General features: G+C 43.6%; 1 protein-coding gene and 1 pseudogene across 5 annotated transcripts; both read right to left on the bottom strand.

Annotated features, from left to right (window-relative positions):
• Positions 1-28,020: 28,020 nt before the first annotated feature.
• On the bottom strand, positions 28,021-30,569 carry LOC123189201 (fibrillin protein 5 homolog). 4 transcript variants are annotated; one of them, XM_044601561.1, is made up of 7 exons: positions 30,131-30,563; positions 29,928-30,046; positions 29,578-29,700; positions 29,098-29,196; positions 28,946-28,990; positions 28,623-28,696; positions 28,021-28,478 (listed from the first exon to the last, which is right to left on the bottom strand). In XM_044601561.1, exons 1-7 carry the CDS (start codon positions 30,372-30,374, stop codon positions 28,259-28,261), a joined length of 924 nt encoding a protein of 307 aa, XP_044457496.1. In that variant the 5' UTR covers positions 30,375-30,563; the 3' UTR covers positions 28,021-28,258. The 4 variants fall into 4 exon arrangements, 2 of the variants coding, with proteins under 2 accessions (XP_044457496.1, XP_044457497.1); XM_044601562.1 differs by having other exon boundaries at positions 28,021-28,455; positions 30,131-30,551; XR_006495632.1 differs by having other exon boundaries at positions 28,275-28,455; positions 28,946-29,010; positions 30,131-30,567.
• Positions 30,570-31,347: 778 nt separating this feature from the next.
• Positions 31,348-47,739, bottom strand: LOC123189200 (exocyst complex component SEC5B-like; annotated as a pseudogene). The gene is made up of 21 exons (XR_006495631.1): positions 47,220-47,739; positions 44,399-44,565; positions 43,085-43,182; positions 42,807-43,001; positions 42,573-42,700; positions 42,312-42,470; positions 41,194-41,298; positions 40,839-40,913; positions 40,586-40,723; positions 40,297-40,479; positions 39,762-39,917; positions 39,522-39,645; positions 39,229-39,439; positions 38,490-38,605; positions 38,163-38,388; positions 36,082-36,176; positions 35,561-35,638; positions 33,306-33,362; positions 32,462-32,611; positions 32,093-32,257; positions 31,348-31,871 (listed from the first exon to the last, which is right to left on the bottom strand). The product of XR_006495631.1 is annotated as an exocyst complex component SEC5B-like (transcript).
• Between the last annotated feature and the right edge of the window lie 24,350 nt (positions 47,740-72,089).

Below are 72,089 nucleotides of genomic sequence, written 5' to 3'. Positions count from 1 at the left end.
GGCATAGCAATGGAGCGAGCAACTAGCAAGCAAAGATAGAAGTGATTTTGAGGGTATGGTCATCTTGCCTGAGATCCCGCAAGGAAGAAGAACGAGTCCATGAAGAAGACAAATGGACGTAGTTGAACGAATCCTCACAAACACAACGTTATCGGAACTAACCTGAAGAAGCAACACCGGAAAGAAGCAAACAACATAGTAAACAACCACCACATAAACATGGCATGATGCACAACCAAGTATGATGCATGTCCGGTTTTAAAAGGCATGTGATAACCCACAAGTATAGGGGATCGCAACGGTTTTCGAGGGTAGAGTATTCAACCCAAATTTATTGATTCGACACAAGGGGAGCCAAAGAATATTCTCAAGTATTAGCAGCTGAGTTGTCAATTCAACCACACCTAGAAACTTAATATCTGCAGCAAAGTGTTTAGTAGAAAAATAATGTGATAGTAGTGGCAATGGTAACAAAAGGTAACAGTAGTAAAAGTAATGTTTTGATATTTTGTAGTGATGATAGCAATAGCAACGGGAAAGTAAATAAGCGAAGAACAATATATGGAATGCTCGTAGGCAATGGTCGGTGATGGAGAATTATGCCGGATGTGGTTCATCATGTAACAGTCATAACCTAGGGTGACACAGAACTAGCTCCAGTCCATTGATATAATGTAGGCATGTATTCCGAACATAGTCATACGTGCTTATGGAAAAGAACTTGCATGACATCTTTTGTCCTACCCTCCCGTGGCAGCGGGGTCCTTACGGAAACTAAGGGATATTAAGGCCTCCTTTTAATAGAGTACCGAAACAAAGTATTAGCACATAGTGAATACATGAACTCCTCAAACTACGGTCATCACCGGTAAGTATCCCGATTATTGTCACTTTGGGGTTAACGGATCATAACACATAATAGGTGACTATAGACTTGCAAGATAGGATCAAGAACACTCATATATTGATGAAAACATAATAGGTTCAGATCTGAAATCATGGCACTCGGGCCCTAGTGACAAGCATTAAGCATAGCAAAGTCATAGCAACATCAATCTTAGAACATAGTGGATACTAGGGATCAAACCCTAACAAAATTAACTCGATTACATGATAGATCCCATCCAACCCATCACCGTCCAGCAAGCCTACGATGGAATTACTCATGCACGGCGGTGAGCATCATGAAATTGGTGATGGAGGATGGTTGATGATAACGATGGCGACGGCGACGGATTCCCCTCTCCGGAGCCCCGAACGGACTCCAGATCTACCCTCTCGAGAGGTTTTAGGGCTTGGCGGCGGCTCTGTATCGTAAAATGTGATGAATTCTTCTCTCTGATTTTTTTCTCCCCGAAACACAATATATAGAGTTGGAGTTGGAGTCGGAGGAGCTCCAGGGGGCCCATGAGGTAGGGGGTGCGCCCTAGGGGGGCAGGCACGCCCCCACCCTCATGGACAGGTGGTGGGCCCTTGGCCTTCATCTTTTGCAGGTATTTTTTATATTTTCCAAAAAGTTGCTCCGTGAAGTTTCAGGTCATTCCGAGAACTTTTGTTTCTGCACATAAATAACACCATGGTAATTCTGCTGAAAACAGCGTCAGTCCGGGTTAGTTCCATTCAAATCATGCAAGTTAGAGTCCAAAACAAGGGCAAAAGTGTTTGGAAAAGTAGATACGACAGAGACGTATCAACTCCCCCAAGCTTAAACATTTGCTTGTCCTCAAGCAATTCAGTTGACAAACTGAAAGTGATAAAGAAAAGCTTTTACAAACTCTGTTTGCTCTTGTTGTTGTAAATATGTAAAGCCAGCATTCAAGTTTTCAGCAAAGATTATAACTTACCACATTCACAATAACGCTTAGGTCTCAAGTTTACTCATATCAATGGCATAATCAACTAGTGAGCAATAATAATAAATCTCGGATGACAACACTTTCTCAAAACAATCATAATATGATATAACAAGATGGTATCTCGCTAGCCCTTTCTGAGACCGCAAAACATAAATGCAGAGCACCTTTAAAGACCAAGGACCAACTAGACATTGTAATTCATGGTAAAAGAGATCTGGTCAAGTCATACTCAATGTAAACTAACAGTAATGGATGCAAATGACAGTGGTGCTCTCCAACTGGTGCTTTTTAATAAGAGGATGATGACTCAACATGAAACTAAATAGATAGGCCCTTCGCAGAGGGAAGCAGATATTTGTAGAGGTGCCAGAGCTCGGTTTTGAAATAGAGATGAATAATATTTTGAGCGGTATACTTTCATTATCAACATAACAACCAAGAGATGGCGATATCTTCCATGCTACACACATTATAGGCGGTTCCCAAACAGAATGGTAAAGTTTATACTCCCCCTTCCACCAACAATCATCAATCCATGGCTTACTCGAAACAACGAGTGCCTCCAACTAACAAGAGTCCCAGGGGGTGTTTTGTTTGCAATTATTTTGATTTAGTTTGCATAAAGCATGGGACTGGGCATCCCAGTGACCAGCCATTTATCTCATGAGTGAGGAGCGGAGTCCACTCCTCTTGAGAATAACCCGCCTAACATGGAAGATACGGACAGCCCTAATTGATACATGAGCTATTCGAGCATACAAAACAGGATATTTATTTGAAGGTTTAGAGTTTGGCACATACAAATTTACTTGGAACGACAGGTAGATACCGTATATAGGTAGGTATAGTGGACTCATATGGAATAACTTTGGGGTTTAAGGGATTGGATGCACAAGCAGTATTCCCGCTTAGTACAGGTGAAGGCTAGCAAAAGACTGGGAAGCGACCAGCTAGAGAGCGACAACAGTCATGAACATGCATTAAAATTAATCAACACCGAATGCAAGCATGAGTAGGATATAATCCACCATGAACATAAATATCGTGAAGGCTATGTTGATTTTGTTTCAACTACATGCGTGAACATGCGCCAAGTCAAGTCACTTAAATCATTCAGAGGAGGATACCACCCTATCATACCACATCATAACCATCTCAATAGCATGTTGGCACGCAAGGTAAACCATTATGACTCATAGCTAATCAAGCATGGCACAAGGAACTATGGTCTCTAGTTGTCATTGCAAACATGTTTACTCATAATAGGCTGAATCAAGAACGATGAACTAATCATATTTACAAAAACAAAAGAGGTCGAGTTCATACCAGCTTTTCTCATCTCAGTCAGTCCATCATATATCGTCATAATTGCCTTTCACTTGCATGACCGAACGATGTGAATAATAATAATAGTGCACGTGCATTGGACTAAGCTGGAATCTGCAAGCATTCAATAAACATGAGAAGGCAAGGCAATATGGGCTCTTCTGTCAGATCAACAAGTATGCATACAAGAGCCACTTCAACAATTTAATTATGGTCTTCTCCTATCGACCCCCAAAGAAAAGAAATAAAACTATTTACATGGGAAAGCTCCCAACAAGCAAAAGAAGAACAGGAAATCTTTTGGGGTTTTCTTTTCAATTACTACTACAGGCATGGAAAGTAAACTAATTAAAAGCTACAACTATTTTTTTGTTTTTCTTAAGATTTATTAAACACACAAGAAGAAAGCATAAAAAGGAAAATAAACTAGTATGGATGATACAAGGAAAAGTATGAGCACCGACATCTAGCAATGAGTGTGTGAACATAAATGTAATGTCGGTGAGAAATACGTACTCCCCCAAGCTTAGGCTTTTAGCCTAAGTTGGTCTATGGCCATGGCTGGCCTGGTGGATATCCATAATAGTAGTTGGGGTTGTACTAAGATGCAGCGGCTATCGCCTCCTGAGCTGCAGCGTGGTGACGAGCGGCCTCCGCTCTCCTCTCGTACTCATCTGCCTCCTCTCTGGTAATAACATATCTTCCACTAGCCTGATAATCAAAGAAGGTAGGAGCAGGGAGAGTAATATGGACAGTACGACGTGTGTCAAAGATTAAGCGATACTGGAGAGGTGATTCATTCCTCTCGACAAACTGGTGGTGAACCATAGCATTAAAGTCTAGGTAAGCAGGTGGTAATTCAATATCATCTTCGCGTATGGCTACACCAAGAAAATTAGCTATGCGGGTTGCATAAATTCCTCCAAAGAAATCTCCATTAAATCTATTAAGATGCAACCTACGTGCAACAATGGCTCCCAAATTATAAGATTTATCTCCTAACACAGCACTCCTAAGAATATTGAGGTCAGGGACACACATATGACATGCCTCATCTTTACCATTAATGCATCTACCTATGAAGAGAGAGAAATAATGTATAGCAGGAAAGTGAATGCTCCCTATGGTAGCTTGTGTAATATCTCTAGATTCTCCCACAGTTATGCTAGCAAGAAAATCTCTAAATTCAGATTTGCGAGGATCCCTTATACTACCCCATTGTGGAAGTTTGCAAGCAGTGGTAAAATCCTCTAAGTCCATAGTGTAAGAATTTTCATAAAGATCAAACAGGACAGTTGGAGAATTACGTGAAGTTGAAAATTCAAACCTCCTCACAAAGGTACTGGTGAGGTTGTGATACTGGCTGCACTTCTCTTCCTCGAAGCTCACAAGATCAGCGTTACGCAAATATGCGTTAAATTCTTCTTTAATTACCGCTCGATCCATAAAATTTTCCGAAGGCCACTCACAAGGACGCACTGGAGCGTCTCTAGGTGGCTCATCATCAGCATCACGCATTGCAAGCCTGGGTCCTTGCTTCCTTGAAGAACCACCTTGGAACATTTTCCTAAGCATATTTCTTCCTCTGAAAAATTCTGAAATTTTTTAGTAACTTCAAAATAAAAGTGAACCAAACTCAATAATATTGATAGCAACTACTCCTACAAGTGCCTAGGGCCTATATCATGCATCAAAACTACTTTTGACCATATAAATTTGGCATGCAAGCTCAAGAATAGGGTCACCTAAGCAGCAAAATTTTGCAATGAATAAAGCACTAGAATAAAAACTAATTGGACCAATGGAGGAGTCACATACCAAGGAACAATCTCCCAAGCAGTTTTGTGAGAGGTGCTTTGAGCAAGGAGATCGAAAATGGCAGCAAAACGAGCTTGGATTCGGGTTTGAGCTGGTTATTCGTGTTTGGGGGAGGAAGAAGGAGTGTGTGGGTGAAATGATAAGTGGAGGAGGGCCATCATGGGCCCACAAGACAGGGGGGCACGCCCTCCACCCTCGTGGGCAGGTGGTTGACCCTCCTGTTGTGCTCTCAGTGCTAAATATTCTCAAATATTCTGGAAAAAATCATATTTAAATTTCAGGGCATTTGGAGAACTTTTATTTTCGGGGTATTTTTATATTGCACGGATAATCAGATAACAGACATAAAACTATTTGTTTTTATTTTATTTAATGTAAATATCAGAAAGTAAAAGGAGGGTATAGAAGGTTGTGCCTTCTAGTTTCATCCATCTCATGGTCATCAAAAGGAACCCACTAACAAGGTTGATCAAGTCTTATTAACGAACTCATTCCGAATAACATGGAACCGGAGAAATTTCGAATAACACTATGTTACCTCAACGGGGATATGCACATCCCCAATAATAAGAATATCATATTTCTTCTTCACAGTAGGAAGAGGAAATTCAAAACCTCCAAATATAATCGATGGAATTTTTCCAATAGAGTTGATACTATGAACTTGAGGTTGTTTCCTCGGAAAGTGTACCGTGTGCTCATTACCATTAACATGAAAAGTGACATTGTCTTTAGTGCAATCAATAACAGCCCTTGCAGTATTCAAAAAGGGTTTTCCAAGAATAATAGACATACTATCGTCCTCGGGAATATCAAGAATAACAAAGTCCGTTAAAATAGTAACGTTTGCAACTATAACAGGCACATCCTCACAAATACCGAAAGGTATAGCAGTTGATTTATCAGCCATTTGCAAAGATATTTCAGTAGGTGTCAACTTATTCAAATCAAGTCTATGATCTAAAGAGAGAGGCATAACACTAACACCGGCTCCAAGATCACATAAAGCAGTTTTAACATAGTTTCTTTTAATAGAACATGGTATAGTGGGTACTCCTGGATCTCCAAGTTTCTTTGGTATTCCACCCTTAAAAGTATAATTAGCAAGCATGGTGGAAATTTCAGCTTCCGGTATCTTTCTTTTATTTGTAATTATATCTTTCATGTACTTAGCATAAGGATTAGTTTTGAGCATATCAGTTAATCGCATATGCAAAAAGATAGGTCTAATCATTTCAGCAAAGCGCTCAAAATCTCATCATCCTTTTTCTTGGATGGTTTGGGAGGAAAAGGCATGGGTTTCTGAACCCATGGTTCTCTTTCTTTACCATGTTTCCTAGCAACAAAGTCTTTCTTATCATAACATTGATTCTTTGATTGTGGGTTATCAAGATCAACAGCAAGTTCAATTTCTATATCATTATCATTACTAATTTGAGCATCATCATGAACATTATCATTAGTTTCAGGTTCATTACCAGATTGTGTTTCAGCATCAAAAATAGAAATATCATTTGGATTCTCGGGTGGTTCAGTAACAGGTTCACTAGAAGCATGCAAAGTCCTATCATTTTTATTTTTCTTCCTTTTTTTGAGAATCTTGCTCAATTCTCTTAGGGTGGCCTTCAGGATACAAAGGTTCCTGAGTCATTTTACCACCTCTAGTCATAACTCTAACAATGTTATCATTATCTTTACTATTCAATTCATTGAGCAAATCATTTTGAGCTTTAAGTACTTGTTCTACTTGAGTGGTAACCATAGAAGCATATTTACTAATAAGTTTAAGTTCACATTTGATATTAGCCATATAATCACCCAAGTGTTCAAGCATATTTGAATTGTATTCCAATTGTCTACCAAAATAAGCATTAAAATCTTCTTGCTTAGCCATAAATTTATCGAACTCATATAAGCATGGGCTAGCAAACTTAGTAAATGGGATTACAGCTTTATCATATCTATAGAGAGATTTTACCTTTACTACCTGTGTCAGGTTATCAAGACCATGAGTTTCTTCAATAGGTAAAGGATTAAGATCATATGTTTCTTCAACAGACGGTAAATTAAGACCGTGTACTTCTTCAATAGGAGGTAAATTCTTAACATCTTCAGCTTTAATACCTTTTTCTTTCATGGATTTCTTTGCCTCTTGCATATCTTCAGGACTGAGAAATAGAATACCCCTCTTATTTAGAGTTGGTTTAGGAATAGGCTCAGGAATTGGCTCCGAAGGTGTCCAATTGTTTTCATTTGTCAACATATTATTCAATAGAATTTCAGCTTCATCCGGTGTTCTTTCCCTGAAAACAGAACTAGCACAACTATCCAGGTAATCTCTGGAGGCATCGGTTAGTCCATTATAAAAGATATCAAGTATTTCATTTTTCTTAAGAGGATGATCAGGCAAAGCATTAAGTAATTGGAGAAGCCTCCCCCAAGCTTGTGGGAGACTCTCTTCTTCAATTTGCACAAAATTATATATATATATATCCCTTAAAGCAGCTTGTTTCTTATGAGTAGGGAAATATTTAGCAGAGAAGTAATAAATCATATCCTGGGGACTACGCACACAACCAGGATCAAGAGAATTAAACTATGTCTTAGCATCACCCTTTAATGAGAATGGAAATATTTTAAGGATATAAAAGTAGCGAGTTCTCTCATCTTTAGTGAACAGGGTGGCTATATCATTAAGTTTAGTAAGATGTGCTACAACAGTTTCAGATTCATAACCATGAAAAGGATCAGATTCAACCAAAGTAATTATCTCAGGATCAACAAGGAATTCATAATCCTTATCAGTAACACAGATAGGTGAAGTAGCAAAAGCAGGGTCAGGTTTCATTCTAGCATTTAGAGATTGCTTATTCCATTTAGCTAATAACCTCTTTAGTTCGTTTCTATCTTTGCAAGCTAAAATATCTAAAGAAGCTTCTTGATCAAAAACATAACCCTCGGGAATAACAAGTGAGTTCTTCATCATCACTTTCATCAGTATTATCAGATTCAATATTTTCAATTTCTCTAGCCCTAACAAGTTGTTCATCAAGAAATTTACCAAGTGGCACAGTAGTATCAAGCATAGAAGTAGTTTCATCACAAGTATCATGCATAGCAGAAGTGGTATCATCAATAACATGTGACATATCAGAACGAATAGCAGAAGCAGGTATAGGTGTCGCAAGCTTACTCAAAACAGAAGGTGAATCAAGTGCAGAGCTAGATGGCAGTTCCTTACCTCCCCTCGTAGTTGAGGGATAAATCTTGGTTCATGGATATTTCAAGTTCTTCATAATGATAAGCAGATATAAATCCCAAGTGACTCAAAGAATAGATCTATGCTCCCTGGCAACGACGCCAGAAAATGGTCTTGATAACCCACAATTATAGGGGATCGCAACAGTTTTCGAGGGTAGAGTATTCAACCCAAATTTATAGATTCAACACAAGGGGAGCCAAAGAATATTTGAAGGTATTAGCAGCTGAGTTGTCAATTCAACCACACCTGGAGATTAATTATCTACAGCAACGTGATCAGTAGCAAAGTAATATGATAGTTTTGATAATGCAAAGTAATATTGTTGGGCACAACCAGGTATGATGCATGTCCGGTTTTAAAAGGCTTGGCATGGAAAAGTGCACAAGCAATCCTACAAATTAAGTGGAGCTCAATATGCAACGAGTTGCATATTGACGAAACACCACAACAAGTTATTTAGTTCGATCTCGTTTATGTACCCAACAATATTAAATGTTGATTAACATGGCAGGAGGTGAAGCATATGAAAACTACCTATCTAGGCAAGTTTAAATGAGGCCAAAAATAACAAACAACAAGTCCGAAAAAATCCTCATGTGCATATATTAGATTTGGTATTGTTCTGCCCTAAACCATATTTCAGAGTTAGTAAACATGCAAAGTGATGCCACCATGTTAAACTAGGCATTTTTCTACCCCATTTAAATATAAAGATTATTTAAAACCGAGCTATGGTTATTTAGTTATGAATTAAATCATTTTAACATGGCATTTGAACGAATTAATGCAAACAACAGTTTAAACATTTTAAACATAGATGAAAGTTGGATATTAATAAACTAGACAAAATTCTAGACATTTTACATATAAAGTTTGTTTTAATCCGATGCACGGTTAATTAGTTAGGATATGCATGAAGTGCAAGGGTGTTTCTGTAAAATGGGCGGTCTCTGGATAAAGCAAAAAAATGCAACGGGAAAAAAAACACGCATGGGCCGAATCTGGAGGACCTGGGGAAGGTCACCCATGGGCTCGGCCCAGTAGATTTAGCGGCTGGATGGGCTGGCTGCGGCTTGGTGCCCTGGGCCGCAGCGTTCACGTGCTGGCTCGGATCGGGGTCAACGCGACCGATGCAGGGGAAGCAGGGCGTGCGGCTTGGGTCGCTCTCCTTGCGGAGCAGAAGCAAGGGATGTGGGGGAACGGGAGGATCCAGGATATGTGTGGAAGGCCGGATCCAGCGGCGAGGACTGCGACGGCGTCAAGACGTCCGGCGGCGGCGGTCGCAGCTCCATGGGGATGGCGCCATGGGTTCTTGCAGGGGGAAGAGATGGGGAGGTGAGGGGCATCCACAGGAAGCAAAGAAAAGAGAAAGGATGGGCATGGCAGGGAGCGGGACGACCTGACAGGAGGCTATTCTGGCGAGCTCCAGCGGCAGCGCGGTCGACAGCCGGAGGGAGGCGGGGACGCGGGGCTACGGTCAGGCGAAGCCCTCCCGCTCGAGGGCTACGGTGGCTGTTGTAGGTCGAGGAGGGCCAAGGGGAGCTCGTTGCTCAGGCATCGGGGGAGCACGGGGATGGAGGTGACCGTCTCCAACGTCGGCTATGACGAGGCGGTCGGGAACGTCGGGGTGAGGTGCGAGGCGGCGAGGAGGAGGCAGGGCCTCAGGTGCTCGCGGACGAGGGGCGTGTGGAGGTGGCTATGGAGCTCAGGGATCGAAGTAGAGGAAGTCGAAGGGATTTGGATCAGGGACGCATGCGCTGATTGCATGGGGATGGATCCCGAAGTGGGAGATGAGTGCGGCGGCGGCGGCGGGGACAAATGTCCTAGATTTTAGGGTTTGTCTAGAGATGGACAAAGGGGAACTATATATAGCAAATGGATTTTTGGGTTAGGGGCTAATCATACCCTCCGATTGCAATCGGACGATCGCGAAAAAAATATCTAGGGAGTCCAAATAAGAAAACGGTGATGTTTTGTAGATGTTTGGGGATGGTTCGGACACAACGGTGACGACTTCCTGGGTCGGGTCCGGGGAAGTTTCGGGCGTGCACGTGAGGGGTCGGTGCACTGTGCAAAGAGGGGTTTTCGGACCGTGCGATCGCATCGGACGGCTCCGGACGCGAAGAGGGGTAGGTGGATGGACTAGGTGGGCTATGGCGAGGCTGAGAGGAGAGAAGAGAGAGAGAGGGCCCGACAGCAGTTTTCGGAGACCGAAAACATCCGACGTTAGACCGGCAGCAGTGCCGCTATAGTTATACGTTGGGGCATCAAACGGACTCCGAACGCGATGAAATTTGACAGGCGGTCTACCTACACTAAAATAAGACCGCACGCCAACTTTCAACCCATTCCGAGAAAATTTTCTGGCCACTTATAAAATAACATTTCGGACATGCCGCGGGCGCGTGCGAGTGTGGTTGGGCTCAGAACGGACAACGGACGAAACTGGGGAACCCGGACGGATGCAAGTTTTGAAAACATGATGATGCAATGCGGATGATGACATGACAAGATGCAACACGCAAACGAAAGACAAGGAAACAACAGCGAATAGCCGAAAGACACCTGGCGCATCGGTCTCGGGGCATCACACTTGGCTCCAGGAATTCTCTTTATTTATATAAAAATTCCTTGCAAAGTTCCGTTCCATTCGGAGAACTTTTATTTCTGCACAAAAAACAACACCATGGTAGTTCTGCTAAAAACAATGTCAGTCCGGGGTTAGTTTTATTCAAATCATGCAAATTAGAGTCGAAACCAGGAGGAAAAGCGTTAGGAAAAGTAGATACGTTGGAGACGTATCAACTCCCCCAAGTTTAAACCTTTGCTTGTCCTCAAGCAATTCAGTTGATAAACTGAAAGTGAAAAAGAACAACTTTTACAAACTCTTTCGCTCTTGTTTGCATAAATAAGCTTAAACAGCACACAGGTTTTCAGCCAACATTATAACTAAACATGCCGACAATAACTCTTAAAAATTATATTAACTCATATCAATGACATAATCAGCTAGCGAGCAATAATAAGATATCTCAAATGGCAACACGTTGTCAAAACAACCATGATATAATATGACAACAGTCGTATCTCGCTAGCCCTTTCTGAGATCGCAAAATATAAATGCAGGGCACCTCCAAAGTTCAAGCAGCGACTAAACATTTTAATTCATGGTAGAAAAGATCAAGTCATGATGCACCCAACATTAGCTACACACAATGCATAAGCATGACAACGGTGCTCTCAGGTTCTGGCGCTTATTTTAGAAGGGGATGACACAACATAAAAGTAAACAGATAGTCCCATCGCAGAGGGAAGAAGTGATTCGCAGAGGTGCCAGAGCTCAAGTTTTAAAACAGAAGTAAATGATATTTTGAGACATGCACCCTTCTCATTTAATTCACGACCATCAGTTATCAATATCTTCCATGCTAAGCACGCTAGTGGCGGTTCCTAAGCGATAAAAGTAAATGTTTTGACTCCATTGGGAGTTTTTGTTTGATTATTTGTAAGTTTTTTCTATTTGTAGTTTGGGAATGGGCATCCCTATTACCGCCCTTTTCTCGTGCGATGGCGAATGAATAAACACTCGACCAGAGAATGACCCTCTTAGCATGGAAGATACCGACCACCTCCTGTCGTTTCATGAATGATCCAGACACACAAAAAGGATATTTATTAGAAGTTTTTAGAGGTGGCACATGCAAATTTACTTAGGACGGTAGGGTAATACCGCGTATAGGTAATGTAACACCCCAAGAATCATGCTACAATAATCTCATGCCTAATCATGCCAAGTCATCGCATTTTTTTTGTTAATCACTTTGTTTCAATCCGACCTCAAATTCAAATTTTTAAAAGACGAGTTAAATTATTATTCCTTCGAATAGTAAACAAAAATGTTTGATGAGTTGCAAAAATTCACTAAATAATTTTCATGAATAGACCAACATTATCTGAAGTAATTAAATGCCCTTAACCTAATTAAAACAGTGCTAAAATAACATTTAATAGTTTTCCAGTTATGAAAAATTCAACTAACCCCAAACTTTTGTGCAGCCCAGGAATAGTACCTAGTATTATTGGGCATAGCTTCATAATTAACAAAATTCATTTGATCACTAAACTATTTAGAAACAGTAGCTACTTATTATTTTAGCAATCGAATAGAAGAAAGACTCCTATGGCCTTTGGCCCATCTAACAACACTGCATAGAGGCCCAACCCACACCGGTTGCCTTCAACCTGTAGTAGGGAAGCATCGTGGAGCACATCCACGGACGCCATGGCGCCGTGGCACGCATCCATGCCCCCCTCATCCTACTTAGCATCGGCACCCCTCCCCTGCGAACCCTAGCACATTGGTTCCCCTCTCCCGTCTCACTTCCTCCCAATTTGCTCACACCCGAGATCGGTTGCCACCTCATTGCCGTCGTGTTCGCGTACTGGAGATCTCGCCGAGCTACACAAGCATGTTCGGGAGCACCGCAGCCTCGTACTCGTCACCTACACGCGGTGGATCGGAGCCATAGAGCTGCAACGCCGATGCCCGCTTCGATCTTCTCCAACGGTGTTCGCCACTGCCCGCCGTTGATCTGCATCACCACACCGCCCCCGGCCTCCTCGACCGTGCCCCCGAGCTCGCTGTGAGCTGCTCTCCCGGATCCCCTCTCTTCCTGCTTTGATTTGTCGCCGTTGAGGCCGTCCCCGCGCTGCGCCGCCATGGCCGAAGCTCGCTCCGCGCATGCTCGCCCGCGTCCCTGACCACGCCCGTTTCCATGCTCACCCCAGCGCACTCCCACTAGCTCCTGGGCGCCCCCGTGCGCACGACCCACGCCATCCTGCCGCGCTGTGCAACTGCCCAGATGCAGCCGCCGCGCGCCCGCCTCCCCTCCTGCTGCTCGTTGTTGTTGGCCGCCCCTGCCCGAGACCGTGCCGCCCTCCCCTCCTGATCACCGCTGGCCGCTTCACCGCGCCGGCGCTGCCCGCGCCAGCTTTCGTCGACGCAACACGCTGCCCACACCCCTCACCTCTGTCTCCCTCCCCCCACTGGCCTCCTGATGCTTCTGCTCCTCCTCCCGCCGCCGCACTCGCCTCCACCGGACCGCGCCGGCTCCGCCCGGCTGCGCCCGTGCTCCACCGGAGCGTGCTGGCACCCGCCCCTGCCAGCCACCCTGCGCGCGCTCGCTCCCCTCGCCCTGCCCCGCCGTCCCGCTGCGCACGTCACCGCCTGTGCGTGTGGCCGTGCGCCGTCGCCGCGCCCTTGCCCGCGTCCGCACCCGTGATGGCCGGCGCCCCTCGCGCGTCGCCCGGGCCGCGTCCGCCGCCGCTCGGACCCGCTTCCCCTAGCCCGACCTTGCCGGTGCCGGGCGCAGCTCCGGCCGGCCAGCGAGCCCCGCCGTGGCCACGGCCTTCCCCAGCCCCCGCACCCGGGCGGGTTTGGCCACACTGGGCGCCCACGCCACTGCCCGATAGCCCAGTGCTCACTGTGGCCTACGGGCCATTGACAGATGGGGCCCGCCCCCTTTAAAAATGTGTTTAAAAAAATATGTAAAAACAATAGTTATTCTAATTAATTAAGTAATTGATTGATTAACTTAATTAAAATTTGTTTTATTAACTTAAAGTAGTTAACCTTCTAATTAGCTACTTAATATGTAATTAGTTAAAACAGTCAATGACAGGGGGCCCACCCCTGTTGACCAGTCAAATGTTGACTGGTCAACTAGGACCCCCTGGCCCACTTGTCAGCCACTGGGTGCATTTTGTGTACCCTGTGCTGGGTGCGTCTAGCATTTAATCCTTATTTCCAAATTATAAATAAATCCAAAAATTGTACTAAAACTTTAGAAATCCGTAGAAATTAATTCGTAACTCGGATGAAAAAGTTTTCTACATGAAAGTTGCTCAGAACGACGAGACGAATCCGAATACGCAGCACGTTTGTCCACCACACATCCCTAGCATAATGAACACGTAACTTTTCCCCTCCGGTCTATCTGTCCGAAAACGTGAAACACTGGGAATACTTTCCCGGATGTTTCCCTCCTTCGCCGGTATCACCTAATACCGCGTTAGGGCATACCTGGCACCGGTATTGCCTTGTTATGCTTTGTGATACTTTGATTGCTCTATTATTTATTGTGTTCCCCCTCGGTTACTTCTTTCCGTTAGACCCCGAGATCACTGACGATACCCCTGTGATCGACTACATCGAGGATGACCCCTCCTTGCCAGAGCAACCAGGCAAGCCCCCGCCCCTTTGATCACCAGATATCGCCTACTCTCCTCTATATTGCTTGCATTAGAGTAGTGTAGCATGTTACTGCTTTCCGTTAATCCTATTCTGATGCATAGCCTATCATTGTTGCTACAACTGTTGATACCTTACCTGCAATCCTAAATGCTTAGTATAGGATGCTAGATTATCATCAGTGGCCCTACATTCTTGTCAGTCTGCCATGCTATACTATCGGGCCGTGATCACTCGGGTGTTGATCACGGGTTTATACTATATATACATACTATACATGTTGTGACTAAAGTCGGGTTGGCTCGTTGAGTACCCGCAAGTGATTCCGATGTTGGGGGTTGAAAGGGCAGGTGGTTCCACCCAGGTAGTGATGGGCCTAGGTTCCCGATGGCCCCTGACTGTTATTTTGTGGCGAAGCGACAGGGCAGGTTGAGACCACCCAGGAGAGAGGTGGGCCTGGCCCTGGTCGGCATTCGCTGTTACTTCAAAATAACACGCTTAACGAGATCTCGGTATTTGATCTGAGTCTGGCTATTGGCCTATATGCACTAACCAACCACGCAGGAACAGTTATGGGCACTCAATGTCGTGGTATCAGCGGAAGCCTTCGTGACGTCAGCGACTGAGCGGCGCGCGCCGGGTTGGACTAGAACGCCTGCTCTTGTATAAGGGAGGCTAGGTCTGCTCGCTGGCCGCGTTCGCAACATGCAGGTGTGCAATGGGCGATGGGCCCAGACCCCTGCGCCATAGGATTTAGACCGGCGTGTTGACCCCTCTGTTGTGTCTAGGTAGGGCTGCGACGTGTTGATCTTCCGAGGCCGGGCATGACCCAGGAAAGTCTGTCCGGACAAAGGGGATCGAGCGTGTTGGGAAATGTGGTGCACCCCTATATGGAAGTTAATCTATTCGAATAGTCGTGATCTTCGGTAACAGGACGACTTGGAGTTATACCTTGACCTTATGACAACTAGAACCGGATACTTAATAAAACACACTCTTCCAAGTGCTAGATACAACCGGTGATCGGTCTCTCACAGGGCGACGAGGGGAGGATCATCGGTTAGGATTATGCTATGCGATGTTACTTGGTGAACTTACCATCTACTCTCTTCTTCTGCTGCAAGATGGAGGTTACCAGAAGCGTAGTCTTCAAAAAAACTAGCTATCCCCCTCTTATTCCGGCATTCTGCAGTTCAGTCCACATATGATACCCCCTTTTTCCATTTGATACCAATGCATACATATGTAGTGTAGCTCCTTGCTTGCGAGTACTTTGGATGAGTACTCATGGTTGCCTTGCTCCCCCTTTTCCCCTTTTCTATACTCGATTGCTGCGACCAGATGATGGAGCCCAGGAGCCAGACGCCACTGTCGATGACGACTACTACTACTCAGGAGGTGCCTACTACTATGTGCAGCCCGCTAACGACGACCAGGAGTAGTTTAGGAGGATCTCGGGCAGGAGGCCTGCACCTCTTTCGATTTGTATCCCAGTTTATGCTAGCCTTCTTAAGGCAAACTTGTTTAACTTATGTCTGTACTCAGATATTGTTGCTTCCGCTGACTCGTCTATGATCGAGCTCTTGTATTCGAGCCCTCGAGGCCCCTGGCTTGTAATATGATGCTTGTATGACTTATTTTATTTGTAGAGTTGTGTTGTGATATCTTCCCGTGAGTCCCTGATCTTGCTCATACACGTTTGCGTGTATGATTAGTGTACGGTCAAATCGGGGGCGTCACAGGTAAGTATGGTGCACTCATCTGAAATAACTTTGGGTTCAAGGTTTTTGATGCACAAGCAGAATTCCCACTTAGTACAGGCAAAGGGTAGCAATTAGATTGAGAAGCGGCCAGCTAGAGAGCAACAACGGTCATGAACATGCATTATGCATAAGTAACATTGGACACTAGCATGAGTAGGATATGAACACCATGAACATAAATATCATAGATGCTATGTTGGTTTTGATTCAACTACATGCATGAACATGTGCCAAGTCAAGCCACTCGAACATTCAGAGGCGGATACCATACCATCATACTACATCACAATCATTTTAACACAATGTTGATATCCAAGATAAATCATTATCCACTCCGAGCTACTTATGCATAGCATGATAAACTATAATCTCTAATTGTCATTGCGAACATGTTTAATCATAATGGGCTGAATCATGGATACTAAGTTAAACATATTTACACAAACAGAACAAGTCGAGTTCATACCCGTTTCTCTCTGCCACAGCCAGTTCATCAAATATCGTCATTATTGCCATTCACTTGCAGGACCGAATGATGTGAACATAATAATAGTGCAAGAGTGGCATGGCCTAAGCTAGAATCTACAAACATTTTATTCAACAGGAGAAGACAAGGTAAAATGGGCTCTTTATTAGATTAACAATTATTCAAATGAGAGTCACTCCACATTTTCATCGTGGTCTTCTCCTTGGTAAGGTTTGAAATAAAATAAAAGAAATTCAGAGAAACACACTGAAATATTTTTGGAATTTTTGATTTTCTTTAACAAGAAAATAAAAGGGAAAGCGAAAACGAGAAAACTAGTTACACGGGAAATCTCCCAACAAGCAAAAGAAGAACAAGGAAATCTTTTGGGGTTTTCTTTTTAGTGCCACAGCTAAGCATGCATAGAAAGTAAATTAACTACAACTATATTTTTTGGTTTTTCTAAAAAGATTCAAACACACAAGAAGAAAGCAAGAAAATAAAATTAAGCATGAATAATACAATGAAAAAGTGTGAACACCGACAATTGGAATGAAATGTGTGAACATGAATGTAATGTTGGTGGAAAACACGTACTCCCCCAAGCTTAGGCTTTTGGCCTAACTTGGTAATCAATCAGTAGCCTGGATAATAGTTGGACTAGTAGCTCACGGAGGCTCTCGGTGCGGATGCCTCGGCCTGCCGTGCTGCCTCGACCGCAACGTTGTGGGCTTGGGCCTCGCTCTCAAGAACGAAATATCTTCCCTTGTTGTGATAATCAAAAAGAGCAGGCGCAGGCAAATATGTGTGCACAACAGACGCTTGGTTAAACAACAAGTTATAGGTGAAATTATGAATATTTCCTTTAAGGATCTTATGATTTTTCATAAAATCAATGTCCAAATACTGTGCGGGTAGGTAGGGTCAAAGGGCAAAGGTGAAACACCCAACCCTCATGCTAAAGGCGTGGCATAAATTCCACCATAGAAATAGCCACTATTAGCGTTATGCTGCAATCTGCGTGCAACAATCGCTGCAAGATTATAACTCCTATCACCAGTGAGAGCGATGCGTATGAGGCTTAAGTCTGGAGCACAAAGTGTAATACAATCTTGCTTTCCTACGATACATTTCCCGTTAAATAATGCAAAGTATTGAATTGCGGGAAAATGGATGCTCTTTATTCTACCTTGCGTCACTCCCCTCGTCTCAGCATAGCAAAGACTAGTCAAGAATGATTGGTCCTCAGCCCTTGGCGGTTCTTCAAGTGAACCCCATAATGGGAGTTTGCAGTGGTGAGCAAAACTCTCTAGTGATATGGTAAATGGATTTTCATAAAGCTTAAATGACACCCTAAACTCACGGGGATGGAATTTAAATTCTTTGACAAATGATTCAGTGATAGTGTGGTGTTGATCGCACTTATCTGAAATGTAGGGACCGAGACCGGCATTGTGAACATATTGCTCAAATTCCTCCTTAATGCCCACACACACCATATAATCAACGCATGGCCATAGGCATGTTTTGGTGGCGGCATCTCGAATGGAACTTTCACTTGGTTCAACATAAGACCGATGAGCGGAGCTGTCACTAGAAGATGCCCCCGAGGATCTCCTCCTCTAAGAACTCCCTCCAAATAGGTACATCATGATCGCGTACAATTTTCTGAAGAAAAAAATTAGGTGGCAAAAATTTATCAACAAAACTTTATAAAATTGATACCAACTACTCATAGGGATACATAGAGGCCATAGGAAGCATTCAAACTACTTAGAACTCTAAGAATTCAACATGCAAGCTCATCTACAGCAGCACCAAGAGTAGCTAATTATTCAAAATATAATAAACCAAAGCAAAAAACTAATTGGACAAACGGTGGAGTCACATATCAAGCAACAATCCCAAGAAACAGTTTCAAAAACAGAGCTTCCAGAAAAGAGATCGAAATCTGCGGGTTTGAGAGCAAGAACATGGGAGAGAGAGCAATGGAGAATTTTTTTTTGGAGGTTGGTGATGATGTGGTGTAAAGAGATAAGTGAGGGGGTCCATGTGGGGACCACAACCCACCAGGGCGCGCCTGGGGGTCTTGGCGCGCCCAGGTGGGTTGTGCCCACCTGGTGCACCTCCCTCTGATGTTATTTGCACCAGAAATTCTTAAATATTCAGAAAAAATCATATTAAATTTTCAGGGCATTCTGAGAACTTCTATTTTTTGGTCATTTTTTATTGCACGGAAAATTTAGAAAACAGAAAAAACATGACATTTTATTTTATCTAACTAATAAAAACATAGAAACAAAAAGGTAGGGACAGAAGGTAGTGCTTACTAAATTCATCAACTTCATACCTCTCAAAAATGATCCCTTAATAAGGTTGATCATGTCTTATTAATAACCACTTTCGATTAACATGAAACCGAAGAACTTTCGTAAATCACTAAGTTATCTCAACGGGGATATGAATGTCCCCAACAGTAAGCATTTCATATTTCTTTTTGGCAGTAGGTAGAGGTATTTTAAAACTTCCAATAGTGATTGTTAGAGATTTTTCAATAACATTAATACCATTCACTTGGAATTGTTTCTTCGGAAAGTGCACCGTATGCTCATTACCATTGATATGAAATGTGATCTTGCTTTTATTGCAATCAATAACAGCCCCTACAGTATTCAAGAAGGGTCTACCAAGGATAATCGGCATGTTGTCATCCTCGGGCATCTCAAGTATAACAAAGTCAGTCAAAATAATAACATTAGCAACAACAACGGGCACATCCTCACAGATAGCGATAGGTATGGCAGTAGATTTGTTAGCCATTTGCAAATATATTTCAGTAGGGGTGAGTTTATTTACTCTTTTATATAAAGAGAAAGGCATAACACTAACACCAGCTCCTAAATCACATAAAGCAATTTTCACATAATTCTTTTTGATAGAGCAAGGTATAGTTGGTATTTCCGGATCTCCAAGGTTTTTAGGTACTCCATCCTTAAAAGTATAATTAGCAAGCATGATGGAGATTTCAGCTTCCGGTATTTTTCTCTTATTAGTGATGATGTCTTTCATATACTTTGCATAAGGAGGCATTTTAAGGATATCATTCAAGCGAGTACGCAAAAAAACTGGCCTCGGCATTTCAGCAACGTGTTCAAATTCTTAATCATCTTTCTTTTTAGTTGACTTAGGTGGAAAGGACATAGGTTTTTGAACCCACGGTTCTCTTTCTTTACCATGTTTTCTAGCAATGAAGTCTCTTTTATCATATCTTGTATTCTTAGGTTGTGGGTTATCAAGATCAACTGGTGGTTCTATCTCAACATCATTATCTGGTTCATTACTGTTCATTTGAGTATTTGCATGAACATCATCATTATCTTTTTCATTATCAGAAGGTGAGTGTTCATTACCAGACTGAGTTTCAACATCAGAAATAGAAATTTCATTATCATTATCAGGAGGTTTTTCTACTTCAGGTTCACTAGAGGCATGCAAAGTCCTATCATTTTTCTTCTTCCTTTTCTTTTTAGAAGGACTACGTGTAGTGGTGTTGTTCCTTTGTGAATCATGTTCAATTCTTTTTGGATGTCCCTCAGGATAAAGTGGTTCCTGAGCCATTTTACCTCCTCTAGTTGCTACTCTAACAGCAAAGTCATGTATATTATTATTCATTTCATCTAGCAACTCTCTTTGAGATTTAGCAACATGTTCTAACTGGGTTTGTACCATAGAAGCATGCTTTCCAACACCTCTAACATCATTTGAGATTCTAAATAACAAGTCACTCAAGCGAGCAATCATATCGGAATTATATTTCAATTGTTTCATAACATTTGCATTGAAGTGATCTTGTTTTCTAATATAGTTTTCAAACTCATAAAGGCATTGGCTAGGGTGCATATTGTGAGGATTGTCATTATCACTGAACTTCATTAGAGAATTTACCTCTACCACCTTGGGTGGTGGTGGTGTATTAAGCCCATGTATTTCTTCGATAGGAGGTAAATTTTTAACATCCTCGGCTTTAATACCTTTTTCCTTCATGGATTTCTTTGCCTCTTGCATATCTTCAGGACTGAGATATAATATACCCCTCTTCTTCGGAGTGGGTTTAAGCGGTGGTTCAGGAAGAGTCCAATCATCATAATTTTTCAATATGTTATTCAATAATTCTTCAGCTTTCCCAATAGTTCGTTCCCTGAAAACACAACCAGCACAATTATCCAGGAAATCCCTAGAAGCATCGGTTAGTCCATTATAGAAGATATCAAGTATTTCATTTTTCTTAAGAGGGTGACCAAGCAAAGCATTAAGTAACTGGAAAAGCCTCCCCCAAGCTTGTGGAAGACTCTCTTCTTTAATTTGCACGAAGTTAAATATTTCCTGTAAAGCAGCTTGTTTCTTATGAGCAGGGGAATATTTTTCAGAGAAGTAATAAATCGTATCATGGGGACTACGCACACAACCAAGAGCAAGAGTATTGTACCAAGTTTTAACATCACCCTTTAATGAGAACGGAAACAATTTAAGAATCAAGTAATAATGAGTCTTCTCATCATGAGTAAAAAGGGTGGCTATGTCATTCATAGTAAGATGTGCCACAACAGTTTCAGTTTCATAACCATGGAAAGGATCAGATTCAACCAAAGTAATTAACTCTGGGTCGACAGAGAATTCATAATCCTTATCATCAATAAATATTGGTGAAGTAGCAAACTTAGGATCATATTGAAGGAAATATGCCCTAGAGGCAATAATAAAGTTATTATTTATTTCCTCATATCATGATAAATGTTTATTATTCATGCTAGAATTGTATCAACCGGAAACATGATACATGTGTGAATACATAGACAAACAGATTGTCACTAGTATGCCTCTACTTGACTAGCTCGTTGATCAAAGATGGTTATGTTTCCTAACCATAGACATGAGTTGTCATTTGATAAACGTGATCACATCATTAGGAGAATGATGTGATTGACTTGACCCATTCCGTTAGCTTAGCACCTGATCGTTTTAGTTTACTGCTATTGCTTTCTTCATAACCTATACATGTTCCTATGACTATGAGATTATGTAACTCCCGATTACCGGAGGAACACTTTGTGTGCTACCAAACATCACAACATAATTGGGTGATTATAAAGGTGCTCTACAGGTGTCTCCGATGGTACTTGTTGAGTTGACATAGATCAAGATTAGGATTTGTCACTCTGATTGTCAGAGGGGTATCTCTGGGCCCACTCGATAATGCACATCACTATAAGCCTCGCAAGCATTGTAACTAATGAGTTAGTTGCGGTATGATGCATTACAGAACAAGTACAGAGACTTGTCGGTAACGAGATTGAATTAGGTATTGAGATACCGACGATCGAATCTCGGGCAAGTAACATACCGATGACAAAGGGAACAACGTATGTTGTTATGCGGTTTGACCGATAAAGATCTTCGTAGAATATGTGGGAGCCAATATGAACATCCAGGTTCTGCTATTGGTTATTGACCGGAGACGTGTCTCGGTCATGTCTACATAGTTCTCGAACCCGTAGGGTCCGCACGCTTAAAGTTCGGTGACGATCGGTATTATGAGTTTTTGTGGTTTGATGTACCGAAGGTAGTTCGGAGTCCCGGATATGATCACGGACATGACGAGGAGTCTCGAAATGGTCGAGACGTAAAGATCGATATGTTGGACGACTATATTCGGACACCGGAAGTGTTCCGGATGATTTCAGAGAAAACCGGAGTGCCGGAGGGTTACCGGAACCCCTCGGGAGAAATAATGGGTCTTATGGGCCTTAGTGGAGAGAGAGAGGGCTGGCCTAGGGCAGGCCGCGCGCCCCTCCCCCTCTGGTCCGAATTGGACTAGGAGAGGGGGGGCGGCGCCCCCCTTTCCTTCTCCCTCCCCCCTTCCTTTCCCCCTCCTAGTAGGAGTAGGAAAGAGGGGAAAGAGGGGAGTCCTACTCCTACTAGGAGGAGGACTCCTCCTGGCGCGCCATAGAGGGTCGGCCAGCCTCCCCCCTTGCTCCTTTATATACGAGGGCAGGGGCACCTCTAGACACAAGTTGATCATTGATCCCTTAGCCGTGTGCGGTGCCCCCCTCCACCATAATCCACCTCGATCATATCGTAGCGGTGCTTAGGCGAAGCCCTGCGTCGGTAGCAACATCATCACCTTCAACACGCCGTCGTGCTGACGGAACTCTCCCGTGAAGCTCTGCTGGATCGGAGTTCGTGGGACTTCATCGAGCTGAACGTGTGCTGAACTCGGAGGTGCCGTGCGTTCGGTACTTGGATCGGTCAGATCATGAAGACGTTCGACTACATCAACCACATTCTCATAACGCTTCCGCTTACGGTCTACGAGGGTACATGGACGATACTCTTCCCTCTCATTGCTATGCATCACCATGATCTTGCGCGTGCGTAGGAATTTTTTTGAAATTACTACGTTTCCCAACACATATTTCATTCTAGCATTCAGAGATTTTTCCTTATACTTGCATAGTAATTTCTCTAGATCATCTCTATCCTTATAAGCAAGAATATCTCTAGTTGTCTCCTCATTCATAACATAACCTTCCGGTACCTTAGGCAATTCATATCTAGGAGGGCTAGTTCTAGCAGGTGTTTTAGGAGTTTCAGTTTCAAGCTCATCATCAGATTCAACAACATCATGTTGTATTACTCTAGCAATTTGTTCATCAAGAAAATCACCAAGTGACACATCATTATCATTAAGCAAGGTACTAGCATCATCATAAGTATCATTCATAGCAGAAGTAGCATCATCAATAACTTGCGACATATCAAGATTAATAGCATGTGTTGGTGTTGCAAGTTTACTTATAACAGAAGGTGAATCTAAAGCAGAACTGGATGATAGTTCCTTACCTCCCCTCGTCTTAGAGGGATAAATCTTAGTCTTAGCATCCTTCATAGTCTTCATAGTGATAAATTGGTAATAATCCCAAGTGACTCAACAAATATAGCTATGCTCCCCGGTAACGGCGCTAGAATAAGGTCTTGATAACCCACAAGTATAGGGGATCACAACAGTTTTCGAGGGTAGAGTATTCAACCCAAATTTATAGATTCAACACAAGGGGAGCCAAAGAATATTTGAAGGTATTAGAAGCTGAGTTGTCAATTCAACCACACCTGAAGATTAATTATCTACAGCAACGTCATCAGTAGCAAAGTAATATGATAGTTTTGATAATAGTAACAGCAACAATTGTAATGGTAACACTGATAGCAATAATTTTGTAGCAAGTGTAATAGTAACGATAGAAGTAGTAACTTAGCAAGAACAATATAAGATAAATTCGTAGGCACTGGATCAGTGACTTGTTGGATGATATTCATCATGAGACAGTTATAACCTAGGACGATGCGGCACTAGCTCCAATTCATCAATATAATGTAGGCATGTATTCCGTAAATAGTCATGCGTGCTTATGGAAAGAACTTGCATGACATCTTTTGTCCTACCCTCCCGTGGCAGTGGGGTCCAATTGGAAACTAAGGGATATTAAGGCCTCCTTTCAATAGAGAACCGAAACAAAGCATTAACACATGGTGAATACATGAACTCCTCAAACTACAGTCATCGCCGGGAGTGGTCTTGGCTATTGTCACTCCGGGGTTGCCGGATCATAACACGTAGTAGGTGACTATAACTTGCAAGATCGCATCTAGAACATGGATATAATGTTGATAACATAAACGGTTCAGATCTGAAATCATGGCACCCGGGGCCAAAGTGACAAGCATTAAGCATAGTAAAGTCATAGCAACATCAATCTTACAACATAGTGGATACTAGGGATCAAGCCCTAACAAAACTAACTCGATTACATGATGAATCTCATCTAACTCCTCACCGACTAGCGAGCCTACGAAGGAATTACTCACTCCCGGTGGGGAGCATCATGGAATTGGTGATAGAGAAGGGTTGATGATGACAAAGAACGAAGATCCCCCTCTCCGGAGCCCCAAACGGACTCCAGATCTGGCCTCCCGATGAAGAACAGGAGGTGACGGCGGCTCCGTCTCGTGGATCGCGATAATTCTTTCTCCCTGATTTTTTTCTCCAAATATGTGATTTTATAGTATCAGGGTTGAGGTCTACGGGGCCACCAGGTGGGGACGACCCACCTGGGCGCGCCAGGAGGGGGCGCGCCCTGGTGGGTTGTGCCCACCCAGGTGCCCCCTTCTGGTGGATCTTGGCTCCGGAAATTCACTTTATTTATATAAAAAATCCTTGCAAAGTTTCGTTTCATTCCGAGAACTTTTATTTCTGCACAAAAACAACACCATGGTAGTTCTGCTGAAAATAGCATCAGTCCGGGGTTAGTTTCATTCAAATCATGCAAATTAGAGTCCAAAACAAGAGGAAAAGCGTTAGGAAAAGTAGATACGTTGGAGATGTATCAGACCAAACGGCGGGAAGCAGGCGCAGGGCTGCGACGAAGCATGGGAGGTGCGGGAACGACTTAGTGGAGGCAAACGGGGCCAAAAATCACGGTGGCCCGGCGACGGATGTGGCACCTAATGGTGGCGGCACGAGAATCTTGGCGGCTCATGAGTGGTTTTTACACTAATTTCTATCCTTGTTAAACCGGATATTCTCAGATATATTATGTGTTTTATCCAGATAACTTGCACCCTGATCACTAATAAATGCAAAGATGTGTAAATCTCCTTGTTTATTGTATTCCTTACATACATGGACATTTTTTTGTGGAAATCAAGTCATATATGGGATGTACTGTACGAGAGGATCATTTTCATATAATTTGGCACACACCAGAGGCGGCAGAAGAGAGGGAGACACTTGGTAGCCTCTGTGACGGCATCCTGAGAAAACTTTACCAAAGGGCCTGAACCTAATTCGCAACAGACGGGCCCCAAAAACTTATTGTGTTATCTTCACTATATAAAGGAGGAGGAAGAACCCCATGAGGATAGATGGTCAATTCACCTTGCCAACCGCCATGCAACTGTCATCAACCTGGCTTCACATCTTCATCTCCATAGCCATAGCCACCATCTCCATTGTTCAATTACTTTAATCAAGACTGCATTGCGATCAGCAACATTGTAAGGCTTTGTATCATTCATCTTCATGTTTGGGGTACCTGATCATTATCCTTACTTCATTGATGTTTATTCACTACTTTATGTTTGTAATATACTCTTGTAAGATTTGCGAGATACTTCGTTATCACTTGATGTTATGTTGAACTTGATACAATAATGCTTCTTGTTATTAGAACTATCATTCTCTATGTGCTCAAAGTTGTGCTCTATTATAGCATTCCCAAACTTTTAAAAATATTCTTTTATCATCTACATGCTCGAGGACGAGCATAGATTGAGCTTGGGGATGTTAATATGTCCCAAAGATATCTATAATTTTTGAAGTATTCATGCTTTATTCACATCATTTATATAGGGTTTTGGAAAAATTATATTATTTTGATTGGAATAACATATTAATCTAGTGTAAAGGCCAATTCATTTTTCAATTTTTTTTCTCGATTGCAGAAAAAAAATCAAGGACGGAAAATTACAAAAAAAATAGTTCTGTTACTCGGATTGAGGCGTCCTTTGGAAACTAATTTGGTCTAGAAGTTTTTGAACCGACCTGAATTGTTTGTGATCTTACCGCTTATGGATCTCTTGTGGAAAGTAAAAAGGGTGACGAGACTTAGATTTCAGCATCTAGAAATAGCTCCCCCGAAAGTTAGATCCAACCTCAGGGAAGACTCTCATCTCGAAACCACCATAGCCATGAAAACCAGAGGGGGGAAATCCCTCTAACTGGGGGAGAAGGCCAAGGAAGAAGAAGGAGGGGAGGTTCCTCCTCTCCTCTGGTGGCGTCGAAATGCTATCGGGGACGTCTCCGCCATCTCCGTCAACATCACCAACAACTCTCTCTTCCTTCTAATGGTGATGTGTGAACATTCCTCCCTTAGGTCCGAGGGTATGTGGTAGTGGCTATGTGTTCTATATATCTCTCCCTTGATCATGTAGGTTTCCAATCTTGATTGTGATCATGGGTTTTGTTAATAAAGTTGAACAATGTGATGTATCCATCATATTATTTTTGTGCTAAATGAATCATGCGCATGCTATGAGTTTCTTTATATTGGATTGAATCTTTTGGGAATCAATGAGATTATGTCATGCATATCTAGTATATCTTTCAGAGATACCCATAGTGACATTGGGATGACTATGGGTCATGGTTAGAACGATAAAGATCATAAGGTGATTGTTTAGCATAATTTTTGGAGTTGTCTGAGGTTACATTGGGGTGTGCCTTATGGATTAGAAAGATAATCGGTATGCTCGGCCATACCTACACTCATCCCACTTTGGTCTAATTAAAAGAGAAACTTTGGAGTGATTCTTTACCACATATTTTGAGGATATATCATGTGTTTAAACTATGTTAATGATGTTGAGAGTTCGCACTAGTGGAATTATGAACCCTAGGCCTTATTTCCTAGCATTGAGATACTATTTTACTCCATATTTATTCCGAAAGTACAAAAATATTATTACCATCCAAACTATCAATCCATCACCCAAATTATCAATTTCTTCGCCAAAATAGTGCACATATATAATTAACATTGTATTGTGTGCCTTTCAAAAAAAATGGATGTGGTGAGGACAGAAGAGACTACTTGTATTTGGTTGCAAGGTTGTTTAAGACAGAACACTTTCGACATATGCCTCCCGTTGATTGATAAACCTTAGGTCACTCACTTAAGAAAATGTTGTTGTCCTACAGTCCTCTGCGCTTGGAGGATCAAAAGACTCTAAAAGAATAGAAGTGTGTAGTAGACACGTCCTGAAATGTTTGTGGTGCCAAGATTTGAGTGGATGAAGAGCATGCTGTAACTCCTCGCCCAGCCGCCAAATACTGAGGCTCGTGGTCTTGATTTGGAGTAGACTCCAAAATTTAAGGATGCCCACATTGCAGGGTACCCGTTCTAAGAAAATATGGCAGGGTACCTTAGATGAGAAGGCAAAGAGAAAATATGCTACATGTACACATTTATTCAGGTTTAATTACATGATGCTATATGCCAAGCTCATCCCATGTTGCATGACTCTTAAAACAAAATTGTGCATATGTAGGTCGTTTTACAATCTTTGTGAGGCTGCAAAATTTCGTCAAACATTTAAAGAAATCCCGGTACAAATAAGACGAGCGATAAGCGAATAGTACTCGTAGTATTTGAAACTTTGACAGGTATTTGAAAAAAAAATTGTATTTCAAAATTGGATATTTGTTTAATTGCTCCCTATGATGGGGCAGTTTGATTCTCTATGTAACTGAACTTTCATAGTTACATACTTACATTGATACATTGACAGTGCACAGCTAAAAAATCCAAAAAACAAATGTTTCTACGGTCGTAAAAAAGAATGCTGCTTATGCTTTTCAGGAGAAATTGATGAGTGGTTGAATCGATGATCTGCACTGAGCTGTTAACAATCATTTGTGCCGCGGAATACGTTAATGTGGCCTCTTCTCTGAGTGTCGATGCACTCATTGTCAGAAATTACGAATATTTGCACACATTTTGCTTCGTAGATCTTCTTACACTTGAGATGGGTCTGTTTTCTCCAGAACAAAGATGTTTGCCTTGTCATCTCTGCCGATCCGTAGAGATTCGTCAACATATCTAGTAAAATTTGATGAGGAAGACTATATACATGAAGTAGGTTTGCTATATGTATAAATAGAAGAGTGGCAAAAACACCAATTTGGGAGGAAAAAAAAACAGGCAGAAACACCAATTCGAAAAATCAATCAAGTGTAGAGTAGCACTCAGCAACACCAAAAGGATACGTTATCTCAAGCCAACCTTCTGGGTTGAATATGGCAAGGAGCATGTCGTAGTTCTTCTGGAAGATATTCATCAACTGCATAGCCCAATGTGACAAACGGTCAAAATAAACATTAGGTAAGTGAAAGACCATGGTATCATTCTTGTTCCACAAATAAACATAGTCCAAGGTGTCGTTCTTGTCACCAAACAAAAGATACGAGTGATTGGCCCTGAATTTAGTTTTGTTCATTTTGGTAGCGACATTAACATTTAAAACTTTTTCCCATTTCGCAGGGGATAACTATGTATTGGGTGTTGATACAATAAAGATCACAACTTGTACCTGATCTGGGGTGATTGTTGAACTCTCAAGCTTGATACCCACTCTCTGAAACAAGACACCACAAGCTGTGAGGAAATTACAGGCTTACGTCAATTAGCAGTCAGACACATGAAATTTTTAGACATGAGAGATGCCAGCATAGAATTTCTTACTGTTTTTGTCGTGATAGTGTAGGATGCTTCAATAGCAAGTTGGCCTGAGAATATCTTCAATGCTCTTGCGCTGAACTTTATGACACTCACCGCCTTTTCCTTTGGGTGTACAGAAGTGACGCTAAATCTCCATTTATTTCAAGATATACCAACAATCAAAACTTACTTGGTTGGGAAGTACTAGAATCTTTACAATAGCACTCAGTTTCATGAACTACTTGTACAGTTAAAACACAAATCCTATGTTTCTGGCATTGTGTATGAATCCTAATTTCGTTGCATTTCAATGCTAAGTTCAGGGCACAAGATTATCATTTAACATTACACTATTCAAAATCTACGCTACACAGCTGTAAAAGCATAAATTGTACAGTTGGGGCTACAGAGTACATACATACAAGAATTATAGAACAAATTAAAAAGGAAAAGGAAAAATGTAGCATTGGTTTGCTGAAATTTGATGGGCAACGTTTGACTAACCTCCTTGACATCGATTATCTGGAAGAAATCCCCCAGGCTGATGAAATCTCGCAGGCCTAACTTGGTTCTCCTTTTCCCCAGAATCGAGATGGTGCTATAGATGAGCCTCCAGCAGCCGTCCACCTTGCATCGTCTCAAGTTTCCCAGAGTCAGTAATTGCAGGTGTTCCTCTGGTTTTTAAAAAATTTGGCATCTACTATTAACTGCCCAAGCCAGCGTAACTCTTTCTAGCAGTCACACTTAAGCTTAAAAGCATGGAAGGACGACGAGTCAACACTTCAATTTACCGCGACCCATAGCTGAATTATACTACAAAAACTGATTGGAAGAAGAATATTCAGATTGTGTACCTTGTCGTGCAATTTGTCGGTGGGATTCGGTGTAGGATTCCGGGACTCCAAGAGCTCCACCAGAGCATGAATCTCGGACCTTTTCGCGGAGGTTATGCCAAATATTCCTCTGTCGATACCTTTTGCCAGAACAGTAGAGACGGGAATCAAGAGTCCAGTTCAGAAGCACCAACGAAACCAAGCACCAAATAGCAGCAGCAAACCTTCCAGAGCTTGGTACAGCGCAGACTTGGCGTCGCCCAGAGTCTCGTAGTGAGGCGCTAAGCTTTGCTCGGGAGGCACCGCGGCGCCTCTCGCCACCAGCCCCGCGCCCCGCGGCCGCGGCCGGCGCCGCGGAGCTGGTGGGTGGCACCGCGGGGAAGGCAGCGGCGTTCCGGTTCCCCTGGTGGGCGTGGTAATGCAGTGGCAGTGAGGCGAGGGGGAGAGGAGGAGGAGGGAGGCTGCCATGGCAGGCAGGGCGGAGGGCGGGCGGGCTCACTCGCGGGGCCTACTCTTGGGCTGCACCATGCTCCCTCTCCTCCATGCGTGAGGTTGCTACTGGGAGACGTTGATTGGCGGGGCGGAGATATGCAGCTCTGGCCTCTGGGTGGGTCTGGGAGAGTGCAAACACGTGGAGTCGTGGACACGGGGGTCTGGGAGGATAACGTTCTTGTGTTGTGGTGCCTTGTTCGTTCCCGAGGAGTCGACCACGGCATGTTGCGTAGCAGTGCAAGTGGGTGCAGATGCAACTGTCCTGCGCATAGCCGTGTAGTGTAGGTCCCGTTTCAAGGAAAATATATAAACCGTTGCTGCTGCGCTGTGCTGACTACTGGAGGCAGAAGCCGGATCTCGAGCCTGCAACACGTGCTTGCTGACAACAATGCGAGACAAATCAAAGTGCTGATCTTATCTTCCATTCAATTACAATCAGAAGATCCCCTCAATCCTAGCAAATTCTTGAGGAAGCCGGAGGTGTATGCTGTAGACAAGTACTCCCTCCATAAACTAATATAAGTAGTGATCTAAACGCTCTTATATTAGTTTATAAAATGAGTACCAAATAATACAATTACTACAACCCAGGTTCAACTGTACAATGTATATACTAGTGCACAAACTAATATACGCAACACCTTGTCTGCTCGAGTATGCAACAACTCGTCAACTCAGCCTAGAATATACACGCTCAGCTGAAACAGTGTGAGGTTCAAACGTAGGCTCAGACAACAGGAGTCATCATTACATTTAACGGGAGACGACCCAAGATAAGATCTACTCCATTTCTAAATACAAGACGTTTTAGAGATTTCAATACAGACTACATACAGATGTATATATAGTATATATACGCATTCTAAAGTGTAGATTTACTCATTTTGCTCCATATGTAATATTGGAATGTCTAAAAAAGGCTTATATTAAGGAATGGAGGGAGTATCACTTGGTTCAAAACAAGTATAATTTGCAGTGGTATCTTCTGAAAACATGGAAATAACAATTCCAGTTCCTGGAGATTATACAAGTACAAAGTCCCGTACAGCAGCACCTGTACCCTGCCCTTTTATCATACAACACCAAAAGAATGGATCAAAATTCATAATACACAACATGATGCTAATTACAATGAATGGAAAAAAAATACAAGCAACCCAAGAAAAGAGGGACTTCCTTTTAAAAAAAGGGAGTTTAAGGAAGAGGTCGATAAAGAAAATGTTGCTCTCAGCATTTAGTTCATCGGCGTCTTCTAGAGACTATGGGAGAATTTGAACTTGTCTGCTGCTGCCTTCTAAAACTAGGGGAGGAGACTTGAGCCTGGGGATGATGTGGTGCTGGTGCCTGGTAAGACGAATAAGCTGAAGTTTTCGAGCCTGATTGAAGAGTTGGCTCCATAAAACATGCTATATTTAATCGGGTTCTCTCCAGCTCCCCTTGCAGCAGATCACTGCCGTGTTGCTGAGCAAGAGCCTGGGGAAAACACAGACTTCCGATTATACAATGTCCGTTGCAAAAGTAAACTTACCCTAAAGAACACTTTTCAATGTAATCGAGCTTAGTCCAAAGGATCATAAATATCAAGGCTTACACAGCACGCCTATATTTCAATAGATTACTGTGATGGTACTCTACTAGATGAATTTTTCATGTATCACAATTCGTGGACAGGCATGAATGTTTGGAGTACTTACAAGCAAATCATCGGGTGATACTGATGGCACTTGTTTATCATCTGATGCAGCATCTTCACTGCCACTTTCACAGGCCTTCTCCAACAAACTCTCTTGCAAAGATTTCAGAGCTTGTTGTGCCTCAGTAGAGAAGTATGTGTTTAACACGGTTTCAAAATACTCAAGCTGCAAGCATATAACAAAAAGGAGAGTGCTTAACTTCACTAGTTGAACAACTGCATAGTAAAGGCTCATTAATAATCCTACGGTAAACAAAAGTAACTACTCCCTCTGGCCCAAATTAATTGACACAGATTTAGCACAAAGTTCTACTAACTTTGTACTAAGTCTGCGACAATTAATATGGATCGGAGGGAGTACATAACTTACCTCAAGCATGAGCTGACAAAAACCATTTGCATCCAACATTCTGAGATCCTTGGCCTTGTTCTCATAAAAAAGACTAAGAAAGATGTCGACCAAACCCTCGACCAAAATTTTCAGCGTTTTCTCCAACAAAGGCCTAGCACCTGAGTATACCTGAAACAAGACAAAGGTAGAGCATAAAAGAATTTTGATGGAATTAAAGCAGATTTATCCATGTACCTTACTTTACTGTATAGATTATAACTGCCAACAGCAACCTGTCATGCGGTTTCTGAAAACAAGCGGCCCTAGAGTTTTAAATTAGTGTTTATTTAGTGTATAAGTAGGAAACAGGATCCAGACAAAAGTTATCCAGAATGAAATACAATGGTTTTAATTTGGGTTATAGAACAAATACATCATAGCATCACTGGAAACAGAATTAAAATACATAATGCAGTGTTACCAAGTTCTTCAAAAATTGTCAAATTCCAGGACAGAGACCAGGTCCAGCTACCACTGAAAATGCCCTGTCTAGTACTTAATACCAGCCACCTTACAGACTAACTTTTTTACGGAAACATCAGGATCTCTGAGTATTCATTAAGCAGAAAAATATTGATCCAGTTTATAATATAAAGGTATTTTTCCTATATTTATCAGATAAACAGAAATAAAATAAAGTTTGAAATCTGTCCATTTTACTTGCACAATAGAAAGCTTAGCAGAACTGCAGAAGTGGACATAACGAACCCATCGGACTAAAAAAAAGTTTGAAATCTGCCCATTTTTACGCATGTTATTCCTGGAAAGATAGTTGTGTCACATGCTAAAATAATGAAAGGAAGAAAAGGAAAATGATAAAAACCTCGGCATGTACAGCTACAAGGATGTGCAGTAAATCAAGAGTTGCATCCCGTATGCCCTGCGAGGACAATAAATTGAATTAGAGTGCAACAAGACTACACTCGCATTGACAAAATGCTAAATTCATAAGACAGCAAAAACATTTGCAACTCAATAAATGCATGCCACTACGCAAACACCAGTTAGGTCAGCAAAAAAAAGTGGAGCCACAAGATACTATTAGTGTAAGTTGTAACTGTCCTTGCAGTAAATGGGGAAGATGCTACATGTTCTGAATAAGCCCTGTTCATAGACAGTTCCTTGGCATGAAATCCCAACCCAGCCCATCCCAAGCCATTCCAAAGTAACACACTGGTGATGAAGAAGATGATTAAGCTGAGAATGCAGAAAGAAACAACAGGGGAGGATATATTTGAAAGAAGTTTGTGGCAACAATAAATTGAGAGAAGCAAATGGCAAGCATAAGATTCCAAAGATGTGATTGGCAACTCGAAAGAACTGAAAGAGGAGAGGTGATGCTGACGCTGGAGTTGAACTAGCCTCACTGAAGTTAGTGAATGTCATCTCAGCAACGTGAGGCAAGAAACAATAATGTTCATCTGGTAGTGATGGGTGCTCTGCATGAAGGCCACCGGCAAGAAGCAGCCCAGCGCCTCATCTGGCAATGGTGCGAGGCAACCAGCAGCGCTTTCGCTCAGACGCACACGGAGGTGACTGCTGTTAAGCTTCATGCACTAGCCAACGCAACCAAAAGTCCGAACTGATGGAAAGGGCTAGGCAATCCACATATACACTTCAACACCCCCTCTCACATGTGACGCGGGAAGTCAACACATGGATAGACTGTAACGCCCCGGACACACCCGCCGGTGGTCGGGCTAGGCAATCCACATATACACTTCAACCCCCCCTCTCACGTGTGACGCGGGAAGTCAACACATGGATAGACTGTAACGCCCCGGACACACCCGCCGGTGGTCGTTACTCCTGGCGGGATCTAGACTGGCCCCACAGATCAATACTACTCTTTTCTGCGCACTTTGGGGCTGTTTGGTTTGAGACTAAATTTGCCTAAGGTTGCCACATCTAAGGTTAGGCAAGTTTGACCAACTTGGGTGGGTGTTTGGTTCAAGCCACACCTTAGGCAAGCCACACTAGGGTCCCACATCACATACACTCAAAAAGTGTGGCAAGATTCCCTTAGGCTTGCCAACTTGTGGCTCTCATTTTGAAGAACTAACCTTAGGCAAGTGTGGCAATATTATATGGCAAAATGTGGCATGGTTAGGCCTAGAACCAAACAGCCCCTTTGTCCTCACTCGTGCGCACCCGAGAGCAACTTCCCGGTCGGTCACCCATCCTGAAATTACTCCAAGCTGAGCACGCTTAACTTTGGAGTTCTATCCGAATGGGCTTCCAAAAAAGAAGGAATTCCTTATTGATATGAGTAGTCTATCATCCCTAATAAGCCAGGCTATCACATAGACTCAGAGGTATGGCTCAAGAGGCCTAGACATGGACACAAAGGGGGGTGCAACAATTTTTAGATAAATTGCGAGAGTCGGGACTTGAACTCAAGACCTTAGGCCCTGATACCATGTTAAGCTTCATGAACTAGCCCCAAAAGTCCGAACTGATGGAAAGGGCTAGGCAATCCACATATACACTTCAACAACTGCCAGCAGAAAACACCCCACCACCTCATCAGGCGATGCTGTTGCTTGATGCATCTGCCCTTCACTAGCAAACTGCTGGGCACCTACGCTCTCATCACAATTAGATCATAGCACTAGCCCGACTGCACAGCAACAATCACAGGAGTACAGGACACAATGTCACCACCAAGGAGCAGGAGAACATCCTTCTGGACAGAGTGCAATACCGGGCACCTCAGTGCTGAGAGGTCGGATGCGCAGAAGAGGTCGCCATCCTGCTGAGCAAGAGGTCGTGCTCAGTGCCACCACTGCCAACGATTAGGAGCAGGGCATTGGCAGAGAGCTGGAAATAAAACAGGAGTGCGAACGGAAGCTATTGTTTAGTGGCAAATTGGTAATGTAGCCCACGAACTGTGCAAAACCTGCCAAGAAGGGTTGTGCAGCAGTTTGAGTGGGTTGGATCCAGCCATGATTTTGAACTGCATCAGGACGGAAACTCTAGCGGTAGAATGCAATTGGCTGTTTCATCAATAAATAAAGAACTACTAATAGATAATTGAGATAGCATCAATAGGGGCTTGTCATCCTTTGTATTGCATACCTTCACTACAGGTGCTGCCCCCCAATGAATCCCAGAATCCAACAGATAGTTCTGTGCAGCATTTCTGATCACGTTTGACTAATCAAAAGAAAACAAAAAATCATGATGAGTAAAAGCGAAAGCAGACTATAAAATGCGAACATACCCAAAAACTGATAATCCGGAAAACATGTTTATGGCGTCAAGTATGATCTACTTGTTTACAAGCATATGGCTTATTCCAGAGTAATAGAAAGCCAGTACAATAACAACGGCTTTTAATCAAATTACTGCTACTTCATACCAAAATGAAATATTATAGTTGGCATCATTTAAGCGATTCTTTCAAAGATTATACTACTGTTGACGGATGACAATATATCTGGTGTTTGCGTAACAAATCTTCAGCAAGTAAAATATCCCAGATTAACGTTCGCACAACAAGATAGGAATAAAGCGACAAGGCGCCCTGGCAGCGGGATGTTCAACAGACCATACATATACTGGTTGATCAACAGAAAGTCCTCCATTACCAACCATACCTTTGCAAAAGTATATTGGTCGAGGACTTTATCCTCAAGTCCAGAGAAGGATGTCACCAAGATCTCGCATATCAGCACTACGTTCATCATTATCCCTGTGATAGTGAAACTGTCATTGGTGAAGTAGATGTATCTTGAGAAATGTTTCTAAAATGAGTAAATAATATTTTCATGCTTACAAGAAATATATATGGATAAAGAATGAGACATACAAGGTTTTCTTCTAATGACTGATATCCTACAAAAAGGAGAGGCTCAAAACTGGATGCAACAAGGTACAAAATGTAGCATATTCATAGGATATCACACTAATGGAAATGATTTCAGAGTTAGGCTCATCTGAAGATAAATTTGTACTTAACCCTAGAAATCTTTTTGCATCTTCCTTCCCAGACACTAGTGCCATTCATAGCGACATCCCTAACTGGTGGGTGGAACCTTCGGCCAAGCAAACTACACCTTAAGTCAAGAATCAACCCAGGATGGCCACTTAAGCATGCTGTTACTATGGCACTGCTCTCTTCTAGCCCAAATGTATCTTAAAGTCAAAAGGCGCATTTTTCTCTCTTTCAGTTCAAAATGCTGAAATATGAGTAGTTCTAATTGAGATGTACTCCCTCCGTCCCATAATATAAGATGCTATTACAACTGATAATGCGGTGGGCCATGGAGAAACACAAAGTCCCAACAAAGTACATTACCCTCATCAAGAACATGTACGATAATGTTGTGACAAGTGTTCGAACAAGTGATGGCAACACTGATGACTTCCCGATTAAGACTAAAATAGGACTGCACCAAGGGTCGGCTCTGAGCCCTTATCTTTTTGTTTTGGTTATGGATGAGGTCACAAGGGATATACAAGGAGATAACCCATGGTGTATGCTCTTTGCGGATGATGTGGTGCTAGTCGATGATCATCGGACGGGGGTTAATAGAAAGTTAGAGCTATGGAGACAAACCTTGGAATCACAAGGTTTTAGGCTTAGTAGAACTAAAACTGAGTACATGAGGTGCGGTTTCAGTACTACTAGGCACGAGGAGGAGGAGGTTAGCCTTGATGGGCAGGTGATACCTCAGAAGGACACCTTTCGATATTTGGGGTCAATGCTGCAGAAGGATGGTGATATCGATGAAGATGTGAGTCATCGAATCAAAGCCAGATGGATGAAGTGGTTCCAAGCTTCTGGTGTTCTCTGTGACAAGAGAGTGCCACAAAAGCTAAAAGGCAGGTTCTATAGGACGGCAACTCGACCTGCAATGTTGTATGGCGCTGAGTGTTGGCCGACTAAAAGGCGATATGTTCAACAGTTAGGTGTAGCGGAGATGCACATTTTGAGATGGATGTGTGGCCACACAAGGAAGGATCAGGTCCGGAATGATGATATACGGGATAGAGTTGGGGTAGCACCGATTGAAGAGAAGCTTGTCCAACATCGTCTAAGATGGTTTGGGCATATTCAGCGCAGGCCACCAGAAGCTCCAGTGCACAGCGGATGGCTAAAGCGTGCTGATAATGTCAAGAGAGGTCGGGTAGACCAAACTTGACATGGGAGGAGTCCGTAAAGAGAGATCTGAAGGACTGGAATATCACCAAAGAACTAGCCATGGACAGGGGTGCGTGGAAGCTAGCTATCCATGTGCCAGAACCATGAGTTGGTTGCGAGATCTTATGGGTTTCAGCTCTAGCCTACCCAACCTGTTTGGGACTGAAGGCTTTGTTGTTGTTGTTGGAAGTAATATTTAAATATCAACTGGATAAAAATCAGTGGCTCTAATTGAATAGTATGTAAACATTCAGTTAGATAGGAATCCTTCCACAATATTTCTGGTACGAAAATTCAATTAAAGAGTGATCAGTTAGTAAATTACATTCTAATGACTAAGATGCATCTGAATTAGCTTCAAAGGAAGATAATGACATGAAAATAGTAAAGAACTAACAACAGATGACCTCAAGAAAATTATTATTATTTGAGGGTGGAATGTTAGGGAATTTGAACCATAATAGGTTTTAGAGCATTATGCAATGCAGCAATACTTGAAGAATGCTACCAGAAAAATAAGAGTAGGCCATGTACCTGATCGGAGACCAAATGTGCCTATATTTGTTATACAGTTGATCTGAAAGTTCTGCTTTACAATATCCAATGTTACTCAAAACAACCAATAGCTTCTTGTGCAAGTCTCCATCCATGCTAGCAGATGATTCTCTATCAGTACCATTCATATACCCATTTTGCACATGATTGTTTTCTTTATTTGATCTACTCTGAGCTAGTTCCGCTCCAAATGTCCCCAGATAACCTGATAAGTTTACACAGGTTGTGAAGAATAAACAATGATGCCATAATTAAATACAACAATTCAGAATTTCGGAATAACTATAACATAAATCAACTCCATACCTGCAAAATCCCGAAAAGAATTTAGAAATGCAAGTCTAACAGACTCATGGATTTCCTGAAGCTGTCGAGTAATGTCGTAAGACTTGGCAGTCTCATTCCTGAGATTAAAGATCATTCTGAAATAGACAACGTCGATCAGGATGCAGTTTGATACTTTCAAAAGTGAAGGCTGAAGGTACGTAGTTTGATACTTTCAAACGTAGATCAGGATGCAGTTGTGATGTGTGATTGATCATGATATGGTCCCTCCATTCCAATGAATAAGGCGCGCACGCATCCCCAAATCCAACTTTGACCATAAATTAGACCGATGTTATACATTTTTGTGAACTAAAAATTATACCACTGAATAGTTCTTTCGAATATGAATTCAATGGTATAATTTTTATCGCATATAACTCACATTTGATATGTCTAATTTATGGTCAAAGTTGAATTTTGGGGTGTGAGTAACAAGAATGCAATTGCCTTGCCTTGCATTGTCATAGACTAACATATTGTGCTTGCAAAAAGAAAGATATTTAGCCTCCCCTAGTTGTGCAGAAAACCTGGAGTTCCCAACAAGGAAATAAGCTTTGAAATGCAAACATTACAAAGAAAAAGGTCAACTACAAGGGAAAAAATACAGCCAGAAAACTTCACATGGCTCAGAAATCGCAACCATAAGTGCTTAACTCCGTAACAAACTAGACAAATTGATAAAGTACAGTGTTGAGCAGAAATACAGAAGCACGCTTACAATTCAATCCGGTCCATTGCGGAAATTGTGATTTCACGGAACTCCAAGGGCAGGCATGAAATTGCATACGGAGACTTGTTTCTCTCAAGGGTTGACAAAGTAACCCAAGTCTCATGTTTTGATACTTCCTTAGTTGTTACCCGCATCCAAGAACAAAGTCGAAGAATGTAGAGCTTTGTCATTTCAGAATGAAGGGCATGCAACATTTTAACTGGCACAGTTGTTAAACACATTCAGGATACACAGCAAATTTCTGTGTAAAAGCAACTTTTAGAAAATGGCACTAACTATACCAGCAGTTGGAGATGAATCCTTCCCCTCGAGGGTCTGACAAGCCTTAGCTATTTCTTTTATAGTGTCACCCATAAATGGACGAAGAATGTTGCATTCCTCAAAATCACGAAAAGTATTCTGAACCTGTTTGTGTGAAAGCACGATTACTAGAATTGCAAATACAATCATAAGACCAAGTGCAAAGTATTAAGTATCATGGTTAACAAACAAATTTTCCCAGCATGCAGTAAGTAATGTACCTTCGTGTCGAAAACAGATACAGTAGCACAAACCATACTAGCAACCTCATCAAGACTATGGTTTGTGTACTTCGCCTCCGCACCTTTATCATCGGTCTTATTTGCACCAGATTTTGCATTCATCTCAGAATCAGCAAGTGCATTGCCAGCAGCTGCCTGTAAGGAATAAGCTAACACATCTGTGTGGTTCTTTATTATGCTCAAACAAATATAAGATGGTGGCTCTTCTAACTTCCATATGACAATGCGAAGCAGACATCAGACTTTCATGTGACAATGTGAAGCAGGCATCAGATTTTCATATTGACATTATCAGAACAATTTACATGAAGCATATGTAAACTTTTCAGTTTGAGTTCAATATTGCGCGAACAGGGCGATGGAAGGTTGCACAAGTTTCCGCAAAACAATATGCTTGTAGCAAGACCTAACCTATACGGCTACTAAACATGAAAAGCCATTTGCTTAGAACAATATACTCAAGGTGAATCATGCTTAGCTACCATGCAACTAATACGATTTTGCGTGTCCATACCTTTGCAAATTTTCCACTGAAGACAGATAAAGCTAATCTCCAGAATGCTGGAACATGCTGGATAAGTACAGCACTTAACCTGCGTATGTAAGTTGCCCTTAAACTATCAGCCTCTTCAGCCATGAAGCTTGATGACAATTGATCATCTTGAAAAGAATCACCAATAGCAGAATCAACTTCCAACTACACAAACAAAACAAAAGAGAAAGAAAAGCCATGAATACCATGGTAATATCATAAGAATAACGAATCATGTATCATCCTGAACAAGAGAAAGTAAGACACTCACTGATTTATTCGACTCTTGTTGCAGCTGCCTCCATTTTGAATCAGATAGCACTTTCTCATGTCTTTTATTTTGCAAAATCTCCATTCGCACTTCATGATCTACGGTACACTTCTCAAATAATCCATGAATTCTGCCATTCTGATAGAAAATAGTAGTGTATAAGCACATTTAAAATATGGTATGACAGAGAGTGGAGATGATTTAATAGGAAAATGTCAGCTATAGCATGAAGCTTCTGGTCAAGGGTGATAACCTGAATATTAAGATAATGCCACACTGGATCAGTCTCAGGCTCCAACTCCAACAATAGCCGGACAATGTTCTCAAGCTGAAAGTTGGAATAGAATCAGTAAGCAAATAGAACCAAATCATCAGATAAATTTGATCTACAAATAGTGTGAGTATTGCTAGTAATCAGATAGTCAATTTTAGTCCCAGCAGTATCCTAAGGTTATCCATCCACTTCCTATGTCTCGTAGAAGTGTCACACTATCTGATCAAGGTCAAGATCCCTCAAATCTAACTTCACAAGTTAAGCCATCTTTCAATGTCAACAGAAGTAATGAATTTCAAGGTGTCAAAAACACAAAATATTACAGTGTACTAACCTCAGCAAGGTCGAGATGAGGATCTTCCATTGACTTATAAAGCATGCCCCTGAATTCATGCATTACCTTCTCCACTTCTTCCAGTACACGTTTCAGTATTCCAACCTACAGGTTGTCCATTGTAGTATCATATAATAAACATATAAAATACACTAAAACTACAGTTGATTGTGGTGTGCCTAACAAATAACAATGAGGGGAAGCGCTACAAAGACAATGAAAATTTGAACAATATGTAACAGCCAATAAAATCAAGTTAGCGACACACATGCAAGTCAGTACTTTCGGGTTTCTAAGAGCTGAGTGTGAATCAACCAACCTCTGTTATTAGCAAATTGTATATTGTTGTCCATATAGAAGTACAAATATAATAAAGCAAACAACAGTGGGACTTAAAACCCTAAAGTATATGGAAAACATGAGACAAATGATGCATGCACAGCCGCCAGTCAGCTGCAACATGCAAGACATCGTCATGGCATTTCTATCATACACTGCCTCGTAAACAGAAAGACAAGCAGGCGGCATGAAAAAAAGATATTAAGAGGTGAGATCCTTCAAAACTCTACCATAAACTTGTTGCGTGCTCTGATCAAGCACAAATTGGTAGCAAATGATGGTATAATTACACGTCATTTTAGTAAGTATCTCGGAGACTAGTGGAGCAATCTCCTGTAATGGAATTTTGGCATGGTGCCACAAACTACTGGAAATAATTCAACGGTAAGGCAATGACAATGCAACCCCACTAAAGCTCTAATAAGTCACTGCCAAGTAGATGACTGTCTGCTTTAGCTGTTTCGTTAGGTAATGATCATACAAGTTTCTCCTGTATGCATCGAAAATTTCGTAATGCTGAATTTAAAGTAGATATATTTAATACTTTTTACACTAAACAAATTACTACACCAATTTACTAAGCAGCAAATAGAGGGGAGATAGCAATCTAGGACGGTAATGCAAATATGATGGATATCACTGGTCCATGGTCCCCACTAAATCCCCAAGGTTGTTTGAGTAAAGACAATGACCAGTAAGCATGTACACCCTGCCCATTCCCGTAATTCCTAATCGTATGGTGATAGGCAAGGCTAAAATAAATTAAGAAGTTGGCATACATGAGAAGGAAGAACAATTGATTTTGCTTTTTGGTACTCTCTGACAGCTAGATCATACTCTCCTTTCCTAATGTTGCCACGAATTGCGCTTGGCAGGTTAAATAATGTCCGGAATCTCTGAAGCATTCCTTGAACAGATCTGATCTTATCAGCTTGGGCCTGTATAAGGGGGTTTACTTTAGTACACTCAAGAAGGAATCTTGCAGAAATACCAATCAAGATAAATGAGAAGTAGCTCGAGAGAAAGTTTAGTTGGTTTACCTGCCTCTCAAATAGAGGCTCAAATGCACGATTTGCCACACCGCTAATTTTTTGAGTGACTGAATATAAGTGAGATGTACCTGCACCTTCAGGATCGTCTTCTATCTGTCTCAGTTTCGACTCAATGTCTGCAGAAAAAAATAGCATATTTACAAGGAGATGCAGACACTGTACAGAATGTAAATGACAACACATGTAGCAGCAATAAGGAAAAACTAACAACAAAATTAATACCATCTATTGTGGTTTTGCAGGAGACAAAACAATCAAAATTCTCCTTGACTAGTTGTTTTTTCTGCTGTGTTCTCCCTTTGAGATCAGTTTTCAAGGTAAGAGCACCAGACTCCAAATCAGCAGCACTTGTATCTTTGTGGACCCACGAGAGAAAAACCTTGGGATCAAAATGAGGAGAAGAATATATAACTTTCTCTGCAAATGTACAAAAAATATACCATTTGTTAAAAAAGAACAATAATAAAGAAAGGGATATTGCGTATGATGAACAGGCATACCTCGCATACTGGGGTCCAAACCCTGGGACTTCTCCCTTGAAACTGGAGAACTCATTGAAGCTTCAGTGATTAGCCGCAGGGACTTATTATCCATAACACTGGTAAGGAAATAAGCATTATCTAATCATGAAAAAGCAGTCGACATAGAAGAATAGAAAATAAACAACACATGGTTATTTTGATTCCCTGTGCTACATAGCCTGTGACGCAGACACTGCACTGCACAGCACTATCGACGCTTTTGAGTTAATATAATAATATCTGTTATGTCCAAATTCCAAATAGATCACAACAAAGGCCATGTTCATTACTTCAATAAATTTTTAAAATGTGATTCGCAAATCTTTCCATGAATGATGATGCCTATTTGGCCAGGCTTCTACTAAAGCTTCTAAAGGCAGATGAAGAAACCAGTCTAAATACCAGGCTTCTTCTCCACTTGCCTTTTGGATAAACAGCTATCTCAAAGAATGACAAAGAATATGATCCCTCCTACCGTTTCTCCACTTGTCTTTTGGATAAACGGAAGCTAACGCAAAGGACACAGAAAGCTAATCCCTCCTAGCTTCTCTAGCTTTTTACCTGATTGTCCCACCCACCCCATCTTAAGCTGGCTTCTGGACTTCTCCAACAAAACAAAACAAAATGTATTGGCTCTCAGCGTGTTTGGTTTGGGGGAATTAGAGATAGGGAATGGGAGTTGAGGGGTGAGGAGACTAAAAGTCCACTGTTTGATTAGAGGAAATGGGAGTTTAAGTGGGAAGGGGAATGGGAGTTGAGGAAGCCAATTCCCACTTATTTCTTCCCAGGGGATACCCTGTTAATTCATGAGTCGAGTTTTATCCCACACTAATTCCTACCATATGCCAAACAAGGGAATGGGAGTAAAAATCTACTTCCCATGACTAATCCCTCCATAAACACCTTGTGCAAACTCCCATTCCCCTGCCCAAGTGTTTACCAAACAGGCTGTCTGGGTCAGAAGCTAGTATCCATAAAAGTGTCTTTAAGGCCAATGCATATAGGATTTGACAGTTTGTGCGTACTCATCCACAATCACAGAAGACTGTGAAAAGAAATATTAGTACCCGCATAGCAGCAGGATACTCATCAAAAATTCACATAAGGCATTCATAGAATATACGTGAAGCCCAAGGTGCACCTTTTGGTGCAAGGGATGCACTAGTAGGTGAGAACTGAGCATGAACTGGACTTATCTTTTACAAAATATTTTCCAGGTGTAATATGATTGGAGCACTAGAAACAGAACACGGCTTTAATTGATCATAAATGTTTGATGACCCAGATAGTTACCCAAGGCCTAATGGATCCAAAACCTCCACGCCTTTAGGTAAAGTCTGTACACTTGTGAGCGCCTTTCGAGCTGCTGCTGCTGCTGCTGCTGCTGCCGCTTTCTGATCAAGTGCTTGAACGCTAGGCGCCGCTCTTGCTTCACGCATTTCCCGAACCCTGCGAGCAAGCTGGCCGAAGCAAAGGCGGATGAGCGTTAGGCCTTTTCTGCATGAGTATGGAAACAAAGAAGTGCAATATAGCATGTGAAATGAAACTTCATGTTCAAGGCATTTGGTAACTATTATCAAAGAATGCAGATATATGAAGATGATGTATAAGGAGACATCAAGGTTGAATGGCTGAGATTAAGGGTGTGTTTGGTTGGGCACTTCAAGTGGAATATAATGAAACGGTTCTATACTTGGAGCACATTACTGTGTTTGGTTGTGGAGGAACGGAATGCGCCGGTTCTACCAAGGGACTATACTCCCAGATGCAGAACCGGGTGATACCTCTGAATCAGTGGAATCTACACGTTCTCGCTGGAATTAGCGACAAAAAAAAACATCACGGCTCACCCAGGACCTAGCCTCAGTCCCCACGATTCCCCTACCCTCTCCCTCCCTCGAGCTAGCCAATGTAACCGTCAGGCTGATGGAGAGACTCTGTAGCTGCTGGCTCTCCGATGCTCTGCCACCTTGCGCTCCCGCCGCTTCTCTCAGGCTCCGCCGACGCGCGCCTGCCGGACTTTGTCCCGTAGTCACCCCTCCTCCGCCTCGAGCTCGGCGCTAAGGGCGCCGCGCCATAGCCGCCTCAAGTTCCTCCCTGAGAACTCATCGGGGATGCCACCGACGAGCCAGTCCTTGGACATGTCCAAGGCTTACAGCTCATTACGTACAGTCGCCAGCTGCTGCGGCGGTGAGGGGCCTGCCGGAGAGGCTGTTGCTGCTTCACCCTGTTTGCAGACGAGGGCAATGGCGGCTGAACGCCCAAGGATGCGTTGCTGCCACATGTGCTGTTCCTGCTGCTGTGTACTAGAAGGGAAGAGGGATCAAAACAGCAGCAACAGCAGCGATGACTCAGGTCGCACAGCTGCATCGGAGGGCCCATGGAGCAAACAGAGACACGCGGCCCCACCAGCACAGCAGCAAGTTAAATTCTCTTGCCAATCTATCTTGCAGAATGAGATTTTTACGTATCACACAAGTCTTGGCTACTCAAAACAACTCATGAATTGACATGGCTAAGCGTACACCGATATGTACTTACGTAGATTGGTCTGGAACCACAGTTTCAGGTTTCTATAAAATGCTAGTTGCAACAGTTGTACAATTTGGTATTTCTTGTGTACATCGGTGCTGCATTTTTATGTGATCTTATGCAGTTATGCTGAAGTATTCAGTGCTTCATGACACAGTGCTGGATTACTTGATAAGATTAATACCCATGTTAATTCTTGGAAAGATGTACTTTTATCAGATAAGAACTACTCCCTCTGTAAAGAAATATAATAGCATTTAGATCAATTTTTCAAGAAATATAAGAGCATTTATATTTCTTGAAAAATTGATCTAAATGCTCTTATATATTTCTTTACGGAGGGAGTACTAAATTTTGGAGTACATGAGTGTATGCGCAAATTTGAGAAAGAAGAGGGACAATTGTATACCCTCCATAACTATCAAGATATTTTGTTTGGATGACTAGGATTTTGCAGATCTTTTCACATCTATATGAGTGGATGACTTTTCCTTACAGATTTTGACAATATATTCTCCTGTCCTATTGTTTGTTAAAGATGCAAAGAGCTATAGTGGTGAAAAATATACATATACATATGTGAGAGGTAATCTCACCATTCCTATGCAAGGGGTGAGCTGAACCAAATCCATTCCCTTCCTCTCTCCAACCAAACACTAAAATGGAACCGTTCCATTTCACCTAATTGCTCAGAACCAAGCAACGGAACGGAACCAAACCCATTCCAGTGGAATGGAACCATGACATTCCATTCCACTTAGTTCCCCAACCAAACACACCCTAAGCTGAGTCCAGTGGATCATTTTTACATGAACATTCTACTGAGTCGGACTGCAGACACTTATGAATAATAGTCCCTCCGTCCGGAATTAGTTGACGGTCAAACAGATGTATCTAGACATATTTCAGTGCTAGATACATCCATTTGAGCGTCAAGTAATTCCGGGCGGAGGAAGAATATGTGATGTACAAGAATTCTGTGAATCTGCAGCTAGAAGAAACCCAAACGAAAGTTGTCTTATTCAGCAACCTACAGAGGAAACACTTAGCAGCAATGCGTGGCAATCGTAACCACACCCGTACAGTTGTTGTGATGAACCTAGCGTTGCTTATGACACATTAGCAAAGTTGTATAAGCACTGGCTATGATTATGTCAAACTCCATGTTCAGCACCCAAATCTCATGAAGATACAAGCAGGCTAAGTGGAAATGTGGAATGCGTCTCACATGATTAAACTACACCCTCGCCAAAAATGCCCCCTGTCCAAACAAGCAGGCCTACTCTGCAGTGCCACAACTAACACGGCGCACGACACAATTGAATTGGGCACACTCTATATAATCCAGATGGAGCTAAAACAATGCGCATGTTGAAAGCGAAGTAGCTGTGCAAGCTTGACGCCAGTGGCTAAAATTTAGCAATCAAACAACGATCCGACCCCGTTGAAATTGAAATCAAGAAAATCTACTCTCTGGCTCATTTCCCTGGAAACCCTCGAGAGAAGCACAATTGAGCGGGTGATCAAAGCGTACGATCACCACAGACGCCAACCCCGGGATCGAGATCTCTGCAATCCGTACCTCAGCCTCGTCGACACGCTTCCAGCTCCTGGGCTCAGCGTCGTCGAGATCAGCATCGTCCCGCGACGCGGCCCTCCGAGCCCCGGCGCGGCCGCCCCCGCGGGGCGGCGGGGGCCCGCGCTCGCGGGCGGGGGCGCCGTCCTCGTCGCCGGAGGAAATGGATAGCATCTCGACCTCGGAGTCGTCGTCCTCGTCGCCGCCGCGGCTGGGCTGGCGCGCCTTGGCGCCGCCGCGGGCGTTGGCGGGCGGGCGGACGAGGTTGACGACGGGCTTGTTCGCGCCGGCCGGGCGCTGGTGGCTGAGGTCCCGGGCGGCCTGCTCCTGCAGCGCCATCTGGAGGAGCTCGTCCTCGTCGACATCGCTGTCGCTCATGGCCGGAGGCGTCGGGTCGGGGCCTGGATCTGGAGGGGAGGAGGAGGAGGAGGGAGGGAGGGGGAGTGAGAGGGAGAAATTTCGACCGCCTGGTGGTGGTGGGAGATCTGCACTGCACGCGCGGAAAGACGGGACGGAGTTTGCTGGACCGAACGGCGGTTCAAAGGCGGAAGTGCGGAATGGCTCGTCTCTCTCGTCCCGTGCTTGGATTGGATGCGGACCCGAAGGGAACCGGCTCCGGTGGCCGTGACGTACCGGCCAGAAGCTGAGAAGGATACGGTAAGCGGTACAGCCGTACTGGCAGGCTGAGCTTGCGTGACCGCAACTCTAACGCCTCTTTTGGTTCGAAGGAATTATGTAGGATTTTTATAGTATATGATTTCTATAGAAAAAATTCTTTCATAGCTCTTTGGTTTATAGGAATGAAATCCTATTTTTATGGAAAAATTCTTTCTATCCTCCACATTTTATAGGAAAATAAACATTAGCTTAGACTCAATGGAAAAAATCATATAGTGTGAATCAAAGGGCATCTTCTTTTCTATTCATGTGCATAGAATTTGAGATGCATGTCATCTCATTTCCTATGATTTTTCAATCCTATGAACTAAAGAAGGCCTAAAGCGTGTTTGCTTGAGTCACGGAGTAGAATGTAAATGTAAGTCTTAGAGATATATTTGGGATACATGTATTTGGTAGTCTAGGATTTGTAATCTTGTAATCCGTCTCCTACCTTATCTCCAGGAGAGGCGTCTTGCCCTTCAACTCTTGTATTCAATATATACTCGCCCTCGAGGCTCAATAATACATCCATCATATTGCACCAATCTTCTCTTTTTCCCTTCTAACATGGTATCTATCGCAAGTCGATCCTAAACCTATCTGCCGCTGTTTCCGCACCTGCGCGTCGTCCCTGAGGCGGTCGGTTTCCATGACCGTTGCCGGGGGCCGCGTCGCCCGTACCTAGGATTCGTCCGCCGGTCGTGTTAACCGGCTGCCCTAAAGAGTCTTTTCACCGAGCCTTGCTCCGGGGTTTTCTCTCTCCCGCCGGTCATCTTGATCGCACGTTTTTTTTTGGTTTTTCGATCTATTCTTGATCGGTTTGCGTCGCCCACCACCGCCGTCGACCCCGAGCGTCTCTACTCCGACCCCGGCGCGACCAGACGGCCTCTCCTCTGACCCGGCGGCCACGCGCGCCGAGGCAGCCCGTCAGGGCCAGTCGCCGTCCGCGCGTCGGTCCGCCCATCGCCCTGCGCCGGCCTTCACCGCCCTGCTCCGGCCGGGACACATGCATCGTCCCGACCCGGTGGCCTCGCGCCATGCGACGGCCAATCATAGCCGTAGCTCGCGCGCCGGCTCGCCCATCAATCCACATCACCCGTCTCCGCCGCGTCTACCCGGCGGCCCGGCGGTTTACCTCGCCGGCCTCGTCCTCGGCTGCGTCGGGACGGCTGCGTCGGCTGCCTCAACTCGGGCGCCGCTGCTCCATTGGTCGCTCGGGCCTCGCTGCCCGGGTGTCGGCGTTGCTTTGGCGGCCCGGGCGCTGGTGCTGACAAGCTTGTCCGCGCGACGTCTCACGCCGTCCGTCATCGCCGGCTTCATCTCGGACTCCGCCGCCACCACGCCTCCACCGAGCGGCGTCCCCGACCTCGCGCGCGATCGGCTTGATCTCCCGCTCGTCGTCGCGATCCGCCTCATCTACGCCGCGCGACCGACCTGGCCCGTCGGTTACGCGCGCCTCCGCGGGTCACGTGAAGATCGTCCCCGAGTTTAGCGTGCCTCTCCACCGATCGAGCATCGGGCTGCCGCTGCGTCGCCCCGTTGGGCCGCAGCGCCGCCGCCCCGTGGTTCTCCTCGCGGCTGCATCGAATCGTTCGTCGCCCCTTCGGGTCGTAGTGTCGCGGTACGCGGTCCCGCCGCCGACCCGAGGTCGTCCCCGCGGTTGCACCGAATCGCGAACCGCCATTGTGTGGCCCCTTCGGGCCGCAGCGTCGCGGCCCGCGGTCCCCGCCGCCGCCCAGAGGTCTTCCCGCCGTCGCCACGACCCGCCTGTCGTCGCTGCGTCGCCCCATCGGGCCGTAGCGCCACGGCCCGCGGTCCGCTCCGCCGTCGCCGCGCGTCGACCTCCCATGGTATGTGCCGCGCTGTCTTCCTTTGCGCGGGAATGCCACCATCTGTGCTGGTCTTCGTCACGTTGTCAGGGTTCTTCGCCTATTTCGAGCATCGCCGCCGCGCTCTTAACATGGCCGCCGCCGCCGTCAGGCCGCCGCCGCTGCTCTTCTTCGGCTGCCGCTGCCACTACCCCCGTAGCCGCCGCAGCCGCCCGTCCACCCCCTTCGTCTTCGTCCAGCACCAGCCCGTCACCAGCGTCACCGTCATCTACCCTGACCGCTTCATCTACTCTGACAACCGCGGGCGACATTGGCCTCACGCTGATTGGCGCCGCTACCGTCGTCGAGTCCTTCTCTGCTGGCCTTTCTGACTTCTTCGACATGGCGTACAGCTCGTGCAGGTCCCAGTCTCCGCATGCCCGGTGCTGGCCACACCAATGTGTGCCTTCATCCACGACGTGTCCCCGGGCCTGGCAAGCCTGGTCGGCGCTTCGTCAACTTCGTCTTCGTCCGTCTACTCATGCCCGGTGCTGGCAGCACCGGTGTGTGCCTTCGTCTACGATGTGTCCCCGGGTTTGGCAAACCCGCTGCGACGCGTCGTCAACAACATCTCCTTATCGGCGCACCACTACTTCGACACCACTGCGCCCATGCTAACTCGGCGCCCCCTTGCGCCCGCGGCTCCACGGTGACTTCCTCGACCGGCCACCCCGACTCGACATCGACCACGGCATTCTTCGCACGGCTACCTCGACACGGCTACACCACCCACGCTCTCGGCTACCTCGACAACGGCACAAAGGGCTATCATCCGCTTGAGCAACTCGTCGGCTTCCTCTACAGTCAATGCGTCCGCGACACGACACCGTCCATGATGCTCCCGCTACGACTGTGGGGGGATGTCAGCCCGTCGGCTGATACTCTCTCCAGTCTGACCCTCCGCGACGCTCCTGTTGTTCGCAACGCTACCGCTACGACTGCGGGGGGATCTTAGAGATATATTTGGGATACATGTATTTGGTAGTCTAGGATTTGTAATCCGTCTCCTACCTTATCTCTAGGAGAGGCGTCTTGCCCTCCAAGTCTTGTACTCAATATATACTCGCCCTCGAGGCTCAATAATACATCCATCATATTCCACCAATCTCCTCTCTTTCCCTTCTAACAGTAAGAGCATGCCCGGCCGTTCAGCCCCTCAAAGCGCCAAAAAATGTCGTCTGTGGCCGAATCAGCGTTTACTTTCGGCGTGGAGGCGATTATGTTCCCAGTCGTCGCCCCCAGGTCGCCCCCAAATCGGCGCAAACTCAGCGATTTGATTCAAATTTGTACAAACACGGCACAAACTCGGCAATTTCATCCAGGTTTGTACAAAAAAACAGAAAACAAACTACGCCTACTATGCCTAGCCCTACTACGCCGCTGCCATCGCCCGCCTTCTACATGCCGAGGAGCCTGTAGAACCAGGTGTAGTTGCCGCCGCCACCGTCGTCATCGTTGTCGTCGTCGCCATCGTTGCCTGTGTCCCGCCGGAGCCGCCGTCGTCCCTGCTACACCACTGACCAAGGTCGCCGACGCGCGGGGGTGGACGGCCCGGGCGCGTCCTCGTCATCGCTGTCGAGGACGACAACACCGCCCTCGTCGCATCCGCGGTGCCGGACCTTGATCTCCTCGTAGGCCCGGCGGCGCTGGCGCTCCACCTGCTCACGGACGTATTCCGCCTTCGCCCACTTGAGGGCGGTCTCGTCGGCGGCGGCCATCTCTGTGTGCTCCTTCTTGACGGGGAGCAACCCCGGCTCAGTCTTCGGCCGGACAAGGCGGAGGGAACGAGGGGAGAGGCGGCCGCCCTCGTTGATGACGAGGGCACCGCTGAGGGTGCGGCGCCCAAGCGGTGGCTCCTGCGGCTCCGACTTGACGGGGCGGAGCGCCGGTGACCCGGAGGAGAGCGAACTAGAACCCGACGACGAGGAGGTCGCCGCCTTCATTCACCGCGGCATCCAGGAACTACCATGGCGACGAGAGAAGGACGGGGGCGCCAGGTACTCGAGGCGCGGCGTGTTGCCGGTCTCGATGTGGTCGAGGACGGCCTCGAGGGTGCGGCCGGGCACGCCCCACCATTCGCGTCGCCCGTCAACATTGAGGCGGCCGCGGGGGATGGTGTCGTTGGCTGAGGTGACCTGGTCTTCGTGGCGGTGGTCGAAGTACATCGTCGTGTGGCGGTCGGTGGCATACATCGGCTCCTTCAGCTCCGCCTCCGACAACGACGAACGGATGCGGGCGATCTCGGCGCGCCGTTCAGCCCCGGTGGACACCGGGACGCCACTGGTGCTCAGCCTCCATGAGCCTGGCACCCGCATGTCTGGGGGTGCCGGGTAGTCAGCCTCGTAGAGGAGGCACGCCTCGTCCTCGCGAAGATGGCGTCGGTCGAAGCTGTTCGCCACCGCGGCGTCGCCTGGGTAACGCTCGGCCATTGCTCGTCGGCGGGGGAAGAGGGGGAGAATGGCTTATGTGGCGAGACGAGACGAGAGAGGAGGTGAGGTGTGGCAACTGTGGCATTCACCGGCGGGGAGGTCGGCTTTTATAACCAAAGTGGGGCGGTGAGAACCTGCTCGCCGGGTGCCGTGTGGCGGGAGCGGGCGGGAGCGGGCGGGACGCGCGTCGCGGCACCTTCACTGCGCCGCTCGTGAGGCATCAATGGGAAGCTGGCTGGCGTGGCAGCCTTGGCATTGATTCTTGCGGAAACCGAGGCGATGAGGACGACGAAGCGACGTGTCACTAACTTGGCGGGCCCATTCCCGTTCGCGCCAAAATCAGTTTTCCCCGGCGCCCCCACGCGTCCCCCAGCGCGCCGGGTTCAGCCTGGGTCTGCGGCACCAGTTTCGGCCCAACCCGGTGAAAAAGGGCTCCTCGGGGTGCGATTGGGCCGTATTTTGGCGCCGGCGCGAAAAAATGGCCTGGGGGCTGTTGGGGGCCCGGCTGGAGATGCTCTAAGAGCAACTCCAACGAAGCGACCCAAGTCCTGTCCATTTTGTCCGTGTCTTGTTCGTTTGGGTTGGTCGAGCAGATGGGTTTGTTCCCTTTTCGTTTGGGTCAACTGGTGTGTCCAACGGTAGCAGACGCATTTTATGACATGTCCGCCCCGATATTTTGTCAAACACGTAGCAGGCAATGGAGCTCGCAGCAGCTGGGTGCGGGGAGGTGAGGCCGGCGGCTATAGCAACACCGCCCGGGCGTGGGCACAAGGCGAGGCCAGCGGTCGAGCTCAAACCCCACGGTGGGGGCGGCACGGCGAGCATTGTTGGGGAACGTAGTAATTTCAAAAAAATTCCTACGCACACGTAAGATCATGGTGATGCATAGCAACGAGAGGGGAGAGTGTTGTCTACATACACTCGTAGACCGAAAGCGGAAGCGTTGGCACAACGCGGTTGATGTAGTCGTACGTCTTCACGATCCGACCGATCCAAGTACCGAACGCACGGCACCTCCGAGTTCAGCACACGTTTAGCTCGATGACGTACCACGAACTCCAATCCAGTAGAGCTTCACAGGAGAGTTTCGTCAGCATGACGGTGTGGTGACGATGATGATGTTCTACCGTCGCAAGGCTTCGCCTAAGCACCGCTACAATATGATCGAGGTGGATTATGATGGAAGGGGGCAGCACACACGGCTAAGAGATCAAGAGATCAATTGTTGTGTCTTTGGGGTGCCCCCTGGCCACGTATATAAAGGAGTGGAGGAGGAGGGGGCCGGCCAAGAGGAGGAGGCGCGCCCAAGGAGGGGCAATCCTACTCCAAGTAGGTTTTGCCCCCCTTTCCTATTCCAACTAGGAGAAGGAGGAAGGAGGAGGTGGAGAGAAGGAAGGAGAAGGGGGGTCGCGCCCCCTTCCCTTTCCCAATTCGGATTGGGGCAAGGGGGGCTGCGCGCCACCTCCTGCTGCCTCTCCTCTTCCACTACTTTGGGCCCATGAGGCCCAATAACCCCCACGAGGGGGGTCCGGTAACCCCTGGTACTCCAGTATATATCCGATGACCCCCGGAACCATTCCGGTGTCCGAATATAGTCGTCCAATATATCAATCTTCATGTCTCGACCAGTTTGAGACTCCTCGTCATGTCCATGATCACATCCGGGACTCCGAACAACCTTCGGTACATCAAAACTCATAATATAACCGACATTGAAACGTTAAGCGTGCGGACCCTACAGGTTTGAGAACTATGTAGACATGACCGAGACACGTCTCCGGTCAATAGCCAATAGCGGAACCTGGATGCTCATATTGGCTCCCACATATTCTATGAAGATCTTTATCGGTCAGACCACATAACAACATACGTTGTTCCCTTTATCATCGGTATGTTACTTGCCCGAGATTCGATCGTCGGTATCTCAATACCCAGTTCAATCTCGTTACTGGAAAGTCTCTTTACTCGTTCCGTAATACATCATTCCGCAACTAACTCATTTAGTTGCAATACTTGCAAGGCTTAAGCGATGTGCATTACTGAGAGGGCCCAGAGATACCTCTTCAACAATCGGAGTGACAAATCCTAATCTCGAAATACGCCAACCCAACAAGTACCTTTGGAGACACCTGTAGAGCACCTTTATAATCACCCAGTTACGTTGTGACATTTGGTAGCACACAAAGTGTTCCTCCGGTAAACGGGAGTTGCATAATCTCATAGTCATAGGAACATGTATAAGTTATGAAGAAAGCAATAGCAACAAACTAAACGATCAAGTGCTAAGCTAACGGAATGGGTCAAGTCAATCACATCATTCTCCTAATGATGTGATCCCGTTAATCAAATGACAACTCATGTCTATGGTTAGGAAACATAACCATCTTCGATCAACGAGCTAGTCAAGTATAGGCATACTAGTGACATATTGTTTGTCTATGTATTCACACATGTATTATGTTTCCGGTTAATACAATTCTAGCATGAATAACAAACATTTATCATGACATAAGGAAATAAATAATAACTTTATTATTGCCTCCAGGGCATATTTCCTTCAGTCTCCCACTTGCACTAGAGTCAATAATCTAGTTCACATCGCCATGTGATTTAACATCAATAGTTCACATTACCATGTGATTAACACCCATAGTTCACATCGTCATGTGACCAACACCCAAAGGGTTTACTAGAGTCAATAATCTAGTTCACATCGCTATGTGATTAATACCCAAAGAGTACTAAGGTGTGATCATATTTTGCTTGTGAGGGAAGTTTAGTCAACGGGTCTGCCACATTCAGATCCGTATGTATTTTGCAAATTTCTATGTCAACAATGCTCTGCACGGAGCTACTCTAGCTAATTGCTCCCACTTTCAATATGTATCCAGACTGAGACTTTGAGTCATCTAGATCAGTGTCAAAACTTGCATCGACGTAACCCTTTACGACGAACCTTTTGTCACCTCCATAATCGAGAAACATATCCTTATTCCACTAAGGATAATTTTGACCAATATCCAGTGATCTACTCCTAGATCACTATTGTACTTCCTTGCCAAACACAAGGCAGGGTATACAATAGGTCTGGTACACAGCATGGCATACTTTATAGAACCTATGGCTGAGGCATAGGGAATGACTTTTATTCTCTCTCTATCTTTTGTCGTGGTCGGGTTTTGAGTCTTACTCAACTTCACACCTTGTAACAAAGGCAAGAACTCCTTCTTTGACTGTTCCATTTTGAACTACTTCAAAATCTTGTCAAGGTATGTACTCATTGAAAAACTTATCAAGCGTCTTGATCTATCTCTATAGATCTTGATGCTCAATATGTAAGCAGCTTCACCGAGGTCTTTCTTTGAAAAACTCCTTTCAAACATTCCTTTATGCTTTGCAGAATAATTCTACATTATCTCCGATCAACAATATGTCATTCACATATACTTATCAGAAATGCTGTAGTGCTCCCACTCACTTTCTTGTAAATATAGGCTGCACTGCAAGTCTGTATAAAACTATATGCTTTGATCAACTTATCAAAGCGTATATTCCAACTCCGAGATGCTTGCACCAGTCCATAGATGGATCACTGGAGCTTGCATATTTTGTTAGTACCTTTAGGATTGACAAGACCTTCTGGTTGCATCATATACAACTCTTCTTTAATGAATCCATTCAGGAATGCAATTTTGTTTATCCATTTGCTAGATTTCATAAAATGCGGCAATTGCTAACATGATTCGGACAGACTTAAGCATAAATACGAGTGAGAAACTCTCATCGTAGTCAACACCTTGAACTTGTCGAAAACCTTTTTGCGACAATTCTAGCTTTGTAGATAGTAACACTACTATCAGCGTCCGTCTTCCTCTTGAAGATCCATTAATCTCAATGGCTCGCTGATCAACGGGCAAGTCAATCAAAGTCCATATTTTGTTCTCATACATGGATCTCATCTCAGATTTCATGGCCTCAAGCCATTTTGCGGAATCTGGGCTCATCATCGCTTCCTCATAGTCCGTAGGCTCGTCATGGTCAAGTAACATGACCTCCAGAACAGGATTACCGTACCACTCTGGTGCGGATCTTACTCTGGTTTACCTATGAGGTTCGGTAGTAACTTGATCTGAAGTTACATGATCATCATCATTAGCTTCTTCACTAATTAGTGTAGTAGTCACAGGAACAGATTTCTGTGATGAACTACTTTCCAATAAGGGAGCAGGTACAGTTACCTCATCAAGTTCTACTTTCCTCCCACTCACTTCTTTCGAGAGAAACTCCTTCTCTAGAAAGGATCCATTCTCAGCAATGAATATCTTGCCTTCGGATCTGTGATAGAAGGTGTACCCAACATTTTCTTTTGGGTATCCTATGAAGATGCACTTCTCCGATTTGGGTTTGAGCTTATCAGGTTGAAACCTTTTCACATAAGCATTGCAACCTCAAACTTTAAGAAATGACAACTTAGGTTTCTTGCCAAACCATAGTTCATATGGTGTTGTCTCAACGGATTTGGATGGTGCCCTATTTAATGTGAATGTAGCTGTCTCTAATGCATAACCCCAAAACGATAGTGGTAAATCGGTAAGAGACATCATAGATCACACCATATCTAATAAAGTACGGTTACGATGTTCGGACACACCATTACACTGTGGTGTTCCAGGTGGCGTGAGTAGTGAAACTATTTCACATTGTTTTAACTGAAGGCCAAACTCGTAACTCAAATATTTTACTTCTGCGATCATATCATAGAAACTTTTATTTTTGTTACGATGATTCTCCACTTCACTATGAAATTCTTTGAAATTTTCAAATGTTTCAGACTTGTGTTTCATCAAGTAGATATACTCATATCTGCTCAAATCATCTGTGAATATCAGAAAATAATGATACCTGTCGCGAGCGTCAATATTCATTGGACCACATACATCAGTATGTATGATTTCCAACAAATTTGTTGCTCGCTCCATCGTTTCGGAGAACGGAGTCTTAGTCATCTTGCCCATGAGGGATGGTTCGCAAGCATCAACTGATTCATAATCAAGTGATTCCAAAAGTCCATCAGCATGGATTTTCTTCTTTACACCAATATGACCTAACCGCAGTGCCACAAATAAGTTGCACTATCATTATTAACTTTGCATCTTTTGGCTTCAATATTATAAAAATGTGTATCACCACGATCGAGATCCAACAAACCATTTTCATTGGGTGTATGACCATAGAAGGTTTTATTCATGTAAACAGAACAACAATTATTCACTAACTTACATGAGTAACCGTATTGCAATAAACATGATCCAATCATATTCATGCTCAATGCAAACACTAAATAACATTTATTTTAGGTTTAACACTAATCCCGAAAGTATAGGGAGTGTGCGATGATGATCATATCAATCTTGGAACCATTTCCAGTACACATCGTCACTTCACCCTTAACTAGTCTCTGTTCATTCTGCAACTCCCGTTTCGAGTTACTATTCTTAGCAACTAAACTAGTATCAAATACTAAGGGGTTGCTATAAACATTAGTAAAGTACACATCAATAACATGTATATCAAATATACCTATGTTTACTTTGCCATCCTTCTTATCCGCCAATTACTTGGGGTAGTTCCGCTTCCAATGACCAGTCCCTTTGCAGTAGAAGCACTCAATTTCAGGCTTAGGTCCAGACTTGGGTTTTTTTCACTTGAGCAGCAACTTGGTTGCCGTTCTTCTTGAAGTTCCCCTTTCTTCCCTTTGTCCCTTTACTTGAAACTAGTGGTTTTACCATCAACACTTGATGCTTTTCTTGATTTCTACCTTTGTCGATTTCAGCATCACGAAGAGCTTGGGAATCGTTTCCGTTATCCCTTGCATATTATAGTTCATGACGAAGTTCTACTAACTTGGTGATGGTGACTAGAGAATTCTGTCAATCACTATTTTATCTGGAAGATTAATTCCCACTTGATTCAAGCGATTGTAGTACCCAGACAATCTGAGCACATGCTCACTGCTTGAGCTATTCTCCTCCATCTTTTAGCTATAGAATTATTGGAGACTTCATATCTCTCAACTCGGGTATTTACTTGAAATGTTAACTTCAACTCCTGGAACATCTCATATGGTCCATGACGTTCAAAACGTCTTTGAAGTCCCGATTCTAAGCCGGTTAAGCATGGTGCACTAAACTATCAAGTAGTCATCATATTGAGCTAGCCAAACGTTCATAACATCTGCATCTACTCCTGCAATAGGTTTGTCACCTAGCGGTGCATCAAGGACATAATTCTTCTGTGCAGCAATGAGGATAAACCTCAGATCATGGATCCAATCTGCATCATTGCTACTAGCATCTTTCAACTTAGTTTTCTCTAGGAACATATCAAAAAACAGGGGATCTAAACGCGAGCTATTGATCTACAACATAGATATGCTAATACTACCAGGACTAAGTTCATGATAAATTTAAGTTCAATTAATCATATTACTTAAGAACTCCCACTTAGAAAGACATCCCTCTAATCTTCGAAGTGATCACGTGATCCAAATCAACTAAACCATAACCGATCATCACGTGAAATGGAGTAGTTTTCAATGGTGAACATCATTATGTTGATCATATCTACTATATGATTCACGCTCGACCTTTCGGTCTCAGTGTTCCAAGGCCATATCTGCATATGCTAGGCTCGTCAAGTTTAACCTGAGTATTCTGCGTGTGCAAAACTGGCTTGCACCCGTTGTAGATGGACATAGAGCTTATCACACCTGATCATCACGTGGTGTCTGGGCACGACGAACTTTGGCAACGGTGCATACTCAAGGAGAACACTTTTTATCTTGAAATTTAGTGAGAGATCATCTTATAATGCTACCATCAATCAAAGCAAGATAAGCTGCATAAAAGATAAACATCACATGCAATCAAAATATGTGACATGATATGGCCATCATTATCTTGTGCCTTTGATCTCCATCTCCAAAGCATCGTCATGATTTCCATCGTCACCGACATGACACCATGATCTCCATCATCTTGATCTATATCAATGTGTCGTCACATGGTCGTCTCGCCAACTATTGCTCTTGCAACTATTGCTATCGCATAGCGATAAAGTAAAGCAATTATTTGGCGCTTGCATCTTATGCAATAAAGAGACAACCATAAGGCTTCTGCCAGTTGCCGATAACTTCAACAAAACATGATCATCTTATACAACAACTTATATCGCATCACATCTTGACCATATCACATCACAACATGCCCTGCAAAAACAAGTTAGACGTCCTCTACTTTGTTGTTGCAAGTTTTACGTGGCTGCTACGGGCTTAGCAAGAACCGTTCTTACCTACGCATCAAAACCACAATGATAGTTTGTCAAGTTGGTGCTGTTTTAAACTTCTCAAGGACCGGGCGTAGCCACACTCGGTTCAACTAAAGTTGGAGAAACTGACACCCGCTAGTCACCTGTGCGCATAGCAAGGCGGTAAAACCAGTCTCGCGTAAGAGTACGCGTAATGTCGGTCCGGGCCGCTTCATCCAACAATACTGCCGAACCAAAGTGTGACATGATGGTAAGCAGTATGACTTATATCGTGCACAACTCACTTGTGTTCTACTCATGCATATTACATCAACGCATAAAACCTGGCTCGGATACCATTGTTGGGGAACGTAGTAATTTCAAAAAAAAATCCTACGCACATGCAAGATCATGGTGATGCATAGCAACGAGAGGGGAGAGTGTTGTCTACGTACCCTCGTAGACCCAAAGCGGAAGCGTTAGCACAACACGGTTGATGTAGTCGTACGTCTTCACGATCCGACCGATCCAAGTACTGAACGCACGACACCTCCGAGTTCAGCACACGTTTAGCTCGATGACGTACCACGAACTCCAATCCAGTAGAGCTTCACAGGAGAGTTCCGTCAGCACGACGGCGTGGTGACGATGATGATGTTCTACCGTCGCAAGGCTTCGCCTAAGCACCGCTACAATATGATCGAAGTGGATTATGATGGAAGGGGGCAGCACACACGGCTAAGAGATCAAGAGATCAATTGTTGTGTCTTTGGGGTGCCCCCTGGCCACGTATATAAAGGAGTGGAGGAGGAGGGGGCCGGCCAAGAGGAGGAGGCGCGCCCAAGGAGGGGCAATCCTACTCCAAGTAGGTTTTGCCCCCCTTTCCTATTCCAACTAGGAGAAGGGGGAAGGAGGAGGTGGAGAGAAGGAAGGAGAAGGGGGGCCGCGCCCCCTTCCCTTTCCCAATTCGGATTGGGGCAAGGGGGGCTGCGCGCCACCTCCTGCTGCCTCTCCTCTTCCACTACTTTGGGCCCATGAGGCCCAATAACCCCCGGGGGGGTTTCGATAACCCCCCGGTACTCTGGTATATATCCGATGACCCCCGGAACCATTCCGGTGTCCGAATATAGTCGTCCAATATATCAATCTTCATGTCTCGACCATTTCGAGACTCCTCGTCATGTCCGTGATCACATCCGGGACTCCGAACAACCTTTGGCACATCAAAACTCATAAACTCATAATATAACCGACATCGAAACATTAAGCGTGCGGACCCTACGGGTTGGAGAACTATGTAGACATGACCGAGACATGTCTCCGGTCAATAGCCAATAGCAGAACCTGGATGCTCATATTGCTCCCACATATTCTACGAAGATCTTTACCGGTCAGACTGCATAACAACGTGCGTTGTTCCCTTTGTCATCGGTATGTTACTTGCCCGAGATTCGATCGTCGGTATCTCAATACCTAGTTCAATCTCGTTACTGGAAAGTCTCTTTACTTGTTCCGTAATACATCATTCTGCAACTAACTCATTTAGTTGCAATGCTTGCAAGGCTTAAGTGATGTGCATTACCGAGAAGGCCCAGAGATACCTCTCCGACAATCGGAGTGACAAATCCTAATCTCGAAATACACCAACCCAACAAGTACCTTTGGAGACACCTGTAGAGCACCTTTATAATCATCCAGTTACATTGTGATGTTTGGTAGCACACAAAGTGTTCCTTCGGTAAATGGGAGTTGCATAATCTCATAGTCATAGGAACATGTATAAGTTATGAAGAAAGCAATAGCAACAAACTAAACGATCAAGTGCTAAGCTAATGGAATGGGTCAAGTCAATCACATCATTCTCCTAATGATGTGATCCCGTTAATCAAATGACAACTCATGTCTATGGTTAGGAAACATAACCATCTTCGATCAATGAGCTAGTCAAGTAGAGGCATACTAGTGACATACTATTTGTCTATGTATTCACACATGTATTATGTTTCCGGTTAATACAATTCTAGCATGAATAATAAACATTTATCATGATATAAGGAAATAAATAATAACTTTATTATTGCCTCTAGGGCATATTTCCTTCAAGCATGGTGTGTGTCAGTGGCCCAACATAAACTACCTCAGGTTGCAGGAACGCTGCCAAGTCAGCACGAGAAGGCAGCATGGCAACAAAAAGGTATCCTTCGACCATTCAGGGACAAGGGCGTGTCACCTCCAGCCCACCTCGGATCAAGCAACCAAACCACAGGTTCGTGGGCCCAGAGTGGGTGAGCTCTACATAAGGAGCGAGGCGCGACTGGATCGGCGTCCAGTTGGATCAGGAAAACGGCATGGCACGGCACGACTCTTCTTTTGCTTTCTTCTTATCTCGCGAGAGAAATATGAAACATGATCAAATGTGATGGGGACGTTTTTTTAGTGAAGAGAGGAATTTTTAGATCAATGGGGCACATGATAAGATGTAGCATGTGTGAATGTGTAGTTGACGTTTTGGCAGAGCTTAGAGAGGGTATGTGTACGTATTCGAGAGAGGTATGGATAGAGGGGCAGGGGGTGCTATGAGAGAGATATCATGAGAAATGAGAGAGGTCTAAAGAGAGAGACGAATAGGATGTCTCGGCGAGAGATGGCCTTGAGTGTGTCGATGCAAGGGAGAAGGGAAGAGAGACATGAGCAGAAATAGTGTGTGCCGTGTGTGTGTGTTTGTTGGTATGTGCGGGTGTGAGGAGATAGCGAGACCTAGGGGAGGGTGTGTGATAGTGTGGGGTATGGTGGGACGAGGTGAGGCCCCTATGTTGGTTCCATCCTACGCCACATTGGTCGGCCTGTGACGCATTACACGGAGACCCGTGGACAACGAGTGAAGTCTCAAATAAACCTTATGGTTGTAGACGCCGTCGCAAATGAACCCCCACATCCAAATCCCGGAAGTCTGTACCCCAACCTCTCCGATCTCGGTTGTTTTGAGGCTTCTGTGCCTGTCCAAATGCTGGAATTCATACGTGGCGCAGGAAAGAGTGGGAACTGGCTGAGTCAGCTTCTGTAGGTGGGGTCTTAGGCTAAAACATGGTCGAGCCGAACCAAGTCGCTCGCTCCCCCCGTCTTCCACTTGCCTCTTCCTCTCCCGCGACGCCTCAGTTCCTCCTCTTCCACGTCGGTGATGGCGACGAGCGGATGATCGCGGCAGCGGGCGACAACCACACTGACAGAAAGAAGCAAGGTACGCCCGATCTGTTTCCCCTCTATATTGTCAGGTTTTTTCTTCCTTTCTGGATCGGTTAGGTTTAGGATTTTTGAAGGGTGAAGCCATGAAAATTTGGGGCCCTAATCGGTCGATTTGCTGGTGATTTCTGTTGTCAAGTGTAGTAATCATTTTGCCCATCTTGCAATGTAGGTTCTTTCTGTTGAATCCATGGACCCGGCTGAGATTTTGAATGTCAGATTTCATATAGGGGGGCAATTTGTTCATATTAGTCCTTCTCTAGACTATGTTGGGGAGATGTGGCCTACTCTCATATTGGAAGGGACAAGCTTTCCTTGCCATGCGTGAAAGGATTTCTTGCAGATCATATGGCAGTTAAGGAAAGCATGAACATTTTTCTTTCTTATGCCTAGTAGAGAGTTGGTTAATGGGCTCATGTTTCTGTATGATGATGCTAGGTGCATGAGAATGTCAGATCATATAACTGATGGTGGATTCATAGATAAGTACAATGGGGAAGAGGATGGAGAAGGAAAGGAGGGCAGTTCAAGTGGGTCTGATTTTGAGGATGAAATTAAGGATACATGGATAGTGGAAGTGAAGAATATATGCCTATCATCATGAGTGTTGAAGAAGTGCAATTGGAACATGTGGATGCAGAAGAAGAAATATTTGAGCAAGTGTTTGTCCCCAATGACACTGGTGTTATTACTGCGGTCATAAGCAGCCCAATGAAGAGGATTTCTCAAGGGTGCAATCCTTCTCAGAGTTCACAGGTGATCAATCATTCCCAGCCTTCAACACATATTGCAGTAGCAGTGCAAGCAAGGCATATAACAACAGCTATAGGAGCAGAGCATGTTGCAGCAGCTCAAGGAGCAGAAAAGTGCAGCAGCAGAGCATGCAGCAGCTCAAGGAGCAGGAAATGCAGCAGCAGAGCAAGGAGCAGAGCATGCAGTAGCAGAGCAAGGGGCAGAGCTAGCAAAGGAAGAGTCTGACTCAGATGATTCAGAGGACAATGAATATGTCCCACACACTGATGACAGTGGAAAGGAATCAGAGGTAGTAGAGTTGAGAAAGCATGCAAGACAGTTCAGGAAAAAGATGAAAGATTCTAGGAAATGGGCTACTTCAGATGCATCAGGGGCTATGCCTATTGATTTAATTGTAATGTTGAGGAGGTAGTAGAAGAAATGGAATTTGACTCTTTTGATGAAGATTACTCCTATGATGGAGATGAACAGGGGAACATGGTTGGGAGGAAGAGCAGATACCCAAAATTTAACTCTGAAACTGATATCCCACATTTCAGTTTAGGGATGGTTTTTAGGAGCAAAAATCAGTTTTTGAAAGCTGTTAAGAGATATGGTCTTGCTACAAAAAGAAGCATCAGATTTGTGAAGTTTGAGGAGAATAGGGTTAGATCCAAATGTGCATGGCCTGGCTGTCCATGGCTTGTATATGGAGCAAAAACAAGCAGGTGATCAAGGTTTCAAATAATAACATATGAGGAAGAGCATCACTGTGCACAAAACAGAGAAAACATGCTTGTTTCTGCAAAGGTCATAGCAGAAAAATATGAGCATTGCATTCTGGCCAATCCTATGTGGAAGATTGATAGTATTAAAGCCACTATACTGCAAGATATGTTTGTTGATGTATCCACTTCCAAGTGTAAGGCAACAAAAAAGATTGTTATGGATAAGCTTTTGTCTGGTATGAAGAGTGAGTACACAAAATATTTGACTGCCAGCTAGAGTTGCTTAGGAGTAAACCTGGAAGTATAGTAGTTGTTTGCTTGGACCCAACAGAAATGGAAGTGAATGTTTTCCAGCAGCTCTATGTTTGCTACAATGCTTTGAAGCAAGGGTTTAAAGCTGGGTGCAGGAAGGTGATAGGGCTAGATGGGTGCTTTTTCAAAGGAGCATGCCAGGGTGAATTACTTGCTGCAATTGCTAGGGATGCAAACAACCAAATGTACCCCGCAGCTTGGCCAGTTGTTGAAAAGGAGACTACAGAAACATGGAAATGGTTCATTGGGTTGCTAATTAAGGATTTAGATATAAATGATCAAGGAGCTAGGTGGGTTTTCATATCTGACCAACAAAAGGTAAACATTGTTGTTGTATGCTTTGTTATTTGTTGCTCCTGCAATTGTTATATTTGTTGTTGTTGCAACTATTATATTTGTTATGTGCTGCAAAATTGTTATATTTGTTGTTGTATGCTATGTTATTTGTTAGGATAGGGGTTGTTGACATGGTTAGGGTAGGGGTTGTGACAAGGTTAGGGTAGGGGTTGTTGACAAGGTTAGGGTAGGGGTTGTCGACAAGGTTAGGGTAGGGGTTGTCGACACAGTTAGGGTAGGGCTTGTGACAGGGTTAGGGTAGGGCTTGTGACAGGTTTAGGGTAGCGGTTGTGACAAGGTTAGGGTAGGGGTTGTCGACATGGTTAGGGTAGGGGTTGTCGACAAGGTTAGTGTAGGGGCTGTCGACACGGTTAGGGTAGGGGTTGTCGACAAGGTTAGTGTAGGGGTTGTTGACACGGTTAGTGTAGGGGTTGCCTTTTATTAATTGAAACATGCTAACTATTAATTCAAAATTGCTTCTGTTAATTCATATATGCCTTTTATTAATTCAAACTTGCTACTGTTAATTCAAACATGCCTTTTATTAATTCAAACATGCTTTGTATTAATTCAAACTTGCTCCTGTTAATTCAACCATGCCTTTTATTAATTCAAACTTGCTTCCGTTAATTCAACCATGCCTTTTATTAATTCAAACTTGCTTCTGTTAACTCAACCATGCCTTTTATTAATTCAAACTTGATTCTGTTAATTCAAACTTGCTTGTATTAATGCAAAACTGCCTTTTGTAGGGATCAATTAATAGCATGATGGATTACTTGCCTAGGGCACAACATAGGATGTGTGCTAGGCACATTTATGCCAATTGGAGAAAGAAGCATAGAGATCATGAACTATAGAAAAGGTTCTGGGCAATTGCCAAGTCTTCTAACAGAGAGGATTTCAACTATAACAAGGCCAAGCTTGCTCAAACAATACTAGGAAAATGGCTATAACTAATATAGGCATTAATGGCGCACCATGTATGTGGTGCGCCACTGCTATATAGCAGTGGCGCACCTGATACAGGTACGCCATTAATGTCCACATTACTAATGGCGCACCTGGTCTGTGGTGCGCCATTACTAATTTTGAAAAATAAAATAAAAAAAACATGTTAGTAGTGGCGCACCAATGGATAGTGCGCCATAACTAGTTAAAACTAGTAATGGCGCACCACATGATACGTCTCCAACGTATCTATAATTTTTGATTGCTCCATGCTATATTATCTACTGTTTTGGACATTATTGGGCTTTATTATCCATTTTTATATTATTTTTGGGACTAACCTATTAACCGGAGGCCCAGCCCAGAATTGTTGTTTTTTGCCTGTTTTAGGGTTTCAAAGAAAAGGAATATCAAACGGAGTCCAAACGGAATGAAACCTTCGGAAACATGATTTTCTCATCAGATAAGATCCAGGAGACTTGGACCCTCCGTCAAGAAAGCCACGAGGTGGTCACGAGGGTGGAGGGCGCGCCCCCGAGGGCGCGCCCCCTACCTCGTGCGCCCCTCGAAGCTCCACCGAGGTACTTCTTCCTCCTATATATATCTACGTACCGCCAAACGATCAGATACGGAGCCAAAAACCTAATTCCACCGCCACAACTTTCTGTATCCACAAGATCCCATCTTGGGGGCTGTTCCGGAGCTCCGCCGGAGGGGGCATCGATCACGGAGGGCTTCTACATCATCATCCAAGCCCCTCCGATGAAGTGTGAGTAGTTTATTTCACACCTATGGGTCCATAGTTAGTAGCTAGATGGCTTCTTCTCTATTTTTGGATCTCAATACAATATTCTCCCCCTCTCTCGTGGAGATCTATTCGATGTAATCTTATTTTTGCGGTGTGTTTGTTGAGACCGACAAATTGTGGGTTTATGATCAAGTCTATCTATGAATAATATTTGAATCTTCTCTAAATTATTTTATGTATGATTGGTTATCTTTGCAAGTCTCTTCGAATTATTAGTTTGGTTTGGCCTACTATATTGGTTGTTCTTGCCATGGGAGAAGTGCTTAGCTTTGGGTTCGATCTTGCGGTGTCCTTTCCCAGTGACAGAAGGGGCAGCAAGGCACGTATTGTATCGTTGCCATCGAGGATAACAAGATGGGGTTTTTATCATATTGCATGAAACTATCCCTCTACATCATGTCATCTTGCTTAAGGCGTTACTCTGTTTTTAACTTAATACTCTAGATGCATGTTGGATAGCGGTCGATGAGTGGAGTAATAGTAGTAGATGCAGGCAGGAGTCGGTCTATTTGTCTCGGACGTGATGCCTATATACATGATCATACCTAGATACTCTCATAACTATGCTCAATTCTGTCAATTGCTCAACAGTAATTTGTTCACCCACCGTAGAATACTTATGCTCTTGAGAGAAGCCACTAGTGAAACGTATGGCCCCCGGGTCTCTTTCTCATCATATCAATCTCCATCACTTTATTATTGCTTTGCTTTTTACTTTGCCTTTTACTTTTCACTTTGCATCTTTATACCAAAAATACCAAAAATATTATTTATCATCTCTATCAAATCTCACTTTCGTAAGTGACCGTGAAGGGATTGACAACCCCTAAGCACGTTGGTTGCGTTGAGCTATTGTTTTTGTGTATGTACGAGGGACTCGTGCGTAGCCTCCTACTAGATTGATACCTTGGTTCTCAAAAACCGAGGGAAATACTTACGCTACTTTGCTGCATCATCCTCTCCTCTTCGGGGATATCCAACGCAGTGCTCAAGAGGTAGCAAGAAGAATTTCTAGCGCCGTTGTCGGGGAGTCTGCGCAAAAGTCAACATACCAAGTACCCATCACAATCCGTATCTCCCGCATTACATTATTTGCCATTTGCCTCTCGTTTTCCTCTCCCCCAATTCACCCTTGCTGTTTTATTCGCCCTCTCTCTCTCTCTCTATCCTCCCTCTCTTTCTCTATTTGCCTCATTTTGCTCGCTTGCCTTTTTGTTTGCTTGTGTGTTAGTTTTCTTGTTTGTCGCGATGGCTCAAGATAATACTAAATTGTGTGACTTCACCAATACCAACAACAATGATTTCCTTAGCACTCTGATTGCTCCTCTTACCAATGCTGAATCTTGTGAAATTAATACTGCTTTGCTGAATCTTGTCATGAAAGATCCGTTCTCCGGCCTTCCTAGTGAAGATGCCGCTACCCATCTAAATAGCTTCGTTGATTTGTGTGACATGCAACAGAAGAAAGATGTCGATAATGATATTGTTAAATTGAAGTTATTTCCTTTTTCGCTTAGAGATCGTGCTAAAGCTTGGTTTTCATCTTTGCCTAAAAATAGTATTGATTCATGGAACAAGTGCAAAGATGCTTTTATCTCTAAGTATTTTCCTCCCGCTAAGATCATCTCTCTTAGAAACAATATTATGAATTTTAAGCAACTTGATCATGAACATGTTGCACAAGCTTGGGAGAGAATGAAATTAATGATACGTAATTGCCCTACTCATGGTTTAAATTTGTGGATGATTATACAAAAAAATTATGCTGGATTGAATTTTTCTTCTAGAAACCTTTTAGATTCGGCCGCGGGAGGCACTTTTATGGAAATCACTTTAGGATAAGCTACTAAACTCCTAGATAATATTATGGTTAATTATTCTCAATGGCATACTGAAATATCTACTAAAACGGTGCATGCGATAGAAGAAATTAATGTTTTGAGTGGAAAGATGGATGAACTTATGAAATTATTTGCTAATAAGAGTGTTTCTTATAATCCTAATGATGTGCCATTGTCTACTTTGATTGAGAATAATAATGAATCTATGGATGTGAATTTTGTTGGTAGGAACAATTTTGGTAACAACGCATATAGAGGAAATTTCAATCCTAGGCCTTATCCTAGTAATCCCTCTGACAATTTTGGTAATTCCTACAACAATTCTTATGGAAATTATAATAAGATGCCCTCTGATTTTGAATCTAATATTAAAGAATTTATTTCTTCACAAAAGAATTTTAATGCTATGATTGAAGAAAAATTGCTTAAGATTGATGATTTGGCTAGGAACGTTGATAGAATTGCTCTTGATGTTGATTCTTTGAAACTTAGATCTATTCCACCTAAGCATGATATCATTGAGTCTCTCAAAGCCATGAGAATTTCCATTGACGAGTGCAAAGAAAGAAACACTAGGATGCGTGCTAAGAAAGATGCCTTTATAAAAGCGTGTTCTTCTAGTTCCTATGAAAATAATGATGAAGATCTAAAAGTTATTGATGTGTCCCCTATTAAATCTTTGTTTTGCAATATGAATCTTGATAATGATGGGACTGAATATGATCCACCTTTACCTAGAAGGCGTTCCAAGAATTCTGAATTTTTTGATCTTGATGCTAAATTTGATAAAAGTGGGATTGAAGAAATTAAAACCCTAGATGATGCTAAACCCACTATATTGGATTTAAAGGAATTTAACTATGAAAATTTCTCTTTGATTGATTGTATTTCCTTGTTGCAATCCGTGCTAAATTCTCCTCACGCTTATAGTCAAAATAAAGCGTTTACTAAACATATCATTGATGCTTGATGCAATCTTATGAAGAAAAGCTTGAGTTGAAAGTTTCTATCCCTAGAAAACTTTATGATGAGTGGGAACCTACTATTAAAATTAATATTAAAGATTATGAGTTTTATGCTTTGTGTGATTTGGGTGCTAGTGTCTCTACTATTCCCAAAACTTTGTGTGATTTGCTAGATTTCCGTGATTTTGATGATTGCTCTCTAAACTTGCATCTTGCGGATTCCACTATTAAGAAACCTATGGGAATAATTAATGATGTTCTTATTGTTGCAAATAGGAATTATGCGCCCGTCGATTTTATCATTCTTGATATAGATTGCAATCCTTCTTGCCCTATTATTCTCGGTAGACCTTTCCTTAGAACGGTTGGTGCAATTATTGATATGAAGGAAGGGAATATTAGATTCCAATTTCCATTAAAAAGGGCATGGAACACTTCCCTAGAAAGAAAATAAAATTACCATATGAATCTATCATGAGAGCCACTTATGGATTGCCTACCAAAGATGGCAATACCTAGATCTATTCTTCCTTGTTATGCCTAGCTAGGGGCGTTAAACGATAGCGCTTGTTGGGAGGCAACCCAATTTTATTTTTATTCCTTGATTTTTGCTCATGTTTAGTAATAAATAATTTATCTAGCCTATGTTTTGGTTGTGTTTTTTGTGTTTAATTAGTGTTTGTGCCAAGTAGAACCGTTGGGAAGACTTGGGGAAAGTCTTATTGAACTTGCTGTAAAAAATAGAAACTTTAGCGCTCACGAGAACTGCCGTAATTTTTATTTTGAGAGTGGTATTTAGTTAATTATTTTTGCAGATGATTAATAGATAAATTCCTCACGTCCAGCAATTTATTTTAGAATTTTTGGGGTTCCAGATCTTGCACTAGCTACAGATTACTATAGACAGTTCTGTTTTTGACAGATTCTGTTTTTCGTGTGTTGTTTGCTTATTTTAATGAATCTATGACTAGTAAAATAGTTTATGAATCATATAGAAGTTGGAATACGGTAGGTTTAACATCCATATAAATAAATAATGAGTTCATTACAGTACCTTGAAGTGGTCTTTTGTTTTCTTTCGCTAACGGAGCTCACGAGATTTTCTACTTTAAGTTTTGTGTTGTGAAGTTTTCAAGTTTTGGGTAAAGATTGATGGATTATGGAACAAGGAGTGGCAAGAGACTAAGCTTGGGGATGCCCATGGCACACCCAAGATAATCTAAGGACACCTAAAAGCCAAAGCTTGGGGATGCCCCGGAAGGCATCCCCTCTTTCGTCTACTTCTATCGGTAACTTTACTTGGAGCTATATTTTTATTCACCACATGATATGTGTTTTGCTTGGAGCGTCTTTTATGATTTGAGTCTTTGCTTATTAGTTTACCACAATCATCCTTGCTGTACACACCTTTTGAGAGAGTCATACATAATTTGGAATTTGATAGAATAATCTATGTGCTTTACTTATATCTTTTGAGCTATATAATTTTGCTCTAGTGCTTCAGTTATATCTTTTAGAGCACGGTGGTGGATTTTTTTATAGAAACTATTGATCTCCAATGCTTCACTTAGATTATTTTGAGAGTCTTAATAGCATGGTAATTTGCTTAATAATAAATATGCTTGGTATTCAAGATTTGTAAAACCTTCTTTTGAGTGCGTTGAATACTAAGAAAAAATTGATGCTTGATAATTGTTTTGAGATATGAGGATGGTGATATTAGAGTCATGCTAGTTGAGTAGTTGTGAATTTGAGAAATGCTTGTGTTAAAGTTTGTGATTCCCGTAGCATGCACATATGGTGAACCGTTATGTGATGAAGTCGGAGCATGATTTATTTATTGATTGTCTTCCTTATGAGTGGCGGTCGGGGACGAGCGATGGTATTTTCCTACCAATCTATCCCCCTAGGAGCATGCATGTAATACTTTGCTTTGATAACTTCTAGATTTTTGCAATAAGTATATGAGTTCTTTATGACTAATGTTGAGTCCATGGATTATACGCACTTTCCTTCCTTCCACCACTGCTAGCCTCTCTAATACCGCACACTTTTCGCTGGTATCATACACCTACCAAATACCTTCCTCAAAACAGCCACCATACCTACCTATCATGGAATTTCCATAGACATTCTGAGATATATTGCCATGCAACTTTCCACTGTTCCGTTCATTATGACACGCTCCATCATTGTCATATTGCTAGCATGATCATGTAGTTGACATCGTATTTGTGGCAAAACCACCGTTCATAATTCTTTCATACATGTCACTCTTGATTCATTGCATATCCCGGTACACCGCCGGAGGCATTCATATAGAGTCATATTTTGTTCTAAGTATTGAGTTGTAATTGTTGAGTTGTAAGAAAATAAAAGTGTGATGATCATCATTTTAGAGCATTGTCCCAAGTGAGGAAAGGATGATGGAGACTATGATTCCCCCACAAGTCGGGATGAGACTCCGGACAAAAAAAAAGAGGCCATAAAAAGGAGAAGGCCCCAAAAAATGAGAGAAAAAGAGAGAAGGGACAATGTTACTATCCTTTTACCACACTTGTGCTTCAAAGTAGCACCATGATCTTCATGATAGAGAGTCTCTCATTTTGTCACTTTCATATACTAGTGGGAATTTTTCATTATAGAACTTGGCTTGTATATTCCAATGATGGGCTTCCTCAAAATGCCCTAGGTCTTCGTG

This window comes from Triticum aestivum, chromosome 2A (assembly GCF_018294505.1).
Source record: "Triticum aestivum cultivar Chinese Spring chromosome 2A, IWGSC CS RefSeq v2.1, whole genome shotgun sequence".
Taxonomy (NCBI): Eukaryota; Viridiplantae; Streptophyta; class Magnoliopsida; order Poales; family Poaceae; genus Triticum; species Triticum aestivum.
The sequence above is the reverse complement of the archived record's forward strand: the minus strand, read 5'-3'. Positions and strand labels throughout refer to the sequence as shown.

Bases quoted from the DNA above. Each gene is read 5' to 3' on its own strand.
- LOC123189201 (XM_044601561.1), bottom strand. From the start codon at position 30,374: ATGGCAGCCTCCCTCCTCCTCCTCTCCCCCTCGCCTCACTGCCACTGC. The intron at 29,197-29,577 runs GTTAGTCAAACG...GTACACCCAAAG, and splicing joins AGATAATCGATGTCAAGGAG to GAAAAGGCGGTGAGTGTCAT. The intron at 28,479-28,622 runs GTATCCTTTTGG...TCATGTATATAG, and splicing joins GAAGGTTGGCTTGAGATAAC to TCTTCCTCATCAAATTTTAC.